The sequence below is a fragment of the Dasypus novemcinctus genome, chromosome 12 (assembly GCF_030445035.2).
Source record: "Dasypus novemcinctus isolate mDasNov1 chromosome 12, mDasNov1.1.hap2, whole genome shotgun sequence".
Taxonomy (NCBI): domain Eukaryota; kingdom Metazoa; phylum Chordata; class Mammalia; order Cingulata; family Dasypodidae; genus Dasypus; species Dasypus novemcinctus.
This window is the reverse complement of record NC_080684.1, coordinates 24,149,117-24,221,205: the sequence shown is the minus strand read 5'-3', so window position 1 is coordinate 24,221,205 and position 72,089 is coordinate 24,149,117. Positions and strand designations below refer to the sequence as shown.

General features: G+C 33.6%; 3 protein-coding genes across 3 annotated transcripts; 1 reads left to right on the top strand and 2 right to left on the bottom strand.

Moving 5' to 3' along the window:
* The first annotated feature begins 11,190 nt into the window (after nt 1–11,190).
* Nucleotides 11,191–12,129, top strand: LOC101427650 (olfactory receptor 6C2). Its single transcript, XM_004467563.2, has one exon. The coding sequence runs from the start codon at nt 11,191–11,193 to the stop codon at nt 12,127–12,129; it is 939 nt and encodes a 312-aa protein (XP_004467620.2).
* A 15,910-nt stretch (nt 12,130–28,039) lies between these two features.
* On the bottom strand, nt 28,040–28,981 carry LOC101428073 (olfactory receptor 6C70-like). The gene has a single exon (XM_004467564.3). The coding sequence runs from the start codon at nt 28,979–28,981 to the stop codon at nt 28,040–28,042; it is 942 nt and encodes a 313-aa protein (XP_004467621.3).
* A 17,101-nt stretch (nt 28,982–46,082) lies between these two features.
* Nucleotides 46,083–47,021, bottom strand: LOC101430288 (olfactory receptor 6C70-like). The gene has a single exon (XM_004467565.3). It carries the CDS (start codon nt 47,019–47,021, stop codon nt 46,083–46,085), a length of 939 nt encoding a protein of 312 aa, XP_004467622.3.
* Nucleotides 47,022–72,089: the final 25,068 nt, after the last annotated feature.

Genomic DNA, 72,089 nt, shown 5'->3' with positions numbered 1-72,089 from the left:
ATGCTTTCTTATATACCAGCTATGAACAATTGGAATTTGAAATTTAAAAAGCACAATACCATTTAAATAAGAACCAAGATTAAGGAGACACACTATGGCATAACTTTTTTCCGCACTTAGTCTAAAGATTCAATGCAAACACAATGAAAATCCCAGAAATCTACTTGGTGGATACTGATAAATTGATTCTAAATTTATAGAAAAAGGCAAAAGACATAGAATTGGCCTTGAAATACTGAAGAAGAGAATGAAGTTGGAGGGCTGACACTGTGCAGCATCAAGAATTGTCTGAAGCTTGGTAATCAAGAAAACATGTATTGGTGAAGTTATATATATATATATATATATATATATATATATATGGGTCATGGAAGAGGTTAGGAAGCCCAGAAATAGAATCACAGAAATATAGTTAACTGTTCTATGACAATAAAAGGGGTAAGTGCAATTCAATTGGAGAAAGGATAATGTTTTCAAAAATTGGTTCTGGACCAATTGGATATCCATATGTAAAAACTCAATCTGGACACTGACCTTAAGCTATTCACAAAATTTTTCACAATGGATCACAGAACAAAAATAAAACAAAGCCATACAATTGAATGAAATAAGATAGTGGAAAATCTATGTGACATTGATGTGGCTGAGATTTTAGATACAAGACCAAAAGGAAACCCATGAATGATACATTGTTTCTGAAATATTAACACTGTTGAGAGATTAAAAAGACAAGACACAGACTTGCAAATATCTGATAAAGGAAATATCTGATAAAGGGACTGTATCCAAATTATAAAAAGAACACTGAAAACTCAATAAAAAGAAAACTAAAAGCCCAATTAAAAATGAGCAAAGATAGGAACACACACTTCATCTAAGAAGTTAGGCAGGTGGAAAACAAAAATATGCAAAATGTTCAATATCAAATGTCACTAGGAAATGCAAAATTAATACAACAATGAGATGCCGTAGAAACTTATTCAAATGAGTACAGTACAAAAAACTGTATTGAATGATGGCAAGAATGCAGAGCAACAGCAACTTTCATTGATTGCTTGTAGGAATGCAAAATGTTACTGTCGCTTTGGAAAACACTTTGGCAGAGTCTCATAAAATTAAATACAATTATCGTATGAGTCACCAGTCATGCTCCTAGATATTTTATCATTTGAACTGAAAACTGATGTCCACACAAAAACCTTTAAGAAAATGTTTATAGAAGATTTATTCATAATACCCAAAAACTAAAACACCAACGTGTACTTCATCAGGTAAATTGATAAATAAATTGTGGTACATCCACACAATGGGATATTTTTAAGTGATAAAAAGAAATGCTCTATTAACCTACAAAAAGACACATTGGAAACATAGATGCACATTACTAAATGAAAGAATTCAATCTGACGGTGTACATACTATATGATTCCATTATGTAATAATATTCTGCAAATGGGAAAACTATAGATACAGAAAAAAAGATAAGTGGTTACTTGGGATCTGTGGGAGGAGGCAGGAATGTATAGGTGAAGTATAAGGAATTTTGAACTGCAAAATTGTTCTGTGTGATACCGTAATTGCAGATACTTGACATTTAGCATTTGTCAAATCACTTAAACTTGATAATACCAAGAGTTAATCTTTATGTATGAAGATTTGGAAAAACCATTTAGGAGATTTGGGGCTCAAGGAAAAAAACAGATCCTGACAAAACAATCTAACTGTATTACAAATGCATGAAACAATCTTACTGAAGAGGGTAGGGGAAAAGGTGCAAACCTACGTAATTTTGGAAATGGATGGTTTCTGTAAGATCAAAAGCAAATGGAACTGCATTTAAACACTGTACTCTAGTTAATAAAGTTTCCAACAAGGATACAGGTTAGTAATTCTCATCCTTCTATTCCTGTATGCTGGAAGTAAACAATAAAGTAAATAGGTAGTGAATAATGGGAGTCAGGTTTCTCACTATTGGATGAGGAAATCATAGGTAAGAATGAGCAGGACAGAATAATAAATGGAGCAATGAATTAGATTTTGAGACATCAGCAAAAGCTCACGTTTAACTTATTTTAGATGCAGATGGTTACATACAGAAGCATTTATAGATATGTGAATATACAAGGGTTAAAAGCTGATAGGACCTAAAACACATGACAGCCTAGCAGCAATTAATACACTTAGTGCCCAGGTTTTGGTTTCTACAGAATTTTCCAATAGAAGTAACTAGAACTTCTTGGGGAAATGGCAGATTTTAAGATGAGGCAGGATATATACAAGATGAACCTGGAAGATTTTGTAGTGCCAGAAAGTAAAGTGGTGTTAAAAGAATAATAAAACATAATTTGAAGTGGCTATGTGGAAAGGGGATGGGGCCAATTAAAAGAGCTCTCAATGGCCCAAGCTGGATCAAACTGGAGTAATGAATAAATAAAGTAGTATTAATTATTACCCAAAGTATAAAATAAGTAATTATACTTGAGTCCATTCTAATATAAACAAATGACAGATTAAATTAATAAATGAGGGAAACAGACAAATCTCCCAAGCATAAGAATTCCAAATAAATTGTGTAGATACACCAGCCTAAAGAATGATGGATCAAAACTCCACATAGTAACTTCCTTCCAAAGAGGACAGTAAAGAAAGAAAATGAGGAAGAGTAATTTACAATGGAGAAACTTGATAAACACTGCTTCAGCCAGATGATCAAGGTCAACATCAACAGTCATAAATCATCTAAATAATAAAAGATTTATACCTTTGATAGGATGTTATGAATATAACACTTTATATCTGTGATCTTTCTCCCAATAAACCATTACTCCAATCTTATCATCAAACAGCTGATAATCCCCAATAGAGAGACAGTCTACAAAATATGTGATCAGTACACCTCAAAACTGTCAGTGTCACCAAAAACAAAGAAATCTGACTGTCATAGCCATATGCAGCCTAAGGAGACATGATAATTTTATATAATGTATCTTGGTTGGGATCCTTGAAAAGAAAAAAATACACTAGGTAAAAACTAAGGAAATCTAAATAAACAATGGAAATTACTTGTTAGTAATTTATCAGTCTTGGTTCATTAATTAGGATAAATGTTTGATTGAAGTTAATTTGTATCAATGTTTTTCCATATCTTGTAGATATTTACTAACTATTATATCATGGGAAATAAGTTTAGGTAAATTAATTTCATTATTTTAAAAATTTTCATCGTCCTATCCTTAGAAAGTGTAATAGAAATTCAATCAGACTTGTGCATTTTTTTTTTAGTGTGGACATGTAGCCTATGTGTGCTTCTATCTAACTATCTCAAAGGACAGTACCCCTATTGCTCTCTATTTTAGTTGTTTTGTCAAATTTCCTTGCACAGAAATTTCATTAAGGTCTTTTTAACTTGTGTCAACAAGGTTCTTTATGCATACAGACAATCGCAGTATCCTCCAGAAGATTTAATGGACAACCATATTATTATTTGTAGAGTAAGAAAGCTAACTTCCTGTTAAGAAAGATCAAAACAGAAGCTCTTAAAAAAGACAAAGAAAGTTCTTTTTTTCTCCTTCCTTACATTAGCCTTTCTTCTATTCTTGACAAAGACCAAAGGAAAATGTTTCCAAGGTTTAAAATAAGGAAACTCTCCAGTGAGAGATTTTGTAGTTGATGTGAAAATGGGAACATAGGAGAACTCCAGAACCTTCAGATGTGTGGACAGTAAACATAGGCTGATGATATGTCTAGCAAAGAAATGCACATAGACTAGCACAGAGATATATCTCCTTTAAAGCAATGCATTTAAAACCACTAAGGAGGGAAGCGGACTTGACCCAATGGATAGGGCGTTCGTCTACCACATGGGAGGTCCGGGATTCAAACCCTGGCTGAGTGGAGCTGGCCCACGTGCAGTGCTGATGAGTGCAAGGAGTGCCGTGCAGCGCAGGATAGTGTCCTGCAGGGGTGTCCCCCGCATAGGGGAGCCCCCCGGGCAAGGAGTGCACCCCGTAGGGGAGCTGCCCAGTGCGAAAGAAAGAGCAGCCTGCCCAGGAATGGCACTGCACACACGGAGAGCTGATGCGGCAAAATGATGCAACAACAACAACAAAAAACACACAGATTCCTGTGCTGCTGACAAAAACAAAAGCGGACAAAAGAACACGCAGCGAATGAACACAGAGAACAGACAACTGGGGTGGGGGGGGGGGGGCGGGGGAAGGGGAGAGAAATAAATAAAAATAAATATTAAAAAAATAATAATAATAAATATTAAAAAAACAAACCACTAAGGAGCTGCCAGCTGAAATCAGGAAAAAGCATGAAAACAGTAAGAAACTGTGGGGGATTGAATCATGTCTTCCACAAAGGACTTGTATGTTCACGTCCTATCCCTGGTCCTGTGGGTGCAAGCCCATTGTTAAATAAGATCTTTGACTAAATTATTAGCTAAGGAGAAATTAAACTGGGTGAGTCATAACCTATTATGACTAGAGTCTTTAAAAGGAGACAAGTGAGCAGTAGGTATGGGAGCCAGAGGAAGAGGCAGGAGGAGTCAGACTGCCATGTGTTGGAGGGTTGCCAAAAAGCCATCATCAGAGTACTACAGACTTTGGAGAAAGCCTGGCCTTGCCAGCACCATGATTCTGGACTTCTAGTCTCCAAAACTGTGAGCTAATGATTTCTTGTGGGTTAAGCCAACTACTGCTTGGTATTTGTCGTAGCAGCCCTGGAAAACTAAGAGTACCATAAGGTAGATATGATAATTAATTTCTAATTTTTGACAAGGGAAGAGATATTTTAGGATATTTTCTTCTGTAATATATTTAGTTGCATTTGTTTCAATTTTAAAAATAAGGAATAAGTTTATAGAAATACTATAGACTCTACTCAGTAATCCTTTGAAAAGATTGAGGCCATAGTCAAGGCTATATTTATGTATCCATAAGTTATCATCCCTACAGTATAATTTAAGCATATACAGAAATGTATCTTCCAACCCTCTGAAATATAGATCTGAAAAGTACAGTCTGTTGCTTAAAATTTCAACATTGAAAATCCTCATCATTTTTTAAATTGTAAATGTCCCTTTAATGATGAAAAATCTAAGGAGAAATAATCAATTCTGCCTGAATATATATTAGTTCAACAAAAATGTCCCCTTAATACCTAAGGAAGACAAATTATTTCATTAGAGAGCAATTTGACGACAGAGGAAAGAGAAGAATTTTTTTGCTGTTGTTCATGAAGCACAGTACAGGATTAGCAATGTTGGGAAGATTATTTCATTAAGGCAAATTTTTTCTGACGTGCACAGAGGGGATTTTGAAAAAGGAGACAGCAGTAAGGTTGTCAGTTTTTATACTTCATAGTCTATTCTACTCCTTCTTCTTTGTGTGGCCCTGAAGTAATTGGGAGAGAATTAATTCAACCAAAATCAAAGAGTAATACAATGAATACATATTTGTAAGTTACTAGCACACTATTTTACTGACGCAAAAGGGAAACAATTAGTAAATTCATTTTACCTAACAAAGGCAAAAATAAGGTTTGTATAAGAGAAAGAGGATTTGAGGGAGATGAAGAAGCCTGGAGAGTTTGGAAACAAAGAACTCTATTTTCCTTTCCTTGTTTAAGCTGTTGATTATGTGGGAAGTTATCAAAGAAGCCAGGCTTTGGGCAATGGAAGGATCATCAAAGAAAAACAGCTTCAGTTTTTTATGGATGTCTGGAAAAACCTTGAAAGTTTAACTCTGATTTAAATGTATGTGACAACCTGTCACCAAAAATGTTCATACTTTGTTAATATCTTTATCTTAGTTTATGCCAGTTAGGCACTGTTTCCCTTATTGGAGTTTTCAGTAGTTTTCTTGCAGAAGTGTTAATTTCCCTCTGATGGTTCCTTTAACCAAATTCAGCTTTGTAATAAGTTCTCATCTGAATGAATAATGCATATCTCCATAAGAAAAGAAGATTTCATTGTTCAAGACCCAAAGGACACATGCTATTTGTAGAATACATTTTAAAACAAAATGAGTAAAAAGTCAATCCTATAACTAACTGGTGTTTCCTCAGAAGACAACATTTCATTAAGCGATAGAGAAAGACCAAGAATCCTCGACATGGTTTGGAGATCGGTCATAGTTTCATAGTTACCATTACAAAAATTAGTGCTGGTTGAGGACTAGAGCAGTTATTGTTCCATGAAAAGAAATAGAATGTTTTCCTTTTGCTGAAAAATACAGGTAAGGGTCACATCAATAAAATAAGAACCATCATACAGGGAATATAAGCCAGGTAATATTTTATCTATCCATCATTTGTGCCTGAAGTTATAATGTAATCTATAAATTAAGTGATTGCTTTTGAAGTATGATACAAGGAGCAGCACTGATGGAGGGTGGTATAGGTGATGGTGTTGGGGTTGGGCAACACACTTGCCTACTTGTTTCTCAAACATTAACATACATATGACGCTCTTGATTATGATATTAAAAATAAGATTTCTCCACTAGCATTCTACTTATACCCCACTATCTGAGTGATATGAGCTAGGTCTGTCTGATTCTCAGGAATTTATACTTGCAAAAAACACCCTTGCTGATTCTAAATGAGGGTCATACATTAAATATCTTAGTCAGATGCAAGTGGTTCTGGAAGAAAAAAATAAAATATTACATAAATAACTACAGTGATCATTTTAGTATAAATTAAAGGCATTTTGTGAGACAGAATCCTGCATAAAGGAATCTAGATGCAATAGTTTGATGTAAAATATCTTATCTCATGTTTTCTAACATCCAGGTGGAAACAAATTTTAACACAGATTTAAGCAGATGTTCTTCAATACAGCAGAGGAGAGAAAGAAGGACACAGAGCTGCTTCATTCTTTGGGAGGATTGGACCTGAGAGATATTGGAGTGGAGCGCTCCTTGCAATTAGGGCACATAGCCAATATACTTGGGGGAGTCAGGCAAAGGAGCTTGGAGGGTTGGGCGGGTGGTAGCTGGGGAGGGTGGTTGTGTAGAACAAGGACTATTGAGCAGCACAAGCAGATTTCACATTTGTCACAATTTTACATAATCTGCATTTGTGGAAATAGTTCTGAAAAGAAAAGACCCAATTAAGCTAGGCGAAGAGGAGGATTCCTGTCTTCAAAAAGAAATGAAGATATATTCCCCCTGACTTATTTAAAAATGGAAGGTAAAAAGAGGATTGGAGGTGATAGTGTATTGCAGAAGAGGAAAAGAGAAAAGAGACTGGGTAAATTTAAGGTTCTAGCAATGGACCATGTTAGAAAGTAAAAAAAAAGTGTAAAGAAGGCAGACTACACGCCAGATCATTCAGTAGGTAAATTTTGTCTTTAATACACTCAGAATTGATAGTGCAAAATTCCTTCTGAATGATATTGATATCATTACATTTGTGATTCACTTACAGCCTGTTTGCAAGGTGCCGGCTGCCATTAGTCCTGTGGGCATGTGATAAAATGCTATTGGGCAGAAAGTGCCGCAGTCTATTAATAATGATACAATTTATAGTTCATTTAGGAATTGTTACAATTCTTTGTATATATTATTTATAAATCTCCTGGTAACTCTGCAAATTAGTTTTGTTTGTTTTTATTATTTGTCTTTGAGAATATCAGGATCAGGGTCATCTTTTTGTAATGTTGGTTGTCAGAAAGTTACGCAGTCAGAATTCTTTTATGAGTATGTCTGATTACAAATTCCTGCTTTTGGTTTCCACTATGACAAAAAATATTAATCATGAGTCATATCTCCTGGGCTGGGTAGGAGAATGTTGAGAAGAGGTGATGATTAAACCTGTCCTTTTGCCTTTTTTGCCGAAAGAAGAGGCCATCTATGGCTATTGTAGAATGATGGTCTATTTTGATATTCTATATTGTAGTTCTGTACAGTCAGAACTGGGTTAGTATGCTGTACTATTTGGAGTACATTGATGGACAAGGAGATGGAGGAAACAGCAGTGCCACTGGAAAAGCAATTAAAAGTGGAATAACATAGCGGGATTTTTTAGTGAATTCATAACAGTCTCAGGGCATAAGAAAGTAGTGACATTAATTGTTCCTTTACAGAAAGCAGCCTTATTGATTTGTCTTTATGCTTAAGTATTTGTTTCTCTAAAAAAATCTTATTCACTAGATAGCACAGAGAATTAGACAGTTAAGTGAACCTTTTAGTATTTGCATAAAGGAAAGGGTAGAATTTATACCATGAATATGAAAAGGTTAATTAATTAATTAGTTTTAGATTATGTTGCTAAGTGACCTAGGAGGGCGGATATGAGAGAAATGGATTTAAGAATTCAGATATTGGTGTAAATTATTTAAAGAAAGAAGAAAAATAGTCTACCTTGGGTACAGGAAAAAGATTTGGCAGCATTTCTAATCTCCCTCATGCTGCAGTCTGTGCCTTTTAGCTGTCATTATTATCTGATTCCTTCTCCTCTTTTTAAAAGATTAAAGTACAGATTGAATTAGAAAGTAAATATAAGGTACAAGGATCCATTCACTTAAAAATTATAGGCATGTCAGGCGCAGTTTCTGTAGCCACAAATGATATAACCAGAACAATGTCCATGTTCTTAGAGTTTATTTTCTAGTGAACCTAATGACCCAAAGGCCCGAAGATTGTTAGAATATCCTGAACTTCTGAAATATCTCTCTACATATTATGTGTGCATATTTCTGCTGATTTTAATGCAAACTCTACAGATTAATACATTAAATGAAGAACATTAGCATTTGTTATCAGAGGCAGGATGCTGGTCAAAAAAATGCCACACTCTTCGACAGTCTCTTTTAGAAGATGAATGAGGCTTTACAAACATAGTAGGGATTTCAGCTTTGGAAAAGAAAGGAAAACAGAAAATAAAACAACTGTAGATTTGAGAAAATGGTATCTGAGTAGCGAAGTCTGGACAAAGAGAAAAAGTAATCCTAAATAACACCAGCAAGAGATCTGAAAGAGAGTAATAGAAACGAACAAATAACAACAACAAATGGGAAATAATGTTAAGGGTAGGAAAAGGGGTAAGATATAGAAGAGAAAGAGACAGTACTAGAAAAGGAACATTTACAAGGTTTAGAATTGGGGATATTCAGGCCTTTTATGTGAGAGTGCATTCAAAATGATAGTATGAAACTGACATGAAAACGAGAATTTTGAACCTATTGACCAGAACAGACACTAAAGAATACAGATTAATCTAGGATTACAGACAACTCTTCCAATTCTTCTGCTTACATTTATTAAGCATTCTGTACATGCCAGACATAGGGAAATCAAGAATATATAAAGCATAATTTCTACTTTGGAGGTTGCAGAAACATAGAGAAAAATATAAGTATACTGAAGATTTGCAATACTCGGTAATCCAGTCTAGGATATGTTAAAGGACAGGTGCTTGGAACAAAACACAGGATGGAGCATAATCTCACATAGTCTGGGTGGGAAAATGAAGAATTCTCTGAATAAGTGATACCTAAGGAAAATCTTGAAGGACTAAGAGGCATTAATCAGTCAAAGAAGGATAGGAGTATTAGCCTGTGTAGAGTGGTCAGAATGTAGGAAATATGAAGAACAGTAAGTAGACAGTTTTAGTGTAGCTTAAAATATGGGGAAGAAAGACAGGGGATGAAGTGTGCAAATCATAGAAGACCCTATCTATGAAAAACCTTGCATGTCACACACAAGAAGATTAATCTTTAACAAGAAATGGTTAACACTGGAAGAGGAGAAGTCTCAGATGGGGCATGGTTTCACTTTCAGAATGCAGACTGTAAAGGGTCTGTGGAATAGTCGACTGGTTATGTACATTGAGCAGTGGTTTCATGGGGGAACGATCTGGGCTTTGTAATCAGTCACATAAATGATGATCTCTTCCATTTGACTAGGTGAAATCATCTCTACAAAGTATGGCATAAAAATAACAACAACAACAAAAAACAGGAAACAAGAAGGAAGAGTTCTGAAGATAGAATATTGGGAAGTGCCAATAATTTCTAGAAGGGCCAAGAAAGAAGTGTTTGTGTAAGACAGTGAAGAGAGAGCTCTATGGTTTGGAGGAAATGCAAAATGATGGCAGGGAAACCATTTGAAGAATGAATGAACTTTAAGGAAAAAATTTTGTGAGGATGCAGTCATGATAAAAACTAAAATGTGCCATTGACTTCAACAATAAGAAGTCCATGTACAATTTGGAAAAGTAGTAGACTTTGGACATGAAAGTAAATTAACACTGGGTTGAAGCATAAACTGAGTGGAGATATGAGAAAGTGAAGACATTAATGAATTTTCAATGTTATTGAAAACAATAAAATAGGCATAGCTGGAAAAGCATATTTAATGATATTAAATGTATTTTTAACTTCAGTGGCTTTGAGAGAAAAAGAATCAATTAACTGAAAATACCGAAATTTCAATTCATTAACTGAAACACAACATGAAAGCATATGAGGATATTCATTTTTGTAAATACCTTGAATGCATTTTCTCATACTATATTTAAAATACTTGAATAAGAAATAATCTGTCTACACTATTGTGCTGGGAAAAAAGTAATAAGGAATATAAACAGAGATGCATAAAGAGATGAAGGAAGAATCAGGACCCAGTGTTGTGTTTTGATGTTCTCATTGTTGTTGGTTTGTATTCTAGACAAGTGAATCTAACACTTAAAGCAACCTTTTGATATCATAATAACAATGGAAGAGAATTTATGTTCTTAATTACCTGCATATATCCTATATCCAAGGGTTGTCAAGGATGAAAAGAACAACTATTAAGTACTCATGAAATGGCATCACTTTTTTTCTTACCTATGTGTCAAACTAATGAATGTAATGATTACAAGAGTTAAAGTACATTTTTAAATTCTGAGGGGCAAAGGATGATGTTAGAAAAAGTGGCATGAATTCAGAATAACATAAATACTTAAGACAATCTCTGCTTCCTATATCACATGTAAAATGTAGGAAGGCTACTGGAAGAGTGGCAAGATTGATTAGGTTGTAGAGGGAGAAACTAAATTTATGTCAGCTTGTTTAGCTTTAATATAAAGGGTCTTTTGCTATAGGGTTTGACCTCGTGAAAACTCTTTGATATATATATATATATATATATTTTTTTTTTTAATATACAGATTCAGTACGGATGTCAAAAAGCAGTGATGGGAAACTACACTGCAATTACAACCTTCATCCTGCTGGGACTGACAGAGGATCCTCAACTGCAAGTTCTTCTTTTTGTCTTTCTATTTCTCACTTACATGATGAGTGTAACAGGGAACCTGATTATTATCATCCTCACATTGCTGGACCCCCACCTTAAAACTCCTATGTATTTTTTCCTCAGAAACTTCTCCTTCTTAGAAGTGTCATTCACTACTGTCTGTATTCCTAGATTCTTGTACAGTTTATCAACTGGGGACAATACCATAACTTATAATGCTTGTGCAAGTCAAATATTTTTTGTTTTTCTTTTTGGAGCAACAGAGTTTTTTCTCCTGGCAGTCATGTCCTATGACCGCTACGTGGCCATCTGTAAACCTCTCCATTACATGACCATCATGAGCAGCAGGGTCTGTATTTTATTAATCATTGGCTGTTGGGTGGCTGGCTTGATGATCATTGTCCCACCCCTCAGCTTCGGACTCCAGTTAGAATTTTGTGACTCCAATGTCATTGATCATTTTAGCTGTGATGCAGGTCCACTCCTAAAGATCTCATGCACAGATACGTGGTTAATAGAACAGATGGTTATCCTCATGGCTGTCTTTGCACTCATCATCACCCTGGTGTGTGTGGTTCTGTCCTACACATACATCGTCAGGACAATTCTGAGATTCCCTTCTGCCCAGCAAAGAAAAAAAGCCTTTTCTACCTGTTCATCTCACATGATTGTGGTCTCCATCACCTATGGAAGCTGCATCTTCATCTATGTCAAGCCTTCAGCAAAGGAAGAGGTGGCCATAAATAAAGGCGTTTCAATGCTCACTACTTCTGTTGCTCCCATGTTAAACCCCTTCATTTACACACTGAGAAACAAGCAAGTCAAACAAGCTTTTGATCACTCCATAAAGAGGATTGCATTTCTCTCAAATAAGTAGAAAATTTGTGGACTCAAAGTAAAATAAAAGAACAAAGTCACTTATTTATTTATGTCCTCTGCCTCATTTCACTTTTTTTCTGTCTAGAATTTAGTCTGATTAAATTTTTCAAAGATTTCTTTTTAATTTACATTTTTAATTGTTGCAATATCTCATTTTGAACAAACATTGCATCAAAGTGAGTCATTTATCTCAAGACTACTGCCCTTATGATAACTAAGAGTACTGTACTGATGTTTCCACTTAATTGTTGACAATTTAAAACTTATTAATGGCATTACTGTTTAATAACCCAATACTTAATCATAGACTGAACTTAATTACTAAATTGAAAGAGTAAAGTTACTCCTTTTTCTTACCCTCAAAATAAACCAAAACAAATTTTCACATGGAAAGAGCACTTACTTGGAATAAAAAAGTCAATTTTTAACCAGTTTCAATAAGACCAGGGATCTTTAAACCATGGGAAACAGAGCTTCTTAGAGAAATGTAAGACTTCTTAAAAAATTTTAATATTGCATTCTCATGTCACCATAATCAAATCGCTCATTTAAAACTAAATGCATACATTGTGCTTTTCTTTATTGTGAAATAATGAAATATATAAAGAAGAAACTAAATCAAATCTCAACTTCTAGTCTTTTTGTCAATGCTTTATGGATGGAAGGGAAGTAATAATAATTAAAAGTGTACAAATTAAATTCAAGGTAAATTTTATAGTAATAGTTCCAGTTTCTTCCTCTGAAACAATTATCAAAATTAATATTGTAAATTCAAGAATCAAAATAAAAAATACAATAACAACAAATAAATAATTTAAAAAGTTAAACCAAAAATAACATTCTTTCCAGGACAATTTAATAATGATAACAGCAAAATGCAAAAGGAGGTACCAGGGAAAAGAATGTGGCTTAAGTGATTGGCCTCCTGTCTACCATACCAGAGGTCCAGGGTTCAATTCCTGGGGCCTCCTGGTGAAAGGCAAGTTGGCCTGCGAGCACTGCCAGCCTGCGCATGAGTGCCAGCCTGTGAAGGAAGAGCCAGACATGCAGAGAACTAATGCAGCAAGATCACCCAATGAAAAGAGACAGAGAGGAGAGACTATAAGAGATCAGGGAGCTGAAGTTCTACAAGAGATTGAGCACCTCTCTCCCACTCAAGAAGGTCCCAGGATAAGTCCCCTGTGAAGCCTAAAGAGAATTCAAGCAGACCCAGAAGAACACACAGAGTGCAAAACAATGAGGGGAGATTGAAATAAAGAAATAAATAAAATAAATCTTTAAAAAAAGCTATATCAACAGGAATTTGGGGATAATCAGAACTGAGAAATGGGAACATGTCCCCAATCACTAATAAGATGTATAACTATTTTTTATATTACATAAGAACACTTTACTTAAAATGCAAATATTTAATTTTAAACAAATCGAAAATTGAAATTCATTTATTATGGGTTACTAAATCTGAATAGATGCATTACAGTGGATTAGAAGGAAAACCAAATTTTAAGTTTTGATAAAATTGGATAACTCAAGGCTAACTGAAAGATCTAGGATAAGAAGGTTATCCAACCAGCAGAAAAAGAAAAAAATAAAGAACTACAAACAGAATTAAGTTTTAGAATTATAATCAATAGAACAATTGAATAAAATATTCCTAAATGAAGTGCATACATTTTGAGGCAATGAGCATTACATATGAATGTAACAAACACATTAATAAACCTCTACTCATAACACCTCCCATCGTTAAGTATAATTTCTGAAAGCAAATAAGTACTTCTATAGGCTACCAGGGAAAAAGACAAGAACAACAAAAATAAATTCTGAAATCAATTTACAAACACAGGAAATATTTAAATTAAAATTTTAGTGGGTTTTTACATAGTCATTGAATATTTTTGTGAATTATTTTCCATTGGCAGGATTTAGAAAATAAATCCATTTTTCAACTACCAATGATGTGTCCACTCTTTTCAAACATTATTATTAATACTTTTACCTATCACATGAATATAATTCAATTGTGTCAAAATGCAGAGTCAAGAACATTGAGTAAATTGAGTATTTTATCATAGGTAAAAAATGATGGAGACTGAATTACCATTTCAAGACATACTCAATTCATTAAAATACACTCCTCTCAGTCAGCAGCTTAATGTTAACAGGGAGGAGTGAAGAAAAACCCTGTATTTAGAGTATATAAACTGGCAAGGCAGTAGATCTATCTCTGCTTGCAATAATGCACTCTTAGTTTATCAGTGTGTTACCTTATATTATATCTTGCTTTTATTTAATTGTTTTATTGACATTGTAAAAGTCAATGTAAAGTGTACTAAGCATTGTAATTCATATTGCTGATGCTGTGTACCATAATCAATTCTGTCATATTTAAGATTTTATGTTTTGATAAAGAGAATGAGATAAAATTGTATTTATCTTCACTCTGTGAATTTCGAAGCATATTTAATATTAACATCACCTAATGGAGCATTCACCATAGAGCTCTCTTGTATTGAAATCACTATAAGAAATATCTGAGTCTGAAAACCTGCACAGTCTGAAAACCTGCACAAGAAAATCTTTGAAATATTCATTATGAAGGCCAAAGTAATTACATGCCATTTAGTGCTGCACATTTAATCAAAGAATCTGTTGTTAATAAATGAATGCAGCTATTATATATGATATGTTTGCAGAACAGAATTAAAAACATTTTAAAATTAATGGCTAATTTAAATAATATACTATCAAATCTATACATTAAAACAAGAAAATGTTTAGGATATCAATGTATAAAATTGAATCAGATATAGAAACGAAGAGCAAAGAAACTTGAGTCAAACAGCATTTTTACTACAACCTTCTCTATAAGTGAGTTTATATGTAATAACCACAAATATGTGCGAAAGACATAATTAATATTTAATATTAGAAACATTGATAACTTTACCTGGGGTGAAAAGTCCCATTCTTTTAAACTAGATGTGAAAGTTATAAGTGGAGGGAGTAAAAGAGATAGAAATAAAAGGAAATAAGAAAAAAAAATCTTAATACAAGTCTCTTTACTGATGAAACTTATGAACCAGCAACCAAGAAAACCAAACAGAGCCTGCAACGGTTTCCTATGTCCCTGGGAACATTTGAAATGCATAAATCCATTTCTCAGACGAACTAGAAAATGAACAAATGTTGGATCTATCCACTGCTCCCTTGACTCAAAATGCAGATAATATATATACAACTGTTATATTATTTTATAACTTATTTTCTCTCCTTTAGTTATAATATTTAGTTGCTCTAAGAGTAGCACTCAGTCAAAGTACACAACAGCAAAATATCAGGAACATGCAGAACACATGAAATGTCTCCATCATTGTAAGCATATTTATGAATTTCAAAAATGTAAATGTAGCTTTATTGGACATTCTTGTTGACAATATGGACTAACCTTCTCATTTACCACAATAATACAACTAGAAAAAAATACCCACAACTACTTGAAGTACAAATAGGCAGAAATTGAAAGGAAAATGGTTTTTGAAAATCTTTGAAATCATTCCAGATTAGTCCATAATTCCCAGACTGACTGTTCATCCAGAGGCACTTCTCAGTTCACAGAGGTGCTCAAGAACATGGCACAAGCTAAATGCAACACTCTTAACTAAATGAGGAAATAGATTTCAGAATTTGAGTCTCCCAGAGGTACGAGAAAAGATGGGAACAAACCCAGAGGGACAGGTGACTTAATTTTGTGACCCCCAAAATCAACACACAAATTCCCTTGAAATCATTAACTCTGAATCTGCACATAAAAAGAAGAAAATACCAAATACAAAAACAGAAACAAAACAGAATAGAAAGTAGTTGGGAGTGCTCAGGTATAACAGAGATTTTATCCTATGTCCAATACCGGGGAAACAAAGTTTGGATTTGAAGTCATATCATGTTAAAGGAGCTTGGTAAATAGCCCACTCTTTTGTTGAAATCACAGAAAATATATTCCTTAGGTATAATGAAACAACTAAATAGAATAATCCTTACAAAATCTGAAGCTAATCCACTACAGGATGAAAAAGCTGCCTTAGTCTTCCATTTAATCAATTTTAAGCTTTTATTATTATATGAGAAAAAAATTAAATATAATAACACAAGTGATGGGATACAAAATTATCCAAGAAAAAAACTGAATAATGGAAAGTGAAGTGGCTATGTGAATATCAAACCAGTGAAGTCTTAAGACCAGAAATATTACTAGAGATGAGAAGTAAAATTTTATAGTGATGAAAGTGACAACTAAGCATTAAGATGCACAAGTCTTAGAATTTGAAAGTTTAGAGAGTTACAGGACTCACTTTTCTTCCAAAAATAGTAAGAGGACAGACAGAAACTGTCCAGAACAACAGGTCTTGGGCTCAGGACTTAAAGACCTAGAATAAATTAAACCAAATGTCAAAGAAGAGTCCTAACACAAAGCCACTCAATGCTAAATCACTATGCAAGAGATCATGAGAGTAAACTCACCATAATAATCGGATTATTAGACATCAACAAAAAATTACAAGCCATACTGAGAAAGAGGAAGTAATGGACCAGGCAAAGGAACAAATTAAAACACTAAATGAGCCACAAGATTTGAAGCAATTAATCAATGATGTTCATGCAAATCTCCTAAATCAATTCAAGGAGTTGAAGGAAAATATAGTTAAAGAAATAAAGAACCTTAAGAACACCATGGGTGAGTACAAAAAATATGAGATAAAACAGGTAAAATTGAAAAGACAGAACAGATAGATTAAAGAATAGAAAAAAAAAAATGAGTAGGACCTCAGAAAATCCAATGATAGTCTGAAGTGCATCAACAAATATAACCTGGGAGTTCCAGAAGGAGGGGAAAAAAAAAAGGGCAGAAATATTATTTGAGGAAATAATGGTTGAAAAATTTCCAACTTTCAAGAAAGACATGAATATTCTTCTCCACGAAGCACAATGGACTCCAAACAGAATAAATCCAAAAAGACTTATATAAATACAGGTGCTATTCAGAAGTTCAAATGCTAAAGATAAAGAGAGAATTCTGAAAACAACAAGAGAAAAGTGGTACTTCCCAAACAAGGGATGTCCAGTAAGATTTGGCACAGATTCTCATAAAAAACAATGGAGATGAAAAGACAGTGAAATCGTATATTTAAAATACTGAAAAAGTAATACTGCCAGCCAAGAAATTGTCCTTCAAAAATGAGGGTGAATTTACTCCCTAATCTTGAAGATTTTGTAAAAACTAGAGAATTCATAAACATGAGGCCAGCTGTACAAGAATCAGTAAAGGGAGATCTGTGACCTGAAAGTAAAAGAGAAAAAAGAGGCTTGGAGGAGGCTGTAGAAATGAAGATTATCAGAAAGGGTACCCAAAAAAGTAAAAGGACAGACAAAAATAAGATATGACATATGAAAGCCAAAGGATAAAATGGTCAAAGTACATAATGCCTTTACAGTAATAGAATTAAATGTTAATGGATTTAACTCCTTAATCAAAAGAGACAGGCTGACAGAATGGATTAAAAAAACAACAACTCTAAGCCATCCATGTGCTGTCTACAATAGATTCACGTTAGACCTGAGGGTACAAAGAGGCTGAAAGTGAAAGTTTGGAAAAAGATATTTTATGCAAACAGTCACCAAACAAAGAGCAAGAGTAGCTATATAAGATCACACAAAACAGACTTTAAATGCAAAAATGTTATAAAGAGCCAGACGGCCATTATATATTAATAAAAGGGCAATACTCCAGGAATAAGTAATAATTATAAATATCTGTGCACTTAATCAGAGCGTCCCTAAATAAGTGAGGCAAATTCTAACAAAGATGAAATGAGAAATGGATGTCTCTACAATAATATTTGGAGACTTCAATACACCACTCATCAAGAGATAGAAAAGCTAGACAAAGGGTCAGCAAGGAAAACAGAGAACTTTAATAATTTATAAAGGAGCTAGACCTAATAGCCATACACAGAACATTACATCCCAAATTAGCAGGTTATCCAGTCTTCTCAAGTACTCATTGCTCTTTCTCCAGGACAGACCACTTGTTAGATCACAAAGCAGGTCTCAATAAATATAACAAGATTGAAATTACACAAAATACCTTCTATGATCATAATGGAATGAAGCTAAAAATAATACTATGTGGGAAAGGGAAAAATTTACAAATATTTGGAAGCTAAGCAACACAGTCTAAAACAATAAGTGTGTTAAAGAAAAAATTTCAAGAGGCATTAATAAATAGCTCAAAATAGGAACACAACTTAAGACTTATGCAGCAAAGACAGGGTTAAAATGGAAATTTATAGCCCTAAAAGACTGTATTAAAAATAAAGAAAGCTATAATCAAGACCTTACTGAACACCTAGAGGAACAAGAGAAAGAAAACAGCAAACTAAACCAAAATTAAGCAAAAACAAATAAATAACAAAGGATGAAGCAGAAATAAATGAAATTGAGAACAAAAAATCAATAGAATCAACAAAACCAAAAATGATTTTTTGAGAAGATCAATAAATTGATAAACTCTTTGCTAGACTAACAAAGAAAAAAGAGGGAACAGGCAAATAAATAAAATTGGGAATAAAATGAAGGGTATTATTACTAACACTACAGATATAAAAAGGATCGTAAGAGGATATTATTAAAAGTTATATATCAACAAATTAGACAACCTAGATGAAATGGAGAAATTCTTAGAACACACAGAAACCTACATTGACTTTACAAGACCTCAACAAACCAATCACAAGTAAACAGATTAAATCAGTCATCAAAACTCTCCGCAAAATGAAAGCCCAGGGCCAGATGACTTAATAGGTGAATTCTACCAAGCAATCCTGCTTAAACTCTTCCAGAAATTTGAAGAGGAAGGAAAATTAACTCAAATCATTTTATGAAGCCAACATCACCCTAATACCAAAGGCAGATAAAGATACTACAAGAATAGAAAAGTGTAGACCAATCTCTCTACTGAATAGAGATGCAAAAATTCTCAATAAAAATACTTACAAATAGAATCTAACAGCATGTTAAAAGAATTACACACCTCAATCAAATGGGCTTTATTCTTGGTAAACAAGGGTCATTCAATACAAGAAAATCAAATAATGTAATACACCCCATAAATTAATTCAAGGAATCATCTTTATTGACTCAGAAAATCATCTCGATTGATGTGGAAAATGCCTTTGACAAAACCCAGGCCATTATATATTTTGTCATAACCTATAAATTTTGTGGGACAAAGTGTAAACTATAATGTAAACTATACTCCATGGTTGATGGCAATGCTTCAATATGTAACAAATGTACCACACTAATGAAGGAAGTTAATGTGGGAAGGTGTGGGAGGAGGAGAGGGTGGGGCATATGAGAAGCATTTATATTTGTATGTAACATTTCTGTAATCTAAAACTTCTTTTAAAAATTAATTAAAAAAAAAGACATACCATATACTAGACCATAAAGCAAGTCTCAATAAATTTCAAAAGATTCAGTTAAAAAACAAGTTAAGGACAGCTACTTAGCATGATACAGGGCATATATAAAACACCAACAGCAAACATTGTACATAGGGAAAAGTTGAAAGCTCTCCCTCTAAGACTGGGAACAAGATAAGAATGGCCACTTTCACCACTGTTTTCAACATTGTGCTAGAAGTTCTAGCTAGAGCAATTAGGGAAGAAAAAGAAAAGGCATCCAAATTGTAAAGAATAAACAAAACTCTCAATATTCATAGATGATATGATCCTATATTTAGAAAACCCTGAAATATCTATAACAAAGCTACTAGAAATAATAAAAGAGTTCTGCAAAGTGTCAGGATACAAGACAAACATTCAAAAATCAGTAGTATTTTATACACAAATAATGAAAATCTGAGGAGGAAATCAAGAAAAAATTCCAATTATAATAGCAAAAAAATGAGAATTAGGTATCTAGTAATTAATTTAACCAGAGATGTAATGGACTCATACTCAGAAAACTGCAAACAAGTGCTAAAAGAAAATTTTAAAAAGACCTAAACAATGGAGAGTTTGTGTTCATGGAATGGAAGACTAAAAATATCATTAAGATATCAATTCTACCCAAATTGGCTCATAGATTCAGTGCAATATCAACCAAAATTATAATACCCTACATTATACAGATAGAAAAGCTAATTACCAAATTTATTTGGAAGGGAAAGGTGCCCCTAATAACAAAACAATATCTATACAAGAAGAGCAAAGTTGGAGGACTCACACTTTCTGACCAGAAAGCATGCTATAAACAGTGGACAAAACAGCATGGTATTGGCATAAAGACGGACACATTCATCAATGGAACCAAAGTGAGAGTTCAGAAAGAGACCCTCATCTTTATGGTGTACTGTATTTTTTTAAAATTTGAGATGTTGTGAGTTTACAAAACACTTATGCTGCAACACAGGATTCCCATGCATTGCCTCACCACGAACACCTTACATTGTTGTGACACATTTGTTACAATTAAAGAAATAAATAATGGAATTAAATCATTCCTCTTTTCTTGCAGGCTTTTTTCAACTGTTTCCCATAAATATGACACAGGATTAAAATATTTCTTTCACTCATTGTAACAGATTTTGTGTGTGTGTGTGCACACACACACTTTGATTTTAAAATAACATGTTCTCTTTCAGAAATGTTAAGCTATCTAAAAATGAGTAATTAAATCCAGACAAGTCATATAATGTCACTAGAGATAAAGACAGTGTTTGTATGTTTTCTCCCATGCCAAAAGTTACATTATTTTGTCCCTTCGGCTTCCAATGTTAAGTAGATGTGTATGTTACATTTTATTGATAAAAATAAAGAAGGAAAAAAAATACCCCTAAAAAACCATCATAATGGTACTGTTATCTAAAGTCAATAGCTTGTATTTGGTATATTATTTCCACAAAACATCCTAGTATTAATACCATGCATTAGTATTGGATATGTGTTATAGTTCGTGAGAGAACATCTCATATTTATACTATTGATCACAGTCCTTCATTTACCATGGGGTTCACTGTGTTGTACAGGCCCCTATCTGGTACAATCCATCCAAAGTGTACCCTTAGTGGTTCTCAATTGATCACAAATATGTGCTATCATCAGCTCAGTCCATTTCAGAAGGTTTCCATTACTCCAAAGGGAAAAATCCCAAACTCCCTTCTGCACCCCCCATTTTTGTTCCCTAACATTGATATGTAACTTTCTTTGTCATTGCTGTAGAATTATTACAATATTACTATTATATTAACTTAGTTTATGAGGGATGCCATGACAAATGCTGCAGACAGATTGGCTTAAACAACAGGACTTCATTAGCTCACAGTTTGGAAGAGAGAAGTTCAAAATCAAAGTATTTGTAGGCCATGCCATATCCGAAGTCTGTAGCATTCTGGTAGTAGCATCTTGTAATTAATCTCTACCCCCGTGACATGATGATCTGTCTGTTGCTGTTGCCTCCTGATGTTTCTATTCTGAGTCCAAATTTCTTTTGCCTTTAAGGGAATTCATTTTATAGTCTTAAGGTCAACCTTGATTTGATTTGGCCTCATCTGAATAGGATCTTCAAAAGTTCTATTTACAAAAGAGTTTCACAGCAACTTGGTCCAGAGGTTAGAACTTGAATATGTCTCTTTGGATCACATTATTCAATCTCCAATTATAAATATATATAAGGTAAATATACATAATATATGTGTAAGGTAAATATGAATATATATGCATATAAGTTCATACTCATAATTCGAATTCTAATTCAACACTCTGCAAGATAATTAATAGACTTTCCCCTTTTCATATTTGTAATTTCTTTCTCCTACAGGGAGAAACTAGGATGCCATGTTCTTCAATGTCTCATTTGCATAAGTCTAGAATATGCACAAAACAGTTATGAACTGATAACCCATATCACTGCTTAAAGTGGCCCTAATATACAGATTTTAATTATTGTTTAAAGTTTTACATGGAATTTACATCTGGAGAAAGGCACAAATATTATGAGTTCAATGTGGTGGGATTTGACAAATGAATATATTGATGGAAACTGCATCCCTATTTACTGTCAAGAGTCACACATCAATTGCAAGCTTCTACTTTGAGTTGTGTTACTTTTTATATTTATAAAAAATTGTGGTCAATAGTAATCACCTTTATCCAAGGAGACCTCCATACCTCCATGATAAAATAGTCATAGATGGAATTCCTATGAACAATGGCATATGGCACGCCTTGCCTTTTATTCCAACTAATATGGCTGCTTTAAAATTTACCTCAATGTGGGTGTTTTTTTGCCTAATGAAACCATTTGCTGGACTCACAGATTCTGTTGTAAGGAATATATTATACACAGAGTACAACAGATTCTTTCTGGTCCATAATGTATGAAGCTTGACATGGAAGTCTTGAAGAATGGGGGCTGGGAACCCCTGAAGTATCACTGTTCACTTGTCTGGCAGTTAAATCTTTCACTTTATAATCTTATCTCTCTATATATGTGGACTTCCATGAAGTCTCTTCATGGGACCACTTTGGGCTTTCTTATAGCATGGTCATTGGGTTCAAAGGTCAAATATCACAAAACACAGAGCTAGAGAGGAATCTTGGAATCACACAGCAGTTTTTCTGCTGTACTTTACTGTTGGAGCAGTTACTGCCTGCTGCTCAAATTCAAGAGAATGAATTTTTTTTTGATTTGCATTTCTTTTTAAAAGAAGTTGTTTTATTTTTAAAGAAGCTTTAGATTACATAAATGTTACATCAAAATATAGGGGATTCATATACACCACATCCAACCTGCTTCCCCAATTTCCCCCATTATTAACATTTTTCATTTTATTATGTGCTACATTTGTTAAAATTAGTGAACCCATATTGAAGCATTGCTATTAACCATGATCTATTGTTTACATTACAGTTTACACTTTGCACTGCACAATTTTATAGGTTTCGGCAAAATGTATAATGGCCTGCATCCATTATTGCTATGTCATACAGGGCAATTCCAATGTCCCCCAAATGCCCCACACTACACCTCTTCTTCCCTCTCCCTCTCCTTAGAGCTTCTAGTGGTCATGGCCTTTGTAGCAATGATACAAGTTCCCTTGCTAGGATAATAAGTCTACTTTAATTCATAGTTGCATTCTGCCTTTATGTTTGATCATTCCCCAATATTGAGGATTTTGGGATGGTGATGCTTTCTCTTTTCTGGTTGAAAGGGAACTTAGATCCTATGGAGCAGATCCATGGAGCTGTCTTGCTTGCAGTTATGGATACTTTCTGCTTTTTAGAATGGGCTTTGGCCATCATCATTCTTTTGTTAGTTGTCCTGGGTGAGTCCAATGAACTGGAGAGAGGGTGTTGCAACTCTTCTGTGATTCAGGGCTCAACCAGCAGATGAATGGACTGAAGATTTATGTCTCCGGAACGTATATTTAATGAGCATAATGCTAATTATAGGTTCAAATAAAAGGGACAGAAGAGCCATGTGTAGGGGAATTATAAATGAATCTAATTCTGTTACATTGGGGGACATATATATTCCAAAGTAAGTCCCACTGACAGAGTGCTGAATTCCTGTGATTGTCTGGTAGGTCCTACAGCATTCTCTAATTAAGTGGCAAGAATCTCCTGAGTACATAGGCAGTGCTTAGCAAAGAAGGGCAAGAAACTTGTTCTTACATTGAAACTTATGTTGCCTAAAAGTTACCTCCTGAGAGCCTCCTTGTTGCTCATTTGTGGCCTCTTTCTAAGCCAAACTCAGCATATGAACGCACTACATCCCCTTACCCCCCAGGTGTGGGACATGACTCCTGGGGATGAACCTCACTGGCACTGCACTGTGGGATTATTACCAAGTGCCATCTAGTGATGTATTTGGAAAAAGACTTCAACCATAAAGGGAAAATATTAAAAACATTTGAGTTTTAACATAAGAGATATCAAAATATGTCAGAAGATCATTCCAGAGTTTATGCTCATGCACATCTCAGCAGGATCTCATTGACTGTCAATGGGCCTCAAACAGTGGGGCTTCTGAGAGTTCTAAAAACATCTAGACAGTATAGGGAAGGCACATACTCTCAGGAAATTCAGCACCCTATCAGTTCAGACTCATTTAGAATTTCTTGACATATGATTCTTCTGTCCCGTTTAATTGAACCTGTAATTAAAATTATATTCATTAAATATATGTCCCAAAGAATTAAAACTTCCATATTACACCGATATTCCCTCTCCCATGCCTCAGAACCTCTGGTGGCCATTGCCTCCACATCAATGATGAAAGTTCTTCCATTGATAGAATCACAATAAGGCTATAGTAGAATAACAGTAAGTCTACTCTAGTCCTTCATTTTCCTCCAAGCCTGAGGATTCTGGGATGATAATACCCACTCTCCTCAAATTGAGAGGGGGTTTATATCCCATGGGGCAGATAGATGGGATTACCTTGCTTGAAGTTGTAGACTCTCTCTGTTCCTTAGGGTGGTCATTATCCATCATCATCTCCTTGTTAGTTGTACTTGGTGAGTTCAATAAACTGCAGAGTAGGAGCTGCACATGGAAAGCCCAAAGATTTAAGTCTCTTGGGCATATACCTATCAACTCTAGTACTAAATATAGGTTCAGATAGAAGGGGCAGACGATCCATGTGCAGGGAAATCACAACTGAGTCCACCTATGTCACACTGGGGAGCATAAATTCCAAAGTAGGGTCCACTGACAAGGTGCCAAATTCCTAAGCTTTCAGCCCTGCCTATAATGTCTGGATGTCTCTAGAGCCTTCAGTAGCCCAGCTATTGGAGGTAATATTTACTGTGGCAGTTAAATGGCATCCTGCTTAGACATGCATGAGATTTGAAGTCTTTTAGCCATATACACTCATTTGTTTTTACTCTTTCCCCCTTTTGGTCTAGGTCTTTTTCCCAGTTGCATTATTGGTCAAAACTTAGTAGTAATCCCTCAGTGGCAGGGAGTCTCATCCCTGGGAGTCATGTCCCATGCTGGGGGAAGGTAATGAATTTATATGCTGAGTGTGGCTTAAGAAGAGGCCACATTTGAGCAACAAGGTGACTCTCAGGAGGTAACTGTTAGGCAACCTATAATACTAGGCTAAGTTTCAATTTAAAAGGAAAGGTTCATAAGTACAGTCATCAATATCAATGGCCTGACAATGGTCCATCCTCCTTCACTAATCACTTTCACTATACATGGGGGATTCTTGCTGTCCCATTAGAGAATGTCACAGAGTTCCTCAGGATAGGAAATTGATATTCCTTTGGTTATTGTGTGGATCTCCACCCACTAGGACAATGCTCCATGAGCACTTGAACTCATTTTTATGCCTTATAGGAATGCCCTTGGTGAACCTCCTCCCATGCATCCCACATCACTGACATGCTGCACCAATGATCTTTTCCTGCGACAGTTGTAATCTTTGTGCTTTAAAACACCTTAAAAATGAAGCCAACTAAACAATAAGTACAATTAATAAGGAAATGAAATAATAGTGATAGTTTTAAAAATAAATAAATACAAAAATTTTTCAAAATTTGAAATAAACGTAAAAAAATTTGGCATTATATCTTTCATCACTGTAAGATCTGTCGTCTTGTACATACAGTGACATTTCTTCCACTCATTCCCCCAGGGTCTTATTTTTTTTCATTTTATCTTCAAAAAAAAGCTTTAGATAACAGAAAAGTCATGTGCAGAATACAGGAGATCCCCATATACCCAATATCCTCTTCCTTTTCCCCCTTCCCCTATTAATAACATTTTGCATATGGATGGTATATTTATTATAATTGGTGTACAAATATTTAAGCATTGCTATTAACCATGGTCAATAATGTTCATTATCATTTACATTTTGGACCATACACTTTTATAAATTTTAATGAAATTTACCGTGGCCTCTATCCATCATTGCAAGATCATGTATAACTATTCCAATGACTCAAAAATGGTCCATGTTGCATCTATTCTATTTTGCCTTTCCTCTCCCCTCGGACACATGGCAACCACCAAGTTTCACTCCTTGAAGAAAAACATTCATAGTTACTTGCAACAATGTTGAGGACTTGACATACTGATTTGTCTTCCCCTATGATGCACTGTCTATGCTCTTGAGAGATTCCTGCCCCTCTTTGAGAACTTAGCAGAACTTCAGAGTGGAGTACAACAAACTTCCCATTCACTGTGTGGTTAGAAAGTGGATATCCATAGTCAAATGGGTTTTTTCAATGGCTAAGAGATTTCAAAGTGAGTCGGGAGATCATTCCAGTGGTTACACTTACATGTAGGATCTCATTGACTGCCATACTAAACAATTGCTCAAATATCTGGGCTCCTGAGGACTCTAGGGACATCTATACACCAGAGATTGTAACTTTGACCCTACCTCTTCTTGAATGGAATGTCAATATCATATCGTAAGTTTATGTTGGATGGGAGAAGTTACTATACTGCAGTCAGTTAGAAAAACACTCTCTGTTTCAAAGGTGATGTTGGAGAATAGAGCATTTTGCTTTACTTCTTATTCAATAATGCTGTAGAGATAATGAAACATACTGGAGGATTATCTAGTACATAACTTTTATATTTAGCTTCTCAAGTTATTCTAGGAGACTGGCAGCAACAATCATTGTTTTAGCATTTGAGAAATAATATTTCCCTTTAACTTTGCATTTATCTTCCTGAGAACCATTCACTTCTTTGAATTTATCTTGAAGAACAGAGTCCACCAATAGGCAAATATTAATATTATCAAGAATATTGACTGGATAAATCTATGCTGTCTGTAAAAATAAACAAACAACAACAACAAAAAACAACTAATACCACAAACAACAATGGAAAATATTCTTTTGGTGATAGCTTGATCAGCACCACTCTACTAAATTAGTTGGTATAATAGCATAACTACACATTCAACAGGACAAATAAAATACTGTGGAATCTTTGTGTTTCAGTTACTGACAGTTGGGAATAAAAAGCAAAATAGATAACTTCATACCAGTACTTTAGAGGAAATGAATCATATTTTTATATTTAAACAAACCATTTATTTAAATTAAGATGCTGATATTCAATATAATTTTCTATTTAAGAATTATGCATAGTGAAAAACTGATAATTATAAGACAGTCATAAAATCCATCATATGTTCTCATTTATTCAATATATTCTTTGGCATATCCGAAATTAAACTTGCTTTATGTGTTCTTGAAAAAAAATGTTTGTAAAATCAACTATGGGGTATTAAATCAGAATATATTTTCTACTTCAATTATAAAAGTATGGCCAAAACAAATACTAACATAAATTTACACAACTTAAATAATTGATTTATGTTCAAATAAAACTAAGTTTCCTTGTGTTGAGTATCATCATTATAAATAATCAAGAACAAAATTAGCCTCTACATTATTCTTTTAAAGAGTAAGTTCTCTTGGAAGATTTTAAGCATATATAATGATAAAAGAATTCAATTTTTTTTCAAGAATGTAGCTTTAAATAATAGAGCATACAATTATTTAAATTATTTATTTAAAATTTCTGAGCTCACCAAAGATTTATATTCAATAATATAGTCAACACCCTTTATTAATTTTAATCTAAAACATCTTCCATGGAGGAAGAAATTCTGTAATTTTTAATTTCTAACACAGAATGTCTTTCATATGGAATAACAGTTAATCCAGAAAGGATAGAATAGAAATACTCTCTAAATTCAGGGTGCTAGTGAGCACTAAAGGTTACTGGATATGAATCATTCAGCTTGAAGGGTCAGACTAACTTTTGTTAAATTTATATGTCTTCATGTTAAGTTATTTCAATAATTTAGCCTTATTTTTCTGAAGAGGAAGGAAATATCTTTTTTAATACAATTTGCAAGGCTTTTTGAACTTGCCGGTTCCTCAGAGTATAAATGAATGGATTCAACAAAGGTGCAACTGAAGTATTGAGCACAGCTACTCCTTTACTTAGTGTAACTCTCTCATTTGCTGATGGCTTTATGTAGATGAAGATACAACTTCCATAAGTGATGGAGACAACAATCATGTGAGAAGAGCAGGTGGAAAATGCTTTTTTCTTTTGTTGCACTGAAGGGAATTTTAGAATTGTCTTGATGATATAAAAGTAAGATAGGATTACTAAGGACAATGTGACAATGAGGGTCATCACAGCTAATAAAAAAGCAATCAATTCTAGCACATGCGTGTCTGAGCAAGAAAGTTGTAGGATAGGAGAAACGTCACAAATGAAATGATCAATGATATTTGAAGCACAGAAATCCAGGTTAAGACCTAAAATCAGTGGAGGAAAAATGACCAGGAAGCCAGTCACCCAGGAGCTGAGTACAAGCTGGTGACAAAGTCTTCTACTCATGATGGATGCATAATGCAAAGGTTTGCAGATGGCAACATAGCGGTCATAGGACATAGCAGCCAGAAGGAAAAATTCTGTACCCCCTAGTAAGATATAAAAAAACACCTGAGACATACAACCACCATAGGAAATGGTCCTTTCCTTGGTCACAATGGTGACTAGGAATCTGGGGATGCAAACAGTTGTGAATGAGATTTCCAGGAAAGAAAAATTACGAAGGAAGAAATACATTGGGGTCTTTAGATGGGAATCCAGCAGAGTGAGGGCAATGATGGTTAAGTTCCCTGTTATGCTCAACAAGTAATTTAGAAATAGAAATACAAAAATTACCATCTGTAATTGAGAGTTATCTGTCAGTCCCAGTAGGATAAACTCTATATGTTTGGTATAGTTCTTCATTTCACTTTTGTGATTTCAATTAAATTCTAGACATTAAAGCCTACAAAATCAGAAATTATACGAGTAGCTTATCTTGAGGAAAATATATTTAAAAACCCATATTCAGAAATATACACACTTATACTGCAATACTCCATGGTATTTGATGATATGATCAAGACCTTTGCAACTGAAAAACTTTTAACTATGAATTTAAATGAGCTAGGTACCTCAGTTCAATTTTAGAATTTGACTTCTAAAACCCGTGTTAGTTGATTGCCCCCTTATTTGTAAACTTCCAGTTAATTGTTCGTCATTCCAGATTTGACCATCTGTTAAATAAATTAGATAAAAGAGCTTGATTCAGGATTTAATCACAATCCACTAATTTTAAAGTATTAATTTCATCAAAATAAAACATTGCCATTTGGTAAATTAAGAGCTACAATTAATACCTAAACCATAGATTGCATATTAATGCAACATATATTTATAGCCCCAATGTAGTATTTTTTTAACTTCCAAATGAACTACTGATAATGAAGACAGAAAATTCTCCTCATGGATGCCTAAATATTTTCAGTAACTGCATCTACCAGAAGGATGAATTTTATAATACTAAAACATGTTTCAATATATTTCCATATGAACTTTAAATGAAAAGTTATAATGTTGCTGACATTACAATAAAGCAATGTGTGTAGCAGAGCAAGTAGTTTTATTTTTCACTTAAATGACTCAATGAGAATAGAAAATTAGTAATGATCTACTTTATTTTATCCAATTAATAGGTTAAATGGGAAAAGCAACATATTAGAAAATGTTGCTTTATAATTTATCATTCAATATAGATTCCTTAATGTAAGCAATATTAATATTCTAAGAATGACATGATTATGTGAACAGTCATTAATAATTGACTGACTAAATCTTAGCCATTTTTCCATAAAGTTCAAACTATACAAAGATGCTGACCTTCACCACTATTATTCAGCATTATTCTCAAATCTCTAACCCATTAAACATGTTTATATACCTTATAAATATCAAAAGTTGTTTGAATGGTATGTAAACTAGATTTACTTATTACTGATCTGATTTGTCCCTTGGAATAGCCAAAACAATAAACTTAAAAAATTATAACTATAACCAACTTCAGGAAAGTGAACAGATAAAACACAAGTGTAAATATAAAATAGTCTTTTCAAAAGAGGGAATAGTAAGAATTTAAAATGATAAATTTTTGCTTTATCAAAAAATTTAAATTCCCATATTATGTGTAAGCTATACTTTACATTATTTAAAATAAATAAAAATAGACAACAATGTAAAGCTCTCAAAATAAGCCATTCTCTAGATCAAATTTTATTAATTCAGATGATATATTTTGAAATGAGGACATTGAAAAATATATATTTTCATGAAAAACCTTCTAAACATATTTTAGATATAAAATCCAAAGCAGTGTCTATAAATTGTTCCTATTTTTACAAATGTCTAAATGTATGCACATAAGAATGTTTTCTGCAAATGTAAGTAAAAATACATAATGATGACTAAACATACTCTTTCAGTGATATTAAATAATAATGCATTTATATATTTAATAAAATGAAGTCATTCTTAATATTCTATCAAAGAGAAATGAATAATAGCAAAAACAGTGATTTGAGAAAAATGATTGGTTCGATATTTTAGAGTCATGTTTTTTAACTTAAAAAAATCAGTGATGCAAATGATTGTCTTTTATGTCATTAGCAGATCATTGTTCTCATCATTTGAACAAACCTTGCTAATTTTGAAAGTAAATTATTTCAAAACACTGAAAATAAGCACTGACAGAAAAAATAAACTGTAATACATCATAAATAATGCCTTCTTTCTTTTAAATTCAAATATTTAAAGTCCATTTATTTTCATTGATTGAATTTTGCCTTTCACTTTGTCTGTTTGAAGATTTTCTATTTTTAAAAAAATACTGAATGTCTAATATTTTTTCTATGTGATTATATCTTTCTCTGTGATATGAATTCAGGAATTTTTCATTCTTTAGATTAAGACATTGCATTACTTTAGGAAATAACTGTTCATTTTGATATCTCTTACTATATTTCTTCTCCTCTTTTCCTAATTCTTCCAGGAATAATTTCCAGGTATTTGGTGGAGAGGGTATACCTAAGAGAATCATAGATAAATCAAGCCTTTCATTCCTTGTTCTCATCTTAACTTGTTACCGTTTCTTTTCCTAGTATGTCCTTCTTCTTACCTCTACCTTATTCTGAAAAATATATCAAACAGGTCTGTAGTTTTATTGTGGATATCAGAGTAATTTGCAAATCTAGAATTAGAATTAATTCTGCAACCAGTGCAAACTTGGCAATCAATAGTTCTCTGTGACATGTTGTCATTGTTCACATGGGCTTATCAGAATTAGCACTTCCAAGGACTAATATTTTATATTTTTAAACATACATTTAAAAAACAAAGCCAATTATCCAGGAAATATATCTTCTTATTGTATTATGTTTAAGATTTAGAGTTGTGTAGGCACTCATTTTCTAGAAGGAGTATATAGTTGTCATTCCCTCCACATTTATATGGTGCCACATCTAGTTTAAACCACTAAAGTATTAGAAATGAAGGTGCAAGTGCATAAGAGACATTACACTCATGCATTTTTGGATTCATAAAACACAAAATGAAAATGATTGTTTTACTTGAATAGAAATAATAAAATTTAATCTTTAATCCACTCTGCTTTTTCCTTAAACTTACCTGGAATTTGCAATTTTTCCATAATTTAAAAAAAAATTAGCAGCAGTATGTAGTAACCTCTTGCAATATATGGTGGTATTTTTTTTTTTCCTCTAGAGGACATAAGCAAGAATCAACCATAGTGAACACTGAACATGCAAACTGAAAAACAATATTTAATTTTGTAAGCAGGAAAATTAATATGAAAGGATATCTCAGGTTAATTCATAGTAGAGAACTAAAGTATGAATGTTTTAGTAATGTATTTTTCTTCACTATCACATGTATCTGAACATATGTTAGTATCTATGCTTTGGACAATAAATATTTCCAACAAACTCCTGGTTTTATCACCAAGTAATTTATGAGATAATATATGTGTACCTCTTACTTCCCCCAGCAGATAGTCACAAAAATTATCATAGCTAAAATTATTACTTTGACACTTGGGAAATATTTACTAGTTTTCAATTACTTAAAACGAATCAATGATTCTTTAAGGGAAAAGCCAAGGGAGATAGTGTCCCTAAGGAGAAAAAAGGAAGATGAAAATTTTTCAAAAGAGCCTGCAAAATACCAGGCGGCATTTTGTTTTTTCATTTATGTTTTCTCAGAGAAGTTGTATGATTAGGGAAAAATCACATAAAATACATTGTTCCCATAATCCACCACTACCATTAACACATTGTGTTAGCATTGTACATTTATTACAACTGATGGAAGCATATTATTATAGTTTACTATTAACTGTTACTCATGATTTATACTTTGGCTCTATGTTTGTGTTGTACAATCCTTTTCTTTTTTATTTAAAATTTTTATTCTAGTTACATATATACAACCTAAAATTTCCTCTTTAACCACATTTAAATATACAATTCAATAATGTTACTTATGTTCACAAAATTTTGCTACCATCCTCAACATGCACTACCAAAATGCTTTCTCACCACAAATAGGAACACTACACACTCTAAGCATTAGCTCTCTATTCCCTATCTCCACACTGACACTTGGTAACTCATATTCAAAGTTTTGACTCTATGCATTTTCTTATGCTGATTATTTTATATCAGTAGTTTACACACTTTTTCTCCTCCTGTGTCTGGCTTATTTCACTCAACATGGTGTCTCAAAATGCATCCATGTTGTGGCATATATCAAAATTTGATTCTTTTTTACAGGTGAAAACTAATCCATTGTATGTATCTGCCACATTTTGTTTATCAATTAGTTGGTTACTGGACACTTGGGTTGCTTCTATCTTTTGACAAATATGAATAATACCATTATGAACAACAGTGTGCAAATATCTGCTCATTTCTTGCTTTTAATTCTTTTGAATATATACTTAAAATAAATAATTTCAGGTCACAAGGTAATTCTAAACTCCGCTTTCTGAGGAACCATGCAGCTTTTCCACAGCTGTGACAACATTATATATTACCACCAGCAATGAATGATGGTCCTATTTCTCCATATCCTCAACAAAACTTGTAATCTTCCCTTTTTCTTTTTTCTTTTTTAAATCATAGCTTTTCTAGTGGGGCTGAAATTTTATCTCATGGTTTTGATTTGCATTTCTCTAGTGGCTAATGATGTCAAACATCTTTTCATGTACTTTTGGCCCTCTACATATCTTCGTTGGAGAAAATGTCTGTTCAAATCTTTTGCCCATTTTTTAATTGGGTTGGTTTTTGTTTTGTTTTGTTTTGTTCCATATTAACAGAACTAGGGGAAAACAACAGCAACACATGATTACATCAACTGATGCAAGAATGGCTTTAGACAAAATTCAGCACACCATCTTGATAAAACACTTAGAAAATAGGAATAGAAAGAAACTTCCTCAACATCAATAAGGCCATATTTGAAAATAAGCTGTTAACTTCCTATTCAAAGACTGAAAGTGTTTCCTCTAAAATCAGGAACAAGTCAAGGATGCCCACCGTAACAGTGATTCAACCCGGAAGTGGATGTTCTAACCAGAGCAGTTAGCCATGACAAAGAATTAAAAGGCAACAAAACTGAAAAGGATGAAGTAATAGTTTCCCTATTTGCAGATGACATTATCCAATATATAGAAAATCCTAAAAAATTCACAACAAAACACTGGAACTAATAAGTGAATTCAGAATAGTGGTGAGGTACAAATTCAGCATGCAAATGTAAGTACTTCTTTCTATACACTAGCAAAGTACAATCTGAAGAGAAAATCAAGAAAAAAATTCCATTTATAGAAGCATCTAAGAATAAAATAGCCAGGAATAAATATACCCGAGGATGCAGAAGACTTGTACACAGAAAACTATGAAACTTTGTTAAAAGAAATCAGAGAAGACCAAAATTAATGCAAGGACATTCTGTGATGATGGGTTGGAAGACTAAATATTGTTAAGATTTCAATTCTACACAAAGTGATTTACAGAGCCAATGCAATCCCAATAAAATTCCAACAGTTTTCTTTGCAGAAATGGAATAGTAAACGTTCAAATTTATATGGAGATGTAAAGGAATCCTGAATAGTCAATGCCATCTTGAAGAAGTTGGAGAACTCATACTTACGAATCTTAAAATTTATTATAAAAATACAGTCTTCGAAGATTATGGTTCTGACAAAAGAATCAGCCTATAGACCAATATATTTGAATTGAGATTTCAGAAATAAACCCTTACATCTAAGACCAACTGTTTTTTGATGAAGGTTAAAAAAGAAAGAGTAATCTCCTCAAGAAATACTGCTGGAAAAACGGATGTCCTTATCAACAAAATGAATAAGGACCCCCACCTCAAACCATATACAGAAATCAACTCAAAATCAAAGACTTAATATAAGAGCTAGTCTCTAGGACTGCCAGAAGACTTGCGTTGGGTAATGGTTTCTTAGACTTTACATAGGAAGCACAAGTAGCAAAAAAAAAAGACAAACGGGACTTCATAAAATTTAAAAACATTTGTGCATCAAAGAACTTCATCATGAAAGTAAAAAGACAGCTTATAAAATGAAAGAAAATATTTGGAAACCACACATTTGATAAGGTTTGTCTGTTTCATTTAATTAAAAATAAGTTTATTATTTCATGCATGATAGTATAACACCATTAGGTTTGTAATATTAAAAAAACTACCCATTTCAAACTATCATTGAGACACTGGAAACTAGCAGGTTAATTTGGATCACAGTCAGTGCATAAATGTCAAGATAACTCCTTTTGAAAGATTTTTGTTCTATGTATGAATCTATAAAAAGGAGAGCAGCATATGAGTAGTCAATACAAGGATCACCAATGGATGTTAAAATCAATTAGGGAACTATTTCAGGAAACAGAATATTGACAGTCTCATAGCATCACCATTCCAGGAAAATGAAAACAGAATTTTTACAGTGGAGAAGTCTGGAAGACCTAATGAACAAATAATTAAATTTAGCATCACAAACACTGGGAATCACTGACACTTTATGACTCTTGATGTGAGACTGTGAGAAGGAGACAATATGATGATACTGTATTTTCCCAAAGATAATTAATCTGAAGTTAATTGTGAGAAAACATAGGAGAAAAAATATATACTTTGCAAAGCTTCTACATTGGACTCTTAAAAAATAACAGTATTGGGAAAGTAAAAATGACAGTGTAAACTTCCACATATCAGAGCATAATAATGGAATGATCGTGGATCAAATGTAAATATAAAATGAAAGAATATATCTATGAAGACCATTATTGGGACATAATTGAATAGCATTTATTAATCCACAGGAAACTGAAACAGGTTAGCAAATCATTTAAGTAAAAAGAAGCACCTCACTTTCTTTTAAATATTACACATCTATATCTAAATAATGAAAGCAAGTAAATCTTCAGAATAAATGTTCATTTAATTTAAATAAATGTGAAAATTTGTGATACAGTTTTCAAAATATCTGAAAGCATTTCTTCATGAATAGGTTTAATAACATATATATATAATTAATATTTTTTAAGCAAACATAACCAATCTTCAAAATTCTCCTCAATTCATTTGGTCGTGATATTGATCCTGTTTTTCCACAACTTAGAAAGATCAGTCATTCTTCAGGTTGAAAATGAAAGCAATTAGAGTTCTTGAATTATTGAAAATGGATTACACTTAATACTTACTGGATCTTTTATTGTGGATATAGAAACCTATATTAATCTCAAAAGAATTTTATGCAATACCTTAATACTTTTCTATGATATTTTATTTTAAAGAAAAATAGGAACTTCAACTTTGCTTGATTTTTTTCAGTCATGGAAACTACACTTTTTATACAATTACAATATCATAACAGTTTTGTGGGTGTGATAATATTATTGTGGTTAAGTAGGAGAATGAGGTTGCTCCTAGGTGAATGTGCTGAGGTGTTTAAATGTCAAGATCTGCTACTTACTCTTAAATTATTCTGCGAAAACAATATATAGTCTATTTAGTGGGGGTGCTCTTTAAGAAATTTTGGTAAATCTAATAAAAGGGCATGCAGTTGTTTGTTTACTATTCTTTCAACTTTTCTGAGTGATTGAAATTTTCTTAAGTTAAAAAGCCAGGAAATAAAACAAAACATTGCTGTCACAGTTCATCATTTATGGAGACATGGCTGACCTTACGGTTAAGTGAAAGAGACCTCACTCAAACTAGGCTCACTTTTCCTTGATTCAGATAAAGGAGAGCTGGAAGATACTGAGATATATGCATAAGAAATATCTTCATAGCATGGAAACTTATAGAAAGACCAAGATGTATTCCGGAGACTGTATTGAGCAGAGAGAGTGCCAGTAGACTTATTTAGTTACTGTGTGCTCAATTAAGCCAAGTGTCAGTTATAACATGAGAGCACTCTTTATATATAGGTTCCATGTTGGATTAAAACAGAGACATAATTCAAAGATGATCACTGGAAGAGATAACCATGAAAACTAAAATTTATTTTGTAAATACACTCATTCTTTTTCTACAAGTTATTCAATTAATCAATTTATTTAAAAAACAAACTCTAAGAGATGACAGCAAGGGAAGGAGTGAAAACTACTTTGTTCTCAGAATTAAGACAGTCCCTTGACTGACTGTCTCAGACTTATGTTTGTACCCAGTGGGAGCATAAAAGTGTTCATTTACTCACATGTGCTTTAGCTACAAACTAAGTCGTGGGGCCAGAGTGATCTCATGGCACAGAAGAAATAATCCACAGCCGGTTGAGGGCCTTCGGCCAGACGCAGAAAGTTAATGTTTCCAAATTGCAGATGGCACGCCCGGCTTTTTATATTAAGTGGTTTTCTAGAGCTCTCAGCTTCACCTTCCATTAAATAGTTTCAAAGTTATACACCATTTTATTAATGCTCTTACATTCCTAATAAGCAACAATGTATAGAACACATGTTGCTTGTTTACAAGTTAAGTTTTACATTTTATAACATGGGATTGCTTTTTCATTTAAAAATTTTTAAAATAAAAAGTAAAATTGCATAGGAAATGCAACTTTGAAAAAGAAGAGTGCAGTTGGCTATGGTACTTTAGAGTGAGCCAATTCTCATCAATATTTTGAATAGTCTCTTTTTTTCTTTTGCACATGGGTGCAAGTTTTATGGCTTTTAAATATTTTTAAATTTAAAAAAAATATACTTAGATTACACAAAATGTTCCACAAATATATATAAGGGATTCCCATACTCCCCTCTCTCCATACCTTCCATCCTTCCCCACCTTAACAACTTCTTTCATTAGTGTGGTATATTCATTGCAATTGATGAACACATTTGGAGCATTGCCACTAAGAATGGATTTTAGTTAACTTGGTGTTTACAATTTCTCCCACTTAACACTGTAGGTTATGGCAGGGTACACAATGGTCTGTATCTTTCGGTGTAATGACTGACATTCAGGACAAAATGCTGCATAGGGTTTAACACCTTAGATCAATGCATAAAACATTAACTGAAGGCTGGTGAGAAGTGGGCTTTTCTCTTGAATTGTAAGAAAAGGACAATTGTGAAAGGGTTGGTAAGAAAGAAAATCAAGCCTGACACCTAAACCATGAGGGAATTATTATTTAGCTTAATTTTAAGAAAGAGATTATAGAGAGGTTAGATTTGCTTTTGTCTTTGCATACATACACATAATTTGTTATATAGCCAGTTCCAAATCTGTAGACATTGTTGGTTTATTTCTGTATTTCTCTTATACCTTTCATATCTCTGAAGACTGACTAGACACTGCGTTTGGAAAATTATGTAGAGAAAAGATTTGAGGCATACCATGATTTCATCTCCTTCTGTGACAGATTTTCCTTTATTCAGTCAAGAGCCAGAACACGGGCATCCTTTCATCAGCTGAAAATCCCTTCTCCACTTGATGTCCTTGATTCCACACTCACTGGTCATTACTTCATCCTACATCACTGTGAGCTCTTTCTACAGCTTTTTTACTGCTTCCTCCTCATTTCTTGACTTCTACGTGCAGAATTGGCCCAGGAGCAGCCTTTGGATCTCTTATATTTTCTCTATTCTTATTCCCAGTATACTCTCATCCAGTCTCATGTTTAAAACCACGTCTATGCAATGATAACTCCCAATTTTTTAAATTTCTAGTTCGTATCTCTCTTGTGAGCTCCAGACCTATACATATGACTGTGTACTTGACTAAATCAAATCAATACTCCCTTCTTTCAAAGACCAGAGCCAAAGACCAGAGTCATTGTTAACTTCTTTCTTTCTTCTACACTCCACATGTATTCCACTACCAATGTTGTGGGGCCTTCAAAGTATATTTGGAATTGCCACATTATCACCATCCCCACTTTCACTGTTCTGGCTAAAAACATGATAACTTTTTGGATATTCTGCTAATTTTTAATTGGGTAGGAATATTGTAATTGAGCTCACATTGTAGGAAAAACTAGTGTAATCCTTTAGTTTGCAATATGATTTTTTATCAGAGAAATTGCAAATTTGCCAACAATCACGCATAAAATATCAGATGCCTGTATACCACCTCTCCACCAACACCTTGATTGGTTTGTGAGATTTGTCAATTGTCCTATTTTTTTAACTTTAGTTACCTTTGTTACAATTGATGAAAGATTATTCAAGTCCATATAGTCCATATTTACATAGTACATATTTACATGAAAAGTTACATATTTACAATTTGGGGTGTATTTTTCCCATATACTTCACAATATGATTTTTGCTTTATTTTCAACTTTCTTTAACACAGTGATAAAAATAGGACATTCATGTGACAGATACAGATATGTTATATTATATACATTTTAATTCTATATACTTTTTATATCCTTTATATCAAAGTCTGGAAACAAATATACTATGACCTAAGAATTCACCCTAAAAAATATCCAATATTGGATCACACATTTTAACTATTTTCTCTAAATTCAAAGATATTAACTCTTTATTTTATATCAACTCATAAAATTAATTATCTTTCTAAACTAGAACCTCAACACTACCCATGCTATTACTTATTCAGCCTGTGGCACTATAAAATCACCTAAATTCAATTTTTTCCTAGGGGTCCAAGTTTAAGTTTTCTCTTTGAAATAGAATAAAGGACAAGGTTAAGGTTAATCTCTCTCTATTTAAAATCATAATAAGAAGTATAATATGCAAGCAGGGGATCATTATTTCTCAGTCTTTCCTTTGATTTCTGGATAGTCTACATTATAGCTAGAAACTGTATTCCTCCAACATTCCACTAATGGTTCCTAAAGGAATCCAATTAAAAAGTGTTGCCAAAATTAATTGCAAATTCATTAATTTTGTGTCTCCAGAGGGTTATATATGTGTCCTACAAAAAACATCACCTTCTGTAGCATATTCAAAAAACAAGTGATTCTTTCTTTTGGAGAAAAGATATTTTGAAAGCCTGTATCACTCAGCAATATTTTAAAAAGTCACAAAATACGTAACACTTAAAGTCCAGGAAAAATATTTATGGAAGAATACCGATTAGATTTTTCCATCCTATGCCTCCCAGGCTTTGGAATGAAAAATGGATGGGTTTTGATAAAGAGTAATCAAATGTGAACTACACTAAGCCACAAAATATGGCAAAGGAAATGCAAGAACATTCTGGCCCTTCCTTCCTTCCTTCCTTCCTTCGTTCGTTCGTTCCTTCCTTCCTTCCTTCCTTCCTTCCTTCCCTCCCTCCCTCCTTCCCTCCTTCCTTCCTATTAAACTACCATGTGTGCACAAGTGTGAGACTAACAGGCTATATTGTCTGATATTCTGAATCCTAGAAAATTTCTATATTAGTTTCCTTAGCACTGGGTGTTTTCTCCATATCCTAAACCTAAAGTCCGGTTGATGTTCATCCATACTGAAAAGTAGCACAAAATTGTCAGAACAGCCACTTTCTCTAAATGTTCTTTGTAGAACCTGTTTGCTAGAAATTAGGACCTTGAAATACATGATTTTTTAAAAAAAGATAATCATTTGAATATTTCTTAGTATCAAATATCTCATTTGTAAATTATGTATGGAAATACCGGGAAAAGGTAAAAATGTAGGTGCTAATATTTGGTTGTGCAAAAAAGGCAGATTCTTTGTGTTCCAAATACAATTTCATCTTCCTCTGGATCCTCTAAGCCTATTGCTGGGATGAAAAAAAAAGAAAATAGAAGCTTCTCACTAAAAATAAATTCGTATTTCCAGATTAAAACAGTCTACTTTGGATTAATTCATTGCCATTTAAATAGTCAATCAATTCAAGTTTTCCTAGAGATCTGTCCCTCTTATCTAGAGATTGTTCCTTCCTACTCTGCTTTTCAAGGTGGACTTTGTATGAAGGGGACACTTGTGATTCTTATGGCAATGTTTGGGAGTAAACTTTCTACATGTTGTTTCACTGCTGGCACCTACTGACCACTTTCTGAGGCTCTGCTGCTGTCTCTGGGCATTGCTCATTTCCTCACAACTTTTGAAGATTAAGTGTGTCCAAGGAATAGTCCAGTCCAGTTCCTTTATCTACACTGATAATTAAATTTCAGATCACAGAACTCTACAATTATCTTGTCTGCAATGAAACCTGAGGGCATTTCTCAATTCCTGTACTATTTTCTCTGCCTATTCCTTTCAAAATTTGTGAGAGCTGAGCTCAGAAATTGCTCACACCTGCCCCAGGAGGAAGACAGGTCCAGTTTTATTAGCCAGACTTCATCAGAGTGGAGAGAACAGTTATTCCAGACACAATATGCGTAGCCCATTCCATTGTCATCTACACATACCTATCGTCTTACCCTTTGACTCGATTAATTAAACAGACTATGCTCATTGTTCACTGAAGGATCAACAAGTCCGTTTCTGTCTTTCTAGAAAAAGGAGCAGTAGACCATTCTGAACTTCTAGGTCAGTATCTTTCAAGGTTTTAAGCCTCTGCCTCACTACAATTCTAAGATTTGCATTACCTAGGTGTTTCATTTTTTTGAAAGACCCCACTATTGGTATCTACATCAGTCAAGATCAACTAATTCAGAATAATTAATGGATAAATACAGAAGCTAATCTCATACTTCTGAACAAAATCCCTGTATCTTGAAGGCAGTTTTACTCTGGACTGGTCATAATTTATTCAGATATTCTTTCAGTCTTCCATTCATCAGATCAAGTTGAGCTTGAGTCTATGTTAAGTAGTGGAAATGGCACAGTAGAAGACAGACATCCATCCTACACTATCTGGGTATGACCTATTACATGACCCATTCTACAGATGAGGAAATTAAGGTACAGAGTGCTCATGTGTCATACTCAAGTTCAGACAGTGTGGTCATACCAAGACGTTTGGTGGACACAAGATCAGGGATCTATGGATGTTTTGCTATAGTAATAATAATAATTTAAATTATATATTATTACTTTATTATCTTACATGTAATATATGCATTTTTCTTGTCACATTCTTGGAATCTACACTGTATGAAATATAACATCAGATTATTAGTTTTTGTTTTTTTAAGAATGAGTTAATTGAAGTATGTCACTCGTATATAAACATAAACAATAAGTGTATAATAATAGTTGTAAACTTACAAAACAAAAATATATAACCCCGTACAGGACTCTCATAACTCACCCTACCACCAATAACTTGCATTGTTGTTAAACCTTGTTAATTAATGATTAAAGAGCATTGTCAGAATATTACTACTAACCAAAATATTTTCCCCCCAACCAACCCTATTGTTATTATCTTTATATAATTTATATATGAATGTGCATAAACAGTTAAGTGTATAGTAAAAGCTGTGAACTTACAAAGGAAACATGCATGACAACATACAGGGGGCCCCTACATCAACTCTCCACCGACACCTTGCATTGTCGTGTGATGTATGTTACAAATTTTCAAAGAATATTGTCAAAATCTAACTATCAATCATAGTCCTTATCTTACATTTGGTGCATTTTTCCCCCAACTCACCCTATTATTATTTTAAAAATATATGTTTCTGACAGAAGCTGTAAACTTAAAAACAATCATGCACATGTGCAGACTTCCCAAACAACACACTTCCATCAACACTATATATACACAGTAGGTGATTAACAAAGCCGAGATTAAAAATCTGTATTTTGGAAGTAATAAAAACAATCTTTTATTACTAAATAGATTCTGACAAGTGATTATAATTATGAGGGATAGCTAATTTGCCATTTTTGTTAAATGCAAGTTTTTGGTTCTTGGTGCAGAATATGAGCATTTAAAAGTATTTGAAATCATATGATGAATTGATGTTTACTCTTATGTCTTCCTATAAATTGTCCAGAATTCAGAGCTTAAAATAGGAAATAAGACAACAATTAAAGAATTCATTCTTCTGGGACTTACGGATGATGCAGCCTTACAAATTGTGATATTCTTTATGTTTATCACATACTTATTAAGTGTTAGTGGAAACACAACCATCATCATGTTAACACTGACAAATGCTTCTTTGAAGACTCCCATGTATTTCTCCCTCAGGAATTTCTCATTATTAGAAATTTCATTCACAGTAGCCTGTATCCTAGATTTCTGATCAGGTGGTACACAGGAATCCTGTATTTTACATGTGATTATGGGCAAACTTACAATTTCTCTAATAAAAAATCATATTGCAACCTGAAATATTGCACTACTGTTTCTTATGATGTGAGCTCAGTTCCAACATTTCTACCCATGTAAAAATTAGTAAAATATCCAAATATTAAGATACTTTTAGCGAGAAGAGTGGAAGTGGGGAAGGTGAGAAGTGGTCTAATTCTGAAAATACTTTGAAGCCTCTGAAACATATATGTATATGTATTCTGTGTATGTTTATATGATATATATATATATATATATATATATATATATATATATATAATCTTCATTGTCAGAACTGCCAAAAAGTACCATCAATGGGTTGGCTTAAATAAATAACAGTTTTTTTTTTATTAGTGTACACTTTGAAGCTGGAAGGCAAAAATCAAAATATTAGCAGTCCATGCCTCATCTGAAGTCTCTAACATTTTGGTGGTATCATTCTAACATTACTCTCTGCCTCCACGACATGATGATCTGTCTCTTTCAGTTACCTCCTGTGATTTCTGTTCTGTGTCAAATTGCTTTTGCTTATAAGGATTTCAGTTTTATAGGGTTAAGGTCAACCTTGACTTGATTTGGCCTCATCTTAATAGGATCCTTGAAGGTCCTCTTTAAAAATGAGTTTCACAACAATGATCTAGGGGTTATGACTTGAACATATACTTGTGGATGATGTGAAAAAATACCCAATTCTAAATATATATACAATGTAAATATATAATATGTAATATAATGCAAATATATATACAAATATATAATAATTTCATATTTATACATCCAATTCCAATTCAACACTCTACAAGGTACATAATAGATGTTCTTCTTTACATATTTGTAATTTCTTTCTCCTACAGGGTACCAGTAGTATGTCATTCTCTTCAATGTCTCATTTGTATAAGTCTAAAACACACACAAAACAGTTACAGAATTGATAACCCATATCACTGCTTAAAGTGAATCTACTAAGCAGAATTCAATTATTGGTTAAAATTTTACATAGATTTTACATCTGAAGAAATGTGTAAATATTATGGGTACAGTTTGGTGGGTTTTGACAAATGAATATATTGATGGAACCCACATCTTATTTACTGTCAAGATTCACGGATCAACTGCAAGCTTCTATTCTGAGTTGTGGGTTACTTTTGTATCTAGAGATAAACTATGGTCAATAGTAAGCACCATTATCCAAGGAGACCTCCATACGTCTATTATAAAGCAGTCACACATGAAATTCTTCTCTTTTGAAAAAATAAAGAGAAATTGGTTGTTATTCAGATTAAAATAGTTGCTTTAAAATTTACCTCAATGTTTTGTTTTTTCATTTTTGGTCTAAAGCAACTATTTACTGGATTCACAGATTCTGATGTAAGGAATTTGTACAGAGAGTAAAGCAGATCCTACCTCTGCTCCATTATGTTTTGGGCCTCATGGAAGACATGAAGACTGGGTTTGGAACCATCTGATGGTATCTTTGCTCAAGTGTATGGCAGTTGAATCTGGCTGTCAGTTTGTTTGTTTTTTCCACAGCAAAGTGGCTGGGTTTCAAGATGAACTATGGCAAAATAGAAAATTCTAAAAAGGAAACTTGGAATCACATAGCAGATTTTCTCCCATACCTTGTTAGTTGAGGCAGTTATTAGCTTCTGCCCAAACTCAATCAAATGAAACTTTGATTCTCTTATTCTTGAAAGGAGTACCAGTGTCATATTGTAAGATAACGTTGGATGGGAGAGATTGCTTTATTGAAGCCATTTAGGAAAATGCTATCTTCCACAGAGGTGATATCATACGATGGAACATATTGCTTTATTTCTTATTCCACAGATGAAGAAAAAATACTGGAAGTTTCCCTAGGACACTAACTTATAAATTTAGTTCCTCAAGTTATTCTAGGAAGACTGGCAGCAACACCGTTGTTTTAATATTTTTGGAAATATATTGGCTTCTTAACTTTGCATTGACTTTACTGAAACCCCTTCACTTTAACTTAGCTTGAAGTTCAAAGAATCCACCAATAATCTGGTAATATATTTCACTGAACCATTTGTGTTTACTATTCCATTGATCATAAGATTGATAGGCAAATATTTTCAAGAACATTGACTAGAGAAATACATGGTACCTATAGGCATAGGCAAAACCTAATACTGCTAAAACGAATGGAAGATATCCTTGTGCTGGTAGCTTAATCAGGACCGCTCTACTACATGAATTGTTATAATGACATATTCAGCAGGAAAATTATGAAGTTATGGTACCTATGCGTTCTAAGAACTGACAGTTGGGAGTAAAAACCATAATAGATACTTTAATACCCTCATTTTGTACTAAATGAAACGTAATTTTTGATTTTAAATTAATCAATTATTTAAATTTTAATACATTCATATTCATATAATTTAATATTTAAAACTTATACATATTGTGAAAAACTAATAATTATAGGACATGTCATAAAGTTCACTGTATGTTTCCATTTATTCAATAAATTCATTGGCATATCCAAGAAATTAAACTTGCTTTATGAGTTTTTGAAAAAAATTGTCTATAAATTCAATTACTGGTGTATTAAAACAAAGTTTATTTTCTACTCCAATTTTTAAAATATGACCAATATAAATACTAAAATAAAATTAAACATATTAAATAAATGATTTATTTTCAGAGATAATTAAGCTTTCCCATGCTGACATTTGACATTAGAAATAATAATTCTACAAAATTGTCCTTTATATTATTCTTTTAAAGTAAGTTTTCTTGGAATATTTTAAGCATATATAATAACAAAATTCAATTTATCTGACAATTTCCAAGAACATGGCTTAAAATAAAATAATATACAATTATTTAAATTATTTAAAATTTCTATGCTCCCCAAAGATTTATATTCTATAATACAATGAAAATCTTTTCTTAATTTTATCCTAAAATATCTTCCTTAAAGATAATTTTGTAATTTCTAATTTCTAAGACAGAAACTCTTTCCTATGGAATAATGGAAAGTTAAGCTCAGAATTGACAGGAATCTCATATTTTTAATGTATTTTTTTCATGATGTATATATCTTCAAAAAATATAATTTAAAACAAACAAAAAAATAGGATCAACCTTAAAAAATTGATAAAATGGAAATAATTTCTAAATTCATGCAGGAAGAAGTGACCTATGAAATTATTAGATATGAACAATTAAACTACAAGAGTTAAATTAAATTCCATTTAATGTTCCTTTTATGTCTTCAAGTTAATTAATTCAACAAATAGTCTTATTTTTTAGAAGAAGACAATATTTTTTTCAATACAGTTTGCAAGGCCTTTTGAACTTGCTGGTTCCTCAGAGTATAAATGAATGGATTCAACAAAGGTGCAACTGAAGTATTGAGCACAGATACTGCTTTACTTAAAGTAACTCTCTCATTTGCTGATGGCTTTATGTAGATGAAGATACAACTTCCGTAAGTGATGGAGATAACAATCATGTGAGAAGAGCAGGTGGAAAATGCTTTTTTCTTTTGATGAGCTGAAGGGAATTTTAGAATTGTCTTGATGATATAGAAATAAGATAAGATTACTAAGGACAATGTGACAATGAGGGTCATCACAGCTAATAAAAAAGCAATCAATTCTAGTACCTGTGTGTCTGAGCAAGAAAGTTGTAGGATAGGAGAAACGTCACAAATGAAATGATCAATGATATTTGAAGCACAGAAATCCAGGTTAAGACCTAAAATCAGTGGAGGGAAAATAACCAGGAAGCCAGTCACCCAGGAGCTGAGTACAAGCTGGTGACAAAGTCTTCTGCTCATGATGGATGCATAGTGCAAAGGTTTGCAGATGGCAACATAGCGGTCATAGGACATAGCAGCCAGAAGGAAAAATTCTGTACTCCCCAGGAAGATGTAAAAGAACAACTGAGATGCACAGCCATTATAGGAAATGGTTTTTTCCTTGGTCACAATGGTGACTAAGAATCTGGGAATGCAAGCAGTTGTGAATGAGATTTCTAGGAAAGAAAAATTACGAAGGAAGAAATACATTGGGGTCTTTAGATGGGAATCCAACAGAGTGAGGGTAATGATGGTTAAGTTCCCTGTTATGCTCAACAAGTAATTTAGAAATAGAAATACAAAAATTACCATCTGTAATTGAGAGTTATCTGTCAGTCCCACTAGGATAAACTCTATCTGCTTGGTACGGTTCTTCATTTCACTTTTGTGATTTCAATTAAATTCTAGAAATAAAAGGTTATGGAGATCAGAAATTATGTGAGTGGCTTTATATCTAATAAAAGATAAAGAAAATGAACCTTATTCAGGAGCATACACACTTTAATTGTTAATATAATACTCCATGGAAGTTGAAGGTATTGTCAAGAACTGAGCAACACTACACTCTGGTTTATTGGACTTACCCCACTCAGCTAACATGAAGATGAAGAAGGTCAACCACCACACCAGGGAGCCAAGAATGCCTACAACTGAAAGAAGGAGAACTGCATCGCATCCATGTGGAATCTAAGCCCCCTCTTGATATAGATGTGGAGTGGACACAACCATTCCAAGGTCCACAGGATGAAGGAATAGAGTATGGATTAGAGTGGACTTCCTGATATTCTATTCATGAACTATTGTGATTAGTAATCAAAGAAAATGTGGCCTTGCTGTGGAGAAAGTGGCCATGGTGGCTGCTGGGGGTAGGGAGTGGAAGGAAGAGATGTGGTGTGGGGGCATTTCTAGGAGTTGGAGTTGTCCTGGGTGGTGCTGCAGGGACAGTTACCAGACATTGTATGTCCTCCCATGGCCCACTGGGTGGACTGTGGGAGAGTGTGGGCTATGATGTGGACCATTGACCATGAGGTGCAGTGGTGCTCAGAGATGTATTCACCAAATGCAATGAAAGTCTTATGATGATGGAGGAGGTTGTTGTTATGGGGGGAGGAGTGGGGTGAGGGGGGTGGGGAGTATATGGGGACCTCATTTTTTTTAATGTAACATTAAAAAATAAAAATAAAATTATAAACACACACACAAAAAAAAACGGATTGCCACTGATAGAGAAATAAAGGATCAAGGATTGGGAAGTGGACTTGGCTCAGTGGTTAGGGCATCTGTCTACCACATAGGAGGTCTGCAGTTCAAACCCTGGGCCTCCTTGACCCGTATGGAACTGGCCCATGTGCAGTACTGATGGGCGGGAGCCCCACGGGCAAGGAGTTTGCCCCGTACGGAGGGCCGCCCAGCACAAAAGAAAGTGCAACCTGCCCAAGAATGGCGCTGTACACACGGAGAGTTGATGCAGCAAGATGACGCAACAAAAAAGAAACACAGATTCCCACACTGCTGACAATAGAAGCAGACAAAGAAGAACATGGAGCAAATAGACACAGAGAACAGGCAACTGGGGTGGGAGGGGGGAAGGGGAGAAAAATAAATAAACAAGTAAATCTTAAAAAAAAAAAAAAGATCAAGATTGCCAGTATTCAGCCTCAGAAAATCACAGTCTTCTGAAAGAAATCATTGCCTTGATAATGCCTGATTTTAGACTTCCAGCATTAAAACTGTAAGCCAATAAATTCCCATTTTTTAAGCAAACAAAAACAAAAATGAAATATTTGCCTTCTGTATATCTACTTTGGTGAATAATTTATTTGAATCTTCAGGACATTTTATTTATTCATTGTTTCTTGTTGAATTCTGAATGTTTTCTATATATGATGGATACAGGACCTATATATGATTACATTATAGATTTTCCCCCATCAGTGGGAAAATTCACTTGTCTTTTGAACAGCAGCCATTTTAAGTTTTAAATCTAATTTATCAGTTTATATCTTATTAATTTTTTAATATGTTATATCTGAGAAATATTTGCCTAACACAGAGATTTTCCTCTGTTTGCTTTCAGTAGTATTATAATTGTAGGTTTTACTCCTAGGCCTAAGGTCATTTTGAATTAATTTATGATTATTGTGTGGAATATGGAATGAAATTAATTTGTTTTCATAGGGATATCTAATTGATCCATCTCATTTCTAAAATAAACTATCCTTTTTCTAAAAAAAAAAAAAAAAAGAACTGAGCAACAGAAGCTTTAACCAAGAGTTTAAATGTACTGTGAATGTCAAATCAATTTTGAATTTGACATATAAAACCCCTGATAGCTGATTTTCACCCTTCTCTATAAACTTTGATTTTAGTGAAACTAGCTCCAGTTTTCCCATTTAATTAATTAGATAAAATAGCTTGGTTCAGAATTCAAACAAAATCTGCTTATTTTAAAGTATTAATTTTTTAAAAAAAATTACAATATTGCCTATTTGGTGAAGTAAAATCTACAATTACTTTCTAAAACCTTATACCACATATTAATGAAAAAAATTATTTCCACACTGTAATCCTTTCTTACTTCTCTATGAGTTATGGATAGAGATTATTACTAAAAATAATGCAAAAGTGGAAAAGAAAGACGGGGTATGAGGGTTATACCAAATAAAATAAATACTAGTTAAGTTGGTCTATGTAGGAAGAAATAAAGGTGATTATTAAGCCAACGTAGCTACAATAAATTAACAAAGCGAAAATGTAATCAGTCCTTGACACTATGCCATGTTTAACCAAGACCATAAGAATTGAAGGGAGAGCATAAGAAATGCATTGCTTCTTTTCACAGTCTCCGCCCACAGGTACCTAGATCTAAACCTACCCTCCAAATGCAGCAGTAGGAAGGTGAAAAACTCACTGTTTTCTTGCCACATTACCTGGCTCTTCACATGTCCAGCAGCCACTCATACAACTATTCAGTGCCTGTTAATACAAAGAAGTATTGGCATAGGTTGTGTGTGATGACTTGAATGGGAAAAACGTATTCTGATAATATTTTATGCTTGTAATTGTTCATGAATTAGAATCTCAGATTTCCAGTGATAAAAGCAGAATGAATAGGAGGAAGTTACTGTCTCAATAAGGCAGAAATATAGAAAAAGGAGGACCCTATTAAACATTAAAAACTGATCTTAAAACTGTGCTAATCCACCTTTTTCCTGGTTATCGCTCTGAGATGGATCAACATATTTATGGATATAGGAACAAAGGGAATCCACTATTCAGATCAATATTTCAGCAGGCCTTTCACTGGTTAACAATGAAAATTTCTAACTGAACAACACAAAAAATATAACAGAACTTTAGACAGAGAGCAATAAGGCTAGGTTAGGAGAGATGTTTTTAGAAATTGTACTGAATTCTTTATTACTATTCAGACGGTCTCGGAAAAATTCCTTAACTTATGTCTTGGTGCTTCATCTACAAAAGGGTAGTATAATAGTTTTGACCTCAGTTAGGAGTATTAAATGAGATGCATATAGCATGCATCAAGGTCTAGATAGTAACACATCACTTAATAAACAGCAAAGAGAACAATATATATAAAAACTGTATAATGTACTCAGAGCTTCTATTGTTTTATAGAGCTTCTAAGAGTTAAGACTGTAGCAGGAGCAGATTGGCTTGCAATCTACCCAGGCCAGTAGAGGCCTCTGTAAAATTCAAGGGATATTCCTGGTTTTAATACAGAAATAACACATTTTATAAAAAACTTATTTTAGTAGTTCAACTTAGTTATTTCTAATTTTCATTATCTGGTATATATAAAATTTGAACCATTTTCCAAAATCTGAAAATGCAAATGTCACAGTAAGTTGATTTTGACAATGCAATGAAAGGTAACAAATGACAAGAGTAATTTGTTTACAATATGTTTGCTTCAAAGATATTATTAATAAAGTGATATTACAAAACAGTGCTAAATTTAATTTTCCAATAATGTAATAACTCAATGTACCACTCTTCAAACAAATTTAATTGTTTATGCTGATTTCATGCTCATCTAATTGATTTTGTGGTCCATATTCAGAGATAATACCAAAAAATTTAAATTGTTAATTTTATTACAATTTGCAGGCCTGTTTCTAATTCCAATGAAAGTCACACTAATACATTAGATTATAAACATGGCTGACTCATTTGAGTTAAAATCAGCCAGTATATGCTTAGAATAATGCACTAATAACCCTGTATGTGTAGTAAGAATAAAATCCCTAACATTGCTAAAGTATGCATTATTTGACAAATAAATAAATAAAAGAGAAATATTTGATAAACCTAAAATAAAAGAACACTTTTCTGAGGCATGCTATTGGAAAAGAGAAAGGGGATAAAGACACAATTATAAAATTTATTAAATTCACTAGGATATCTTCTGACCACCATATTGGTAATGATTTAGAAATTAAGAAGCAAAAAATTAGCAAACTATACAATATAAGCACAAAATAACTATAGATAAAATTAAAAGAATTCTCACATATCTATATTCCAATTTCGATAAATTCAAAATAGCTATATGTCTTCCTATGCAAGTTATAGGTCTTTAAAGAATAAACATCTTTCATTTTATTTAAATATTTCTAATATTTAGAAAAAAGATGAAAAGTTAGAAGTTATGTCCCAATAACCAAACCTTAGAAAGGAAACATAAATAACTTGAGACAGCTCTCATTTTTTAATATAGATGCAAAAATATTAGGTGAAATATAAATGTCAAAAACTAATACATTGTGTTATATTCATTTGCAATGGATACTTTACAACAAGAATAATGTTCAAAATATAGGTCCATAGACAGTATGGATATATCTTAGAAATCTAATATTCAATTCAAAAGCATGCCCCAAAAGACAAAATATAGTTGCTATCATTTCTACAATATTATTGTATAAAGAAATACAAAAATGCAATACAAAAAGGACAAAGAAAGAGATATAAAGATATAGAAATAGAAGTTTTCATGTGTGTGCAGGGTAAAAGAAGGGAATAAAACACAGAAAATTTAGTAGTAAATATCTCTGACAGGTAAAACAGGGTAATGTAAGCCAAACAGTATATAAATTATTGGGTATTTTGTTGGACTGTGTATTCTCAGATATTCTTTGTACCATTATAATAAAACAATTTAAAAGAAAGAGAGAGAGAAAGGTAAGATATAAAGAATAAGCAAGGGAGGAAGTAGAAGAGGGACAGAAGGAGGAAGAAAGCAAGGCAAAAACTTGTGCTTGATGCTTGGGTACCCAAAAAATTTGGCTTTTTTCCACCATGATTATTCTCAACATGGCTGCCTAAATATTTTCAGTAATCCATCTACCAGAAGAACATATTTTGTAATACTAAAACATGTTTCAGTATATTTCCACTTGAACTTGATAAGAGAAACTATTATATCGCTAGCAAACACTGCCATAAAACTATGTTACAGACTAAGTAGTTTTATTTTTAACTTAAATGACACAATGACAGTACAAAATTAATAATGATTCTACTTTACTTTATTCTTTTAATAATTTATAAGAGAAAAACAATATTTTAGAACATGTAACAATGTAATTTATCATTCAATTTTGATTCCTTAATTAAAGCAATGTTAACGTTTCTTAGAATAGCACGATTATGTGAAGTCATTAATAATTGACTGAATAAATCCTAGCCATTTTTCAACCTAGAGGAAGATGCTGAAATTCACCACTATTTTCAACATTATTCTTAACTCTCTAACCAATTAAACAAGTTTATAAAGATGCATCAGAAAATTCATATAATGCTTGAAAGGTAAATAAAATAGATTTACTTTCTACTGTTCTGATTTGTCCCCTAGAAGAGCCAAAAAAAAAAAAAAAGGAAACTATTACAACAATAATTTTGTTCAGCAATGTAAACAAATAAAATATAAATGGAAATAGTTAATATTCTTTTCAAAAGAGAATAATTCAAATATAAAATGAAAATTTAACATTTCTCAAAAAATTAAACTCCTATGTTATATGCAAGCTACACATGACAAAATTGTTTAAAGGAGAGAAAAACAGAAAACAGCTAAAACTTACAAATAACATCCATTATTTGAAACGAAATTTCAGTTAAGATGATACATTTTGAAGTAAGGACATTGATAAATGTATACATTCATAAGAAAAAATCCTCTAAACATATTTTAGACACAAAATTCCAAAGCAGTGTCTTTAAATTGACTCTAATTTTATAAGTGTCTAAATACAAAGTATGTAAGTATGAATTCTGCACAACTGTACAGAAGTGATAATCATGATTAAGGAAATTATTTTTATGATATATTAAGTAATGCATTTAAATATTTAATAAGAATGAAGTCATTCTTAACAATATTCTATCAAAGAGAAATGAAGAACCATAACATAATCTTTTCAACCTTGTTTCTCCATTTATTTTTTCATAATAGCTAAATATATTAGTGATTTGGGAAAATTGATTGGCGAGATATTTTAGAGCCATTATTTTAACTTTAAAAATTTGGTGCTGCACTTGATTAACGTATTATATTTTCAACAGATCATGTTCCTAATAAAATGAACAAATCTTGACAATTTGCAAATTCAACTATTCCTGAACATGGAACATAAGCACTAATAGAATAAGCTATATCATTTGGCAAATAATATTTTCTCCCTTTTAAGTTCAAATTTTTAAATTAAATTCATTATAAATAATTAAATTTTGCTATTTAATTTCCTGATGTTTTATATTCTGTTTAAAAAAATTGATTGCCTAATATTTTTTCCTTCTATGTGATTAATCCTTTTCCCTGTGATATGAAATCAGGAAACCTTTATTCCTTAGATTAAAACGTTGCATTCCTTTAGTATGTACCAATTTACTCATTTTGATACTTCTTAATAAAGTTATTCTCCCTTACCTTAATTCCTCAATGAATAATCTCCATGTGTTTGGTGGAAAGGATGTACTCCAGAATCATAGATTAATCAAGGTTTTTCTTCTTTAATCATATCTTAATTTCATATTATTTCTGTTGCTAATATGTCCTCATTCTTACATTTAACCCATTCTGAAAAATACTACAAAATTATCTGTATGCTTTCTGGGGATATCAGAGTAATTTCTAAATCTAGATGGAGAATTGGCTTTGCAACCTGTACAAATTTGGCAATCAAAGTTCTAAATGATATGACATTTTTCAGAAGTGTTGACAGAATTAGCACTTCCAAGGAGTTATTTTTTGTATTTTAAATCATATTAAAAACAAAGCAAAATCTCCAATAATAATATCTTCTTACCTTGTTATGTGTGAATTCTGGAGTGGCACAAATACTTTTTATCTAGAGAGCAGTAGATAATCATTCCCTCCATATTTATATGGTGCCATGTCCTGTTTAAATCACTGAAGTATTAGAAACTAAGGGGCATGTGCATAAATGAAGCATTATGCTTTTTCTTTTTTGGATTCATAAATAGAAAATGTGGAATGATTAATGCTTTATTTGAGGAGAAATTATAAAATGTCATCTTTAATTCACTTTTGATTGCCCTCAAACTTACAAATATTCTTAAAATTTTAAAAGAAAAATAACAACACTATGTTCTTACCTTTAACAATATATGGTGGTATATAATTTTTCCTCTAGAGCACATGAGCAAGAAACAACCATGAAGATGAACATAATCATTAAAAAACAATATTTAATTTTGAATTTAGGAAAATTAACACAAAAGGATATCTCAGTTTAATTCAAAATAGAGAACTGAAGTGTGAAAGTTTTAGCAATGTATTTTTCTTCATTACCACATAAACCTAAACACATGGTAGTAACTATGCTTTGGATAATGTATATTTCTAATAAAATCCTCTTTTAATTACCAAATATTTTATTGCATAGTATATATGTACAGCTAATCTCAACTCACACATCTTCATAAAAATTAGCTTGAAACTTGGGAAATATTTACTGGTTGCCCATTATTTTTAAAGGAATGAATCATTCTCTAAGGAAAAATCCAAATTGCATAGTGTCCCTGATGAGAAATAAAGAAGATTAAAAATATTCTAAAGAGCCTATAAAACACCAGCAGACCTTTTTTTTTCATGCTATTATATTTTATGAGAGAAGTTTTAGGATAAGATAAAAATTATGCAAAAATACAGAGTTTCCATAAATCCACTGCCCCATTATGAACAACTTGCTAAGAGTGGTACATTCATTACAGCTAAAGAAAGCATATTATTATAATTTGTCTATGGTTTATAGTGGGCTTCCCTGTTTGTGGTGCACAATCTTTTGGTTTATTTAAAATTTTTTCTAATAACATATATGCAACCTAAAATTTCTTCTTTTAGCTACATGTAAATATACAATTCAATAAGTTAATTATGTTCACAAAATCGTGTTACAACACACACCATCCATTACCAAAACATTTCCATCATGACAAATAGCAACTCTATACAATCTAAGCGTTAGATCTCTCTTCCCTATATCTATGGCAAACCATGGTAACCTATATTCTAGTTTCTAACTTTATGAATTTTCTTATTCTAATGATTTCATATCAGTGAGTATGTAGAATATTTTTCTGTTTTTTATGACTGACTTATTTCCACAAGGATGTCTTCAAAGTGCATCGTGTTTTCACTTATAGAAGAATTTGATTTCTTTCTATGGCTAAACAATAACTCATTGTATGTATCTACAACATTTTATTTATCCATTCATTGGTTGATAGACACTTGAGTTGTTTCCTTCTTTTGGTTAATGGGAATAATGCCTTTAGGAATATCAATGCACTATATCCACTCGAGGTCCTGCTTTCAGTTCTTTTGGTATATAACAAGAAGTGGGATCATTGGGTTATATGACAACTCTATACTTACATTTCTGTGGAAACTTGAAACTATTTTCCAGAGCACCTGCACCATTTTACATTACCACCAAAAGTGAATGAGTGTTCTTATTTCTCCACATTCTCAACAATATTTGTAATTTTCCTTTTTTGTTTACCTGTAGCCATTCTAGTGGGTATAAAACTATCTATTTGTGGTATTGATTTGGATTTCTCTAATAACTAATGATGTGGAATATCTATATATGTGTTTTTTGACCAACTGTATCTTCTTTAGAGAAATGTCCTTTTAAGATTTTTGCCCATTTTTATTTGGGTTCTTTGTCATGCAACACATTAACAGAACTAGGAAAAAGACAAATGATGATATCAATTGATGGAAAAAAAGGCAATTTACAAAATCCAGCAGACCTTCATAATAAAACATTGTTCTGAGTATAGTGATGAGTCCTGTAGAATTACAGCTTCCTGACCAACTGAGAGGGATACATCATACCAAAGAAAATTTCTGACAAGTCCAGCTTGGAGAGCAAAAGGGCATTTAATAGGCAGCTAATGTGGAGCCTTGCCCTCGATGGTCTAATGGGATCCTCTCTCTTAGACAGTCTGAGTCTTATAATAACCTTAATCCTCATCCCTGGTAGCAGGGGAGACCATGGCACTTCAGAGGCTCAAGGTGTGCTTGCCACGAAGCAAGAAGGGTCTTCTGCACTACATCTATGTGTGGAGGTGGAGGCACATGATGAGGAACCATGGTTAAAAAGTGCAGTGGTCAAGATAGATAATTAAGAAATAGACATTTGCAATGTTTCCCAGCAAGTAAGATGTTACACTTTAACAGGAACTACATAAAAGGAGCATTTACAATGTTTGTCAGTAGGGCTGAAGTTACATGTTTATAGCAATTATTATTTTTTTAAATTTAATTTTATTTATTCATTTTTTTAAAAAATTACATTAAAAAAATATGAGGTCCCCATTCACTTCCACCACCCCCACCCCACCATTCCCCCCACAGTAACACTCTCCCCCATCATCATGACACAGCCATTGCATCTGGTACAATTAAATAAGGGATGCACTGATATGAAAGTGGTCAAGCAGATTATTAGAGTTGCCTGGGAGAGTAAGCATATTTTACCAGTCACACACTCAGAAACAGTTATTTCTCAAGACTTGCTGTGTAAATATTAAGAAATGAAATGCTAATTAAAAGGGAAAAGAACTGGAAGGACTGTGGGAAAAATGAAAAACCATACATGATACAATATGTAGAAAAATAAAATTAGAAGGAAAGTTCCTCAACTTGGTAAAGGTTATATATGAAAACAAATTGTTAACTTTCTTCTCAATGGTATAGTCCTTAAACTGTTCCCTCTAAAATCAGGAACAAGACAAGAATACTCACCATAACCATTATTGAATCTCGAATTCTAAACAGAGCAATTAGACATGAAACAGAAATAAGAGGCAACAAACCTGAAATGGAAGAAGTGAAATTTTCTCTATTTTCAGATGATGTAATCCAATGTACAGAAAATCCTGAAAAATCCACAACAAAAACACTGGAACTAATAAGCAAATTCAGCAAAGAGAAGAGTACAAGCTCAACATGCAAAAATCAGTATTGTTTCTATGTACTAGTATTGTACAATGTGAAGAGGAAATCGAGATAAAATTATCCCTACAATAGCGTGTAAAAATAAATTAAATATATACTTAGGAATATGCCTTTTTGGTGTCATTACTGCTCTTTCCTGCAACTTTGAAAGATGAATGGTTCCTCAATTTGAAAATGAAAAAAGCAATTTGAGTTTTTGAATTACTGAAAATGGATTACATGCAATACTTACTGGTTTTCATTGTTGTTGTTTTTTAAAGAGAACCCTACATTGATCTCAAAAGAATTTATGCAATATCTTTATTTACTTATTTTAAAGAAAACATAGATTACATAAATGTTACATAAAAATATAGGGGATTTCCATATGCCCTACTCCCTAATCCTCCCACACTTTCACACATAACAACATCCTTAATTAGTGCATTTGCTACAATTGATGAACACATTTGAAGCATTGCCACTAAGCATGGATTATAGTTTACATTATAGTTTAGACTCTGTACCATGCAATTTTGTAAGTTATGACAAAATATAAAATTGCCTCTATCTGACATTGCAACATCATGCAGGACAACTCTAGTGTCTCAAAAATGCCCCCATATTACATCTATTCTTCCATCTCCCTTGCCTTAGAACCTCCAGTGGCCAAGGCCTCCACATCAATGATAAAAGTTCTTCCATTGCTATAATAACAATAAATTTATAGTAGAATAATAGTAAATCTATTTTAGTCCATTGTTCATTCCCTGATCTTGAGGATTTTGGAATGGTGATGAACACTTGCCTTTTATTGAGAGGAGGCTTAAATCCAATGGGGCATATAGATGAAACTATCTTTCTTGCAGTTTCAGAATTTCCCTGTTCCTTGAGATGGGTGTTGTCCATGATCATCTCCATGTCCTGGGTGAGTTCAATGAACTGTATAGTAACTGTTGCAACTCAGTTGAAATTTAAGACCCAACTGGTACATGGATGGGCCAAAGATTTAAGGTTCTTGCACATAAACCTATAAAGTACAGTACTAACTATAGGTTCGCATAGAAGGGGCAGATGAACCATGTATAGGGAAACCACAACTGAGTCCTATCCTATCACGCTGAGTAGCATAATTTCCAAGATAATATTCACTGGCAGGGTGCCAAACTCTTGAACTGTCTGCAGTGTGCATAATGTTTGGATGTCTCTAAAGCCCTCAAGAGCCTCTCTGTTTGAGATAATAGTTACTGTGATGGACAAGGAGATCATGCTGAGAAATTCATAAGCATAACCTCTGAAATGACCTCCCGACTCACTTTGAAATCTCTTAGCCATAAGAACTCATTTGTATTTACCATTTCCCCATTATGGTCAAGGTCATTTTCCAGGTACATTGTTAGTTGGCCACTGGTTATAATCCCTCAGTGCCAGGGAGGCTTATCCCTGGGAGTCATGTCCCATGCTTGGGGCGGGGGGGCGGTGGTGGCAATGGGAGGGAAGATAGTGCATTTATACAATGAGTTTGGCTTAGAGAGAGACACATTTGAGCAACAAGAAGGTTCTCAAGAAGTAAATCTTTTTTTTTGTCTTTATTTTTTTAATGTTACATTGGAAAAATATGAGGTCCCCATACACCCTCCACCCCTCTTACCTCACTCCTCCTCCCCAAAGCAACAACCTCCTCCATCATCATGAGACATTCATTGCATTTGGTGAATACATCTCTGAGCACCGCTGCAACATGGTCAATGGTCCACACCATAGCCCACACTCTCCCACAGTCCACACAGTGGGCCATGGGAGGACATACAATGTCCGGTAACTGTCCCTGCAGCACCACCCAGGACAACTCTAATCCCCAAAAATGCCCCCACTTCACATCTCTTCCTCCCACTTCCTACCCCCAGCAGCCACCATGGCCACTTTCTCCACACCAATGCCACATTTTCTTCGATTACTAATCACAGTAGTTCATGAATAGAATATCAGTAAGTCCACTCTAATCCAGACTTTATTCCTCTATCCTGTGGACCTTAGAATGGTTGTGTCCACTCCGCATCTATATCAAGAGGGGTTTTAGATTCCACATGGATGCTGCATGCAATCCTCCTGCTTTCAGTTGTAGGCACTCTTGGCTCCCTGGTGTAGTGGTTGACCTTCTTCACCTCCATGTTAGATGAGTGGGGTAAATTCAATAAACCAGAGTGTAGTAGTTGCAAGTCTCTTGAGGCTCAGGGCCTTCACATGGTCAGTCCAGAGATTCAGGTCCCCTGGATATACATTAAACCCCAGCACCAACTACAGTTCTGGCAAAAGTAACAGGAGAGGCTAGTGGACAAAGATCACATCTGAGTCCAGCTCCATCACACAGAAACACAAACTCCAAGGAAGGGCCAATTGACATGGCACTGAACTCCATCTGCCATGACCATAGAACCTGTAGGTCTTTGTAGCCCTCAGAAGAACAAATACCTGGGGTTGTATCTACTTTATCTGTCTCTGGGACTCTGCTGAGGTGTTCAACACCTCTGATAACCTCCCAGCTCTTTTTGGAGACTCACAGCCATATAACTCATTTGTCCTTTCCATTTCCCCCTTGATTCAGGTCAAAAAGCATTTTTAACTCCTGGTATTATATGTAGACAGAGATATTCTGCTGGTCCAAGTTGACCCTTTTATTCAAGGTCATTTTCTAGTTACATCATCAGCTGGTACTTGGTAGTAATCCCTCAGTGCCAGGGAGGCTCATCCCCAGGAGTCATGTCCCATGCTGGGGGGAAGGCAACACATTTACATGCTGAGTTTGGCTTCGAGACTGGCCATATTTGAGCAACATGGAGGCTCTCAGGAGGTAACTCTTAGGCACCCTGCAGCTCTAGGCCTTGTTCTTATTTCAGGTGTACAGGCTCACAAGCATGGTCATTAGTATCAAGGGCTCATTGTTGGACCTTCCTTCTTTTTCGTCTTTGCTATTGTACTTGGAGGATTGTTGCTGCTCCTTTAGGAACTGTGATAGAGCTCCCCTGGCTAGGAACTCAGCACTCCCTCAGTTGTTGTTTTTAATTGCAACCACTATGAAAATATCCAAACATTTTTATGTACCCTGGATATATGCCCTGTAAAACTCCCTGCCAACCATGTGTCCCCTGTCAATAACATCCCATACCAGTATTCCTCCCCTGCCATTGTTGAACCTCTCTGTGATCCAAAACTTCTTGAAAAATGAACCCATATATATTGCCAGGTTCCATTAACAGTAAAATGGAATATAGTGATGAGTTTAAAGGTTAGATTTAGAATCCATATTAATTTAGAAAAATTAAGGTAAAAATAAATTGGGGTATCAAAAAATTTAAAAATGCAAAAGCTTTGTTTTTGATATTTTGCCTGCCATCGCTGCAATAAGTATTGTCCTGTATGCAAACTGGCAAGGCAACTACTTCCATCTTTTCCTCAGTTTCTATGTCCTATCTTTTTCTTTTTTTTCCCTAATTATTAAGCTTATCTTCACAAAAGTTTTAAATCACAGTAATTCATATATACAATATACAGTACTCCCACATATCCAACATAAAATCCTTTTCCTTTCCACAGCAATATTTTTTTTACATATTTATAGTATATTTACTGAAACTGATGTACAGATATTGAGACAATATCTTTCAAACAAGGTAACATTTGGGTTTATATTGTGGTTTATATTTTAGACTATACAATTTTCAAAATTTTTAGTTATCTTATGTTTTACATTATGATTTACATTTTAGCCTATCAACCCCTATATATAATTAAGACATAATTTAACTTGTCTTATATCCATCCTTGCATAATCTTGTGGAACACTTCTATTGTCCACACAGTTACATTGGTTCCATCTACTCAATACCTCTTTCCCCCTCCCCTTAGGGCCCACAGTGACAGTCAATCTTCATTGCTTGAAGGGCCATGTTCAGAGATACTTGCAACAGTGTTGAGGGCTCGACATGCTCAACTCTCCTAATGCACTGGGAGCCACCTTTTCTCTTGAGAGACACAATTCCCTCTATTTAAGAACATCAGTCCTCCCCAGGATGTGGGTATACCTTTACTCTCATTATATGGGTCTCTATCCAATGATATGACCCACTATGGCAGAATGAGCATTCACATACTTCCTAGGAGTCTGTCCTGCATCGGATTATCCCCTTTAAGCATCTTAAACAGGTAACCTTCCTTATTCTATTTTTGAAAACGTTTTCTCAGCATTATACTCTCAACCAAATACCTGACAATCTCCTAAGTTCATAAGTTGCCTAGCCCTTCCCCCAATTTCTTGGGCAATATTACCCATCCTCCCATCCCTAGTCCCCCTCAAGCCCACAAAGCCCCACCCAAAGGTAACCCTATTCCCCATTTTATCCCTTCCTTGTACAAATACTTACCTCCAGCTTGTCATAGATTTCACCCATGTAGGTGTCAGTTTACATCCTTCTTCTAACCCCCGTTTTCCTTTAAGCCTGTCATCCAGTCTCTAGCTCTCTGAGGCAGCTTGGTTTACTTATTTCATATAATTGAGGTTATGTAGTATTTGTCCTTCAATGCCTGAGTTGCTTCACTCAACATAAGGTTCTCAAGATTCACCCATGTTGTCACGTGTGTTTGTAGTGTATTTGTTCTTAAAGCTGAGTAGTATTCCATTGTATGTATACATCACATTTTATTTATCCATTCATCTGTTGATGGACATTTGGGTCGATTCCAACTTTTGGCAATAGTGAACAATGCTGCTATGAACATTGATGTGCATATATCAGTTTGTGTCCTTGTTTTCAGTTCTACTGGATATATATCCAGCAATAATGAGCAAGCTCAGGAGGAAATCAGGAAACATATCATTTACAATAGTAAATAAAAAAATCAAATATCTAGGAATAAATTTAACTAAAATGTAAAAAACTTATACACAGAGAACTACACAACATTGTTCAAGGAAATCAGAGAAGACCTAAATAAGTGGAAGAATAATCCCTGTTCATGGACAGGAAGACTAAATATTATTAAGATGTCTATCCTACCAAAACTGATCTACACATTCAATGCAATCCCAATAAAAATCAACACAGCATTCTTTAAGGAACTAGAAAAACTAACTATGAAATTTCTGTGGAAAGGAAAGAGGCCTGGAATAGCCAAAGACATATTGAAAAAGAAAAACGAAATTGGAGGAATCGCACTACCTGACTTCAAAACATACTACAAAGCTACAGTAGTGAAAACAGAATGGTATTGGCACAAGGAGAGACACACAGACCAATGGCACAGAATTGAATTGAGAGTTCTGATATAGATCCTCATATATATAGTCATATAATATTCAATAAAGTCACCAAACCCTCTCAGCTGGGAGAGAATGGCCTATTCAACAAATGGTGCCTGGAGAACTGGATATCCATATGTAAAAGAATGAAAGGATTACCAACTCACACCTTATACAAAAATCAACTCAAGATGGATCAAAGACCTAAATATAAGAGCCAAGACCATAAAGACTTTGGAAAGCAGTATAGGGAAGCATATACAAGAACTTGTAATAGGAAATGTCTTCATTAACTTCACACCAAAAGCACAAGCAGCCAAAGAACAAATAGATAAATGGGACTTCCTCAAAACTAAAACCTTCTGCAGCTTAAAGGAGTTTGTCAAGAAAGTGAAAAGAGAGCCTACACAATGGGAAAAAATATTTGGTAACCATATATCTGATAGGAGACTTATAACCTGCATATATAAAGAACTCCTATATCTTGAAAATAAAAAGACAAACAACCCATTTTAACAATAGGAAAAAGATTTAAACAAGCATTTCTCCAAAGAAGAAATACAAATGGCTAAAAAGCACATGAAAAAATGCTCCAAATCTCTAGCTATCAGGAAAATGCAAATCAAAACTACAATGAGATACCATCTTACTCCCATAAGATTGGCAGCTATGAGAAAAACAGAAGACTACAAATGCTAGAGAAGATGTGGAGGAATGGGAACACTCATCTTCTGCTGGTGGGAATGCAGAAGGATCCAGTCATTCTGGAGGACAGTTTGGCGGTTTCTCAAAAAACTAGCTATAGATTTGCCGTATAACCCAGCAAGAAGTAACTCTTGATGTCTAATTCAATCTCCTTACTTGTGGTTGGTCTGTTGAATTCATCAATTTCTTCCTTTGTCAATGTAGTTTTCTCATGTGTTTCTACAAATTTGTCCATTTCATCTAAGTTATCAAACTCGTTGGCATAAAATTTCTCAAAGTATTCTCTTATGATACTATTTACGTCTCCATGATCAGTGGTGATATTCCCTTTCTGTCTCTTTTTTTAAATGTATTTGCATCTTCTCCCTTTATTTCCTTGTTAGTCTAGAATAGGGTTTGTCAATTTTATTCATCTTCTCAAAGAAACAGTTTTTGTTTTCATTATTTTTCTAGTGTTTTTATTATCAATTTTACTTAGCTCTGCTCTAATCTTTGTTATTTCCTTCTTTCAGCTTGCTTTGTGATTAGCCTATTGCATTTTTTCCCTCCTGATGTGCAGCTAAGTTTTCAGTTTTAGCTCTTTCTTCTTTTTCAATATAAGAATTTACATCTATAAATTTCCCATCTCAGCAATGCCTTTTCTTCATCTCATAGGTTTTGAGATATTTTGTTCTCATTTTCATTCCTTTCAAGGGAGCTACAGATTTCTGACTGTGGTCAGAGAAATTTTGATAATTTCAATCTTTCTGAATTTGTTGATACTTGTTCTGTGGCATAGCATGTGGTCTACGCTGAAGAAGGATCCATGTGAGCATTGGAAGAATGTATAATCTTCTGTATTTGCATATAGTATTCTGTATATGTCTATTAGGTCTAGATCCTCTAATATATTAATCAAGGTCTCTGTTACTTTATTGACCCTCTGTTAAGATGTTCTGTCTAATGGTGATAATGGTGTATTAAAGTCCCCCACTATAATTGTAGAAGCATCTATTTCTACCCTTACTTTTTCCAATGTTTGCTGCCTATATTTTGGGACTCCCTGGTTAGGTACATAAATGTTAATGATTGTTCTTTCTTCTGGATAGATTACCTATTATATTAATATATAGTGTCCTTCTTATCTCTTAAAACAGTTTTGCACTTAAAGTCTATATTGTTCTATATTAATATGAGCATTTGACAATTTGATAGTGTATGTGTCAGAATAGACCTGTTAGGAGATATACTGTTTGGGGGGTGCTGTTCATCTGGGACATATACATCCATGTCCCTTGAAAGAGCTGGGGAATTTTCAGTCATTATTTCCTCCAACATTCCTTCTGTCCCTTTCCTTTCTTTTCTCCCTCTCCAAAGCCTCTAATATGTTTGTTCATGTGTTTCATGTTATTACTCAATTCCCTATATCCTTGCTGATTTTTTCAATCTCTTTATCTGTTCTACTGTGTAATAGCAGATGTATTAACTTTGGAGTCACTAATTCTTTCCTCTGCCTCTTCAAATCTATTGTTATGTCCTTTAGTGTATATTTCATTTCTTGCATTATGCCATTCATTACCATCAGATCTGTTATCTTTTTATGTATGCTTACCATTTCTTTTTTATGTTCCTCCAGTGCATTCTTAACATTCTTATCTCTTCTTTCAATTCATTAGGTGATTCACGACATTTGTTTGAACATACTTGATTGGTTATTCCATGTTCTGCTACTCCTTCTGGTTTTTAGTTTGTTCATTAGACTGAAATATGTCTTCCTGTTTTGTAATATGGCTTGTAATTTTTTGCTAGTGCCCAGGCATTTGTTGATCTTGATGGACTTATTTTGATGATTAACTACTCTTTCTACTCTAGAATTTTATTTTGTCTTATTTTCTTTAAGTTTCCTCTTTGATACTTGGTTCCCCTTATTTTACATGCTTGCGGTTGTCTGTGTTTCCCTGAAAAAATTTTAAGACCATAGAAAAGGAAAGATAGGAGAACAAAGAAAAATAACAGTAATAATAAAAAAAGAAATAGAAAGGGAAATGCAAAAGAGCCAAGAAAAATAAGTAATGAGTAAAAAAACATAAAAATATAAAGGTATAAAAATAAAAAAAAGGTGGAATAAGAAATGAAACAAAAAGAAAAAAGAAATGAGAAAAAATATAGAATAAAATAAAGGTAGAGTAAAAACAAATGAAACCAAATAAGAGAAATTTGAATGAAAGAAAAGCAATGGAAGAGGGAGAAATGAAAGGAAAGTAATAAAGAAATAAAGGAGAAAAAAGAAGAGAAAAAAAGAAAGTAAAGAAAGCAAGTACAAAAACAACACAGGAAACCAGACTTCCTTTTTAGACCAATAGTAACCATCTCAGGTTACCAGTTTTCATTAACCACCCTGCAGCCTGCCAGCCACAGGTAAATTACCTGGGTTTAGAGGGTAAAGAATTAAAAAATAAAAATAAATTGAAAATTTTAAAAATATTTTTAAAAAATTTGAAATAGATAAAAAAATCCTTAAAAAAAGAGAGAAAAAAACATACAAAAAACAGACTCTATGTTCCCTGTCACAAAGTGCCAGCTGGATGCCTGACAACCTGTTAGGTAACATTCTGGATCCCTTTTCATAAGCAGTATCAGGAATTGAAATAGAGATCTAGTGTATGTGAGGAAGACAATCGTCCTCTGATCTACACCCTTCCACAGCTTGTGTAGGATTCTGAAACCTTGTGTGGCTACTCCCTCCCTTTCTCCCCTCAGGGGATTTGGGCTCCTAACAATTTGCTGGCAATCTCCTCTGGCTTCCTTCTCTCCAGGACTGTTTGGTACCTATTAGCCTGCCTTCTCACTGACTTAGATCCTCTTTGTCCTAGAGAAGATGTGTGTGACAATCTGCCTGATCAGATCGGCCTGCCCATCTCCCTGGGGCCATTTCAGCTGTGGCTGGGGTCTATATTTTTAGGTTTTATTTTACTTTTTTATTTTATTTAATTTCATTTCCTTTATTTTATTTATTTATTTCCCATCTCTGTTCCACCCTGCTAATCTAGTCCCCCCTATGCTTATCTCTCTGTGCTTGCTGGATGGCTGCCCCATACCTATTTACCTTTCAGCTCCCCCATGAGTGGATCACTTGCAACCTCCACTTGCTGGACTGCTTACAGCCGACATTCAAGGCAAGCTCAAATGGCCAATCTCAATTCAGAGAAACCACTTTCCACCGTCTTCTAGATCTCCTTAGTGAGAAGGAATTTTCCCCTCTTTTAAGGATGCTCTTCATCTTGAGGTTGGGGGATATGTGCTATTCCCAGCTGCAGGGACTCAGTCCCTCTCCTTCCTGTAAGATGTGCAAGCACTCTCTGGTCTGAAGATCCCCAAAGCAGCTCCCTTAGATGGCTTTTTGCCCTTCCTCTGTTGTTTTTGTGGGAGAGTAGAGTCTGCCTAGTACTCAGATGCCACCTTCCCTGAATCCAATCCACATTTATTCATACTTTACAACTTACTCAAGAAACAAATCTATTCACGTAAAAGCCAAATAACTGATCAATTAACTAAAAAAAAATCTGGAAGCTGAAAGCAAGGGAATGAGCAAGCATTATATTGTTCTCAGAGGTATGTCAATCCCTTGACTGACTACCTTAGACGGCTTTTTGTACTCAGTGGAGCATCAAAGTATCATTTACTCACTTGTGTCCTTTAGCTACAAACTAAGCTTTGTGGTCAGAGTTACCTCATGGCATAAAAAAAGTAATCCACAGCCAGTTGAGGGGCCTCAGAAAGACCTGGAAAGAAATGTTCCCAAAATATTGGTGGCAGGCCAGGATTTTTATATTAAGCAATTTTCTGAAACTTTCAATTGTACGTTCTTTTCCACTGGTTCAAAGTTATACACCATCCTTATTAATGTCTTGCATTCCTAATAAACAATGCTATCTACAACACATGTTGCTTGATTACAAGCTTTATTTTACATTTTACAGTGCAGAAATTGCTTTTTCATAAAAAAATATAATAAACAAACAAAAGAAAATTGCATAGGAAATGCAACTTTGAAAAAGAAGAGTAGAGATGCTTATAGTACCTTAGATAAAGTAAGCCAATTCTCATCAATATATTGAAAAGTCTCTTTGGTGCCACTTAGGGCTTAACAACTTGGATCAATGTAATTGACTGAAGTTAGGGCTTTTCTTTTGAATTTTGAGCAAAGGACAATTATGAAAGGGTTGTTAAGAAAGGAAAACAAGCCTGGCGTGTGAATGATCTGTGAGTCCTTATCTAGGTTTATTTTAAGAAAGAGATTATAGACAGGATCAATTAGCTTTTGTCCTTGAACCTATATACATAATTTGTTGTAGTCAGATACTTCCAAATCTGTAGACATTGTTGTTTTGTTTCTGTATTTCCATTTTTCCCCTATTGCTTTCATATCTCTGGACATTTACTAATTTGGAAAATTATGTACTGAATGGACTTGAGGCATACCATGATTTCATTTTCTTCTGTGACAGATTTTCATTTTGTTCAGTCAAAGGTCAGAATATGGGCAGCCTTCATCTGCCTGCAGCCCTTTCTCCATTTGATGCCCATGATACCACACTCACCTGGCGTTAACTCCATCTTACCTTGCTGTGAGCTCTTCCTACAGCTTTTCAAAAATTCCTCCTCATTTCACTGACTTTTACATGCAGAATAGGCCCAAGGAGCAGCCTTTGAATCTGCTATCTTTTCTTCCTATCCTTATCCCATATATGCTCTCCTCCAGCCTCATGTTTAAAACCACATCTATGTGTTGATAATTCCCAAATTTCTATCTCTAATTCATACCTCTCCTCTGAACTCCAGACCTGTACATATGACTATGTACTTCACTAAATCGAATCCAGCACTTACAAATATTTTCCATCTGTTTCCTGTCAACTCCTTTCTTACAAGTTCCAGGGCCAAACATCACAAAGTCATCCTTAACTTCTCTTCATTACCCTCAATATGTATTCCATTACCAATATTGAGGGGTCTTCAAAGTATATTCAGAATTGGACCACATCTCACCATCCCCAATTCCACTCCTATGGCTAAAAGCATCCTAAATTTTGGGATATTTTACTAACTATTAAGCGGGTATATATATTGAAATTCAGCTCACATCATAGAAAAACTAGGGTTGTCCTTTAGTTTACAATATGACTTTATATTAGAGAAATTGTGAGTTTACCAATAATCACACATAAAATACAGGGTTCCTGTGTACCACCCCACCACCAACACCTTGATTGGCTTGTAAGATTTGTCAGTATTGACAATAGCACTGTTTAAAATTATTGCTTTATTTTTTTTAACATTAGTTACCTTTGTTGCATGATGAATGATGATCAAACTACTGTCATAATGCCCATATTTACTTTAGAAGGGTATTTTCCCCATTTACCTCACCATATGATTTTTGCTTTATTTTCAACTTTAGTTAGCACAGTAATAAAAATAGGACTTTTATGTGACAAGCGCAAATATTTTACATTATATAATTTATAATTCTAAGTACTTTATATATACATTATATCAAAGCCTGGAATCAAGTATGCTAGTCACCCAAGATTTCACCCTAAATATATCCAGTACTGGATTGCGTATTTTAACTATTTTCCTTAAATTCAAAGGTACTCTTTAAGAAAGGTGTAATACTTTTTATATCATTTCACAAATATTCATTATCTTTCCAAAGGAGAACCTCAGCAATACTCATGTTACTATTTATTCGGCTGTGGAACTGTGGAAACAAGTACATTGGATTTTTTTTCTAGGTCTCTTAGCTCATGTTTTATCATTGAAATAGAATAGAGGCCAAGGTGAGTCTCTCTCAATTTAAAATCATAATGAGAAGGATAATATGCAAGCAGGGGATCATTATTTCACTTTGATTTCTGGATAGTCTAGCATTATCGCTAGAATCTACATTCCTCCAACATTCCACTAATGGCTCCTAAGGGAATCTAATTAAAAAGTGTTGCCAAAATTAATTCCGTTGTAAATTCTTTAGTTTTCATGTCTCCAGAGGTATATCTGTATGTTTCCTACAAAAAAAACATGACCTCTGGTAGTATATTCAAAAAGACATGTTTCTTTCTTTTGGAGAAAAGGTATTTTGAAAACCTCCATCATTCATCAATATTAGAAAAGCCATGAAATATATATCATTTAGAACATATTTATGAAAGAATACAAATTGGTTTTTCCAGTCCTATGGATCCAAGCTTTGGATAAAGAAATGAATGGGTTTTGATAAACAGTTATCAAATATGAACTACACTAAGCTCAAAATATGGCAAAAGAAATATTACAACATTCTGGCTTGTCCTTCTTTCTTTCCTGTTTTTTTTTTTTTAAATTGTTGTGTGAGTGTGAATATAATTAACTATAATGTTTGATATTCCCAATCCTGGAAATGTCATATATTTATTTCTTTAGGGCTGGGTAAGAGTTTTCTCCATATCTTTGACCTAAAGTCTGTTGGGCTGGTGTTCATTCATGTTAAGAGTTAGCCCAAAGTGGCAGAACGGCCACTTTCTAAGTGTTCTTTGTACAACCTGTTTTCTAGAAATGGGAATCTTGAATTACATGTTTTTTAAAGTATTTAATATTTTGAATACTTCTTAGAATCAGATATCTCATTTGTTAATTATTTGTAACAATATTGGTGAGATGGTAAAAATTTAGGTGCTACTAATTGGTTGTGCAAAAACATGTAGATTCTTTATTTTCCAAATCCAATTTCATCTTGCTCTGGATTCTCTAATTCTATGCTTCCAGAAAATATACAGAATTTTCTCACTATCAACAAACTCATATTTTCAGGTTAAAAACATCTATTTTGGGTTAATTCAATGCCCTTTGGGTAAATATTCAATCAATTCAAACTCTTCTAAGGATCTGTCCCTCTTATCTAAAGTTTCCTCTCTACTCTTCCTTGAAGGTGGATTTTTGTGTGGCAGGGGACACTTGTGATTCTTATGGCAAAGTGTGGGAGTAACCAGTTTGCACATAGAGTTTCTCTGCTGGCACCTACTGACCTTCTTATGAGACTTTGCAGATGTCTCTGGGTATCAATATTTGTACTCACAGCTTTTAAGGATTAAGAGTTCATGGCATAGTTGGGCCCAGTTCCTTTACCTATAATGATAATTTACTTTCAGATGACAGAACTCCAACAACTGCTTTTTCTGCAATGCAACCTGAGGGCATTTCATTAATCCTTGTATTATTTTCTGTGCCTATATCTTTCAAAATTTGTGAGAGCTGAGCTCAGAAATTGATCACACCTGCCCCATGAAGAAGTAAGGTCCAGCTTTCTTAGCCAGACTTCATAAGAGTTGAGAGTACAGTTATTACAGACCTGGGAAGCATAGCTGATTGCATTGTCACCTGTACATTGCCTAACACCTTACACTTTGACTCTGCTAATGAACAAACTATGTTCATGATTCACTGAAGTATCAAGAAGATGGTTTCTCTGGTCCTAGAAATGGTAGCAGTAGACCATTCTGAACTTCTAGGTAAATATTTTTCAGGATTTTAAGCATTTGTCTTACTATGATTCTAAGATTGATGTTTCCTAGACATTTCATTTTGTTGACACATTTGGCTATTGGTATCTACATCAATTCAGATCAACTAATTAAGAATAATTGATAGATAAATACAGAAGCTAAACTCAAAAATCTTTAAAAAAAAAAAAACAAAAAACCTTGGCTCTTGAGGACAGTTGGGCTAGGCATAATTTATTCAGTTATTCATTCAGTCTTCCATTCATCAGATAAAATTGCGCTTTAGTCTGTTAAGCAATGGAATGGCACAGTAGAAGACAGTCAAGGAGGTTACACTATCTGCCATAATGTACGTATATCATCTTCCTTCTAACATACGTATTTTTCCTCTAACATCCTTGGAAACTATACTTTATGAAATATAACTTTATCAGATTATTATATTTGAAAGCAAAGCTTGTAAAAGGCTGCCATACAACTTTCTGAAATAATTTATTAACTCTTAATGGAATTCATCTGCAATCATCATATTGAGAAGTCCACCTGGAACCTTATTATCATGTCTTTGTTTTTTATAATGATTGGCATTGTCATGTGCCAGTTTTAGGGAGAAGAGGTGTTGATAGGTTCAATTTTGGATAAAGGTAAAAAGGGGAGATTTTATTACATTTTCATACAGAGAAGTTTTTTTTTTATTATGACTAGAAACCAAGTATCATAAGGGAAAAATTTGCCTTGTGACTCAAAATATATTTACCAACGTAAAAATTATCATCTAGTAGTTTAAGGCCATTAAAGTTAACAAAATACTATGTACTTCAAAAGTTTGCTTAATCTTCTCAAAAGTACTATAAAGTAAGCTAAATATTTATAATTTTTATACATGTACATTTTTATAAATGTAAAATCTTGCACAACTTTTTGTGAGTAATCAATCAAAAACTACATACTAGGTGATGTAAAAAGCTGAGATTAAAAATCTATATTTTTGAAGTAATAGCAGGAATTAATCTTTTACTATGAAACAGATTCTGAAATACACTTGTAAATGTCGGGTAGCTATTTAACATTTTTTAGTTAAATGCATATTTTATGGTTCTTGGTGAAGAATGTAATCACATTAAAGGTATTTGAAATGATATGATCAACTGACATCTACTCTTATTTCTACTTACATATCTACCAGAATTGAGAACCTAGCATGCCAATTAAGACATCAGTTACAGAATTCATTCTTCTGGGACTTACTGATTACCCAGACTTACAAATTGTGATATTCTTCTTTATATTCTTCACATACTTAATGAGTGGAAGTGGAAACACAACCATCATCATGTTAACACTGATAAATGCTTCTTTGAATACTCCCATGTAATTCTTCCTCAGGAATTTCTTATCATTAGAAATTTCATTCACAACAGCCTGTATTTCTAGAT

Bases quoted from the DNA above. Each gene is read 5' to 3' on its own strand.
- LOC101427650 (XM_004467563.2), top strand. From the start codon at position 11,191: ATGGGAAACTACACTGCAATTACAACCTTCATCCTGCTGGGACTGACA.
- LOC101428073 (XM_004467564.3), bottom strand. From the start codon at position 28,981: ATGAAGAACTATACCAAACATATAGAGTTTATCCTACTGGGACTGACA.
- LOC101430288 (XM_004467565.3), bottom strand. From the start codon at position 47,021: ATGAAGAACCGTACCAAGCAGATAGAGTTTATCCTAGTGGGACTGACA.